Below are 72,089 nucleotides of genomic sequence, written 5' to 3'. Positions count from 1 at the left end.
TGTCTAAATTATCAAAGAGTGGTGTATGAGAGAACAAGGGATTCATCTTTTGTGTGGTGTATTGAGAAGAGATTGGTGTTGTAGAGCAGACATGTGTGCTTAAAGAGAACTGTCATCAAGCATTAGCAGATGTTATTATTGTAGTTCATTCCTTTCGAATTGAAGTCCAAATCTTGTTGTAAGTTAGTGAGACTTCCCTAAGGGTTGTAGCCTTCTGGGTTATTATATCTTGAGTTGTAAGCTCTAGGAAGTGTGATTGAATGTTAGTGCATTCCCCTTTGTAATTATTTTCACATACTACTACAGAGCATCATCTTATTGTGGGTAGGTTCCCACCATGGTTTTTCCCTTAACCGGGTTTTCCATGTCAAAATTTTGGTGTTGTGTGTTGTACTATCAATTTAATTATCTTTGGTGTTGCTGCAATTTATCAAAATTGTATTTGTGGTTGAGTTTGTAGATCCGGTAGAAAACTAATTCACACCCCCTCTCAGTTTTCCTTCATTGTTATTACAAACACATTATACTTCTAATGCTCATCTTAAATGTTATCATGATACTTCTAACCCTCATCTCAATACTTCTAATCATCATCTTAATATGCCATCATGATTCGCTCTCTTGCAGACAACAAATATACAAAATATCTAGTTGGTCTCAATCAAGGCATCATGAAATCAAGGCACTACATTCAACCAAGAACATTAGTATCATCACTATGCATCATCAACATGCAAATGCAAGCATCAAAGACACCACACCACACTGTGGGTTTTATTAATGCCAATACAGTATGTTGACACCATATATGCAACATTATCCCCCTTTGTCATTCATGGCAACACATTTACTCATATCCCCCTTTGACATCAAAGGAAAAGAGCACATGATCCTCTTTTGAAACTACATCATCACACATGCTTCTCCTATCAGCATACACTATTTACTAGCCTATCAAAACTACATCATCACACATGCTTCTCCTATCAGCATACACTATTTACTAGCCTATCAAATAGGATCATTTTTTGACAGTATTATAATGTTTAAATCCAATGATGGGAAATTATATCATTTCTAGGTTGGCCTATGATAAAAAAAAAAGTTAGGGTTTCATATAGGGTAAGTGCACAAAGATGGTGGTAAAAAAGGGGGGTATAAGTGGACACTTTTTTTTTCTGAAATCAGGTGAACCTGAACTTGGAGGCAAAATTTGAAAGTCATCCACTCAAGATATGAAGATAATCAAACACAAAATATTGTAGTACTTTGAATCTAGTTTCCAAACTACTAAACATTTTCAATATTGGACAAGATTAAGGGGGTCAAATCCTTCGCGCACGAAAAACAAACCCTGATTTTTTCAAAAAAACATAATAGTGTCTGACGTGCGCGTCAAAAAAGTCATAGTTAGATTTAGTATTTTGACAAATACTTTGGCAGAAAGATAGTTAAGAGTTAGCACTAGAAGAAGTGTATATTTTTGTAATTTTTTGTTGAGTTTTTTTTTTTTTTGATTTTTCTAATCGAGCACATCCTGAAAATTAGGTACCTGTTAGGGCGTGAAGCATAAGTTGCACTAAAAAAATTGAAAGTGCAATTTTTTTTTTTAAATTGTAAAGAATCAAGTTCACTATAATAATATATAAAGTTTTTTAAATTTGGATAATTATATCAAAATTTATTAAAAAAATGGTGCACGTATGTCTGTGAGAACTATGGAGACACTCGTAAAAGAAATTCAATAATAATATGTTATTGTTGTTCAAATTTTAAAAAAATTATATGGTTAGAAAGCTCAGAGGATGGGTGAGAATATGGTGGAAATTTTAGAAATACCCACTTGATGATGTGTAAACCTGATGATGACAAAGTTGAGAAACCAAGTTGATAAAATAAAACACACCAAAAAGGAGGGAAATGGAGGGAAATCAAACTTCCAAACCAAAGCTTTGTCATCCAGGCCTATTTCCAAGCCTAAACAGACAGAAGTGCGTACGGGGTACCTATGGTATAAAAAGAGCGTACGAGGTACTTATGGTGTAAGAAGCGCGTACGTTCTATCTTAACTATAAAAAGTACATACGTGCTATTTTTACTATAAAAAGAACATACGCGCTATTTTTACTATAAATAGTGCATACGCACTAAGTTTGTTTAAATTTTGGGAGTGTATAATATGATATTGTATATATATATATAATGTGTATATACATATAATATATAATTTATATATAATATATAATATATAATATTTATATATATATATATATGTATATAATAATATATAATATATTAAATATATATACACACACATATGTGTGTATGTATGTGTATTGTCTCCCTCTCTCCCCCTCTCAAGCGCGTACAAGGTGTCTCTCTCTCTCTCTCTCTCTCTCTCTCTCTCTCTCTCTCCATCATCTCTCTCTTCATCTCCCTCCAATATATCTTCTTTTTGTTTGCATATATATAAGGTGATAAGAAGATTGACAAGGTGGTCAATTTTCTTTTATTTTTAAAGAAGATAGGATATAACGTAGAACGTTTGAAGAAAATGAACATATTGGTTTCTTTGGATCGTGTGGATGTATTTGTTGGATAATATTTATGGGTCGTATGGTGTATTAAGGGGTCATATGGTGTATTATGACCCCTTAGGTGTCCTGATGGTTCATATGGTGTTCTATGATCCCTTAGGACACCATATGACCCCTTAGGACTCCATATGGTGTCATTATGGGTCATATGGTGTCCTAAAGGGTCATATGGTATTCTATGACCCCTTAGGATACCATATGATCCCTTACATGTCATTGGAGGTCATATTGTTTCCTAAGAGGTGATATGGTGTCCTATGACCCCTTAGGACACCATATGACCCCTTAAGACACCATACAACCCATAGCGACACCATATGGTGTCCTAAAGGGTCATAGGATGCCATATGACCCCTTAGGATACCATACAACCCATAACAACACCATATGGTGTCCTAAAGGGCCATTTGGTATTCTATGACCCCTCATGACACTATTTGGCATCATTATAGGTCCTATGGTGTGGTAAGGGATCATATAGTGTCCTATGACCCCTTAGGATACCATATGACCCCTTAGATGTTGTTAGGGTTCATATTGTGTTCTAAGGGTCATATGGTGTCCTATGACCCATTAGGACACCATATGGTATCATTATGTGTCTTATGTTATCGTATGACCCCTAGGACACCTTATGACCACTTAGGTCACCATATGGTGTCATTACGGGTCATATAGTGTGCTAAGGGTTCATATGGTCTCCTACGACTCCTTAGGATACTATTTGACCCCTTAGGACTCCATATGGTGTCATTATGGGTCGTATGGTGTCCAAAGAGGTCATATAGTGTTTTATGACCCCTTAGGACACCATTTGGTGTCATTATGGGTTGTATGGTGTGTTAAGGGGTCATATGGTGTCTTATGACCCCTTAGGACTCTATATGACCTCTTAAATGTCATTATGGGTCTTATGGTGTCCTAATGGGTCATATGGTGTCATTATGGGTCGTATGGTGTTCTAAAGGGTCATATGGTATTCTATGACCTCTTAGGACACCATATGATCCCTTAGGTGTCATTAGAGGTCATATTGTTTCCTAAGAGGTCATATGGTGTCCTATGACCCCTTAGGACACCATATGACTCCTTAAGACACCATACGACCCATAAGGACATCATATGGTGTTCTAAGGGGTCATAGGATGCCATATGACCCCTCAGGATACCATACAACCCATAACAACACCATATGGTGCCCTAAAGGGTCATATGGTGTTCTATGACCCCTTAGGACACTATTTGGTATCATTATAGGTCCTATGGTGTTCTAAGGGATCTCCTATGACCCCTTAGGATACCATATGACCCCTTAGATGTTTTTAGGGGTCGTATTGTGTTCTACGGGTCATATGGTGTCCTATGACCCATTGGACATTGTATGGTATCATTTTGTGCTTATGGTGTCGTATGACCCCTAGGACACTTTATGACCACTTAAGACACCATATGGTGTCATTAGGGGTCATATGGTGTCCTAAGGGGTCATATGGTCTCCTACAACCCCTTAGGACACTATTTGACCCCTTAGGACTCCATATGGTGTCGTTATCAGTCGTATGGTGTCCTAAGAGGTCATATAGTGTTTTATCACTCCTTAGGCCACCATTTGGTGTCATTATGGGTTGTATGGTGTGCTAAGGGGTCATATGATGTCTTATGACCCCTTGGGACTCCATATGACCTCTTATGTGTCGTTGTGGGTCATATGGTGTCCTATGACCCCTTAGGACACATGCATGGATCCCTAGGATACCATATGACCCTTGAGAATACCATTTGACCCTAGAGGGGGAGAGAGGGGGAGGAGATGGAGGGAATGGGAAAGAGATACACCTAAGAGAGGAGAAGAGTGAGATAGAGAGGTAGAGAGTGAGAGGGAGAGACAAGAGATAAATGTGTGTGTGTGTGTGTGAGAGAGAGAGAGAGAGAGAGAGAGAGAGAGAGAGAGAGAGAGAGAGAGAGAGAGAGAGAGAGGTGGATAGAGGGATTGGGAGAGAAAGAGAGACCTAAGAGGTGAAGGGAGGAAATATGAGAGAGAGAGAGAGAGAGAGAGAGAGAGAGAGAGAGAGAGAGAGAGAGAGAGAGAGAGAGAGAGAGAGAGAGAGAGAGAGAGAAGGGATGGGAGGATATTACAAGAGACTAGAGAGAGAGAGGTGCAAAGAGATGGAGAGAGGGAGAGAGTGAGAAAGAGAGGTAATGAGAAAGGGAGAGAGGGAGGGAGAAGGGAGAGGCAGAGAATGAGAGAGAGACACCTGAGAGGACAGAGTGAGATAGAGAGAATGAGGATGAGAGGGAGAGACTTTAGAGATAAAGAATGAGAGAGAGAGAGAGAGAGAGAGAGAGAGAGAGAGAGAGAGAGAGAGAGAGAGAGAGAGAGAGAGAGAGAGAGGAGAGAGAGATAGAGAGATAGAGGCAGATAGGGAGAGAAACTTAAGAGAGAAAGAATGGGAGAGAGAGAGAGAGAGATATAGATAAAGGTTGATAGCTAGAGATGTGATAGAGAGAAGGAGAAAGACTTGAGAGAAATGGAGCGAGAGGGGGAGAGAGAAAGAGAGTTAGAGGGAAAGAAATACTTGACAAAGGAAAAGAAAGGGAGGGGGATGGAGAGGGAGAGAATGAGAGAGAGAGACACTTAAGAGAGGGGGAGAGAGTGAGAGATAGAGATATTTGAGAGAGGGAGAGAAAGAGAGGGAAATATGAAAGAGAGAAAGAGGGTGAGGGAGATGAGAAAGAGACGGAGAGATACCCGAGAGAGGGAGATGCCTAAGAGACAAAAAGGTAGGGGTTAAGGAAGAGAGAGGGGGAATGTAGGAAAGAGATGAGAGAGATAATGTTTATATGAGCATGCTGATTGCTGAAATTTTACTGTCTGAAATTTATAAAAATACTCGAAAAACTAGAATCTGCATTATAACTCTTAGAGATCTGGAACCACTCTCAAACATCCTGACAATATATACTTAAATGTTCTATTTTATGTATATATCCTACTGAAAAACCTAATGGAATACTAAATGAATTGCATTTTATTGACAGACAGAACCGCGTCTGCAGTTTTAGTTTTTAAACCACGTACGCGGTTTAGCTTTGGTTAGGCTCGGCAAAACGAGCCTAAACATGTATGGGGTTCTTTAAATTTGAAATACCCCGTGCTTGTTTTGGTGTTTTTCATGTTGTTTTTTTGGCGTGTCCACTTTTCTGACCACCATCTTTGTGCACTTATCCTATATAAAACCTTTTATTTCCTCATTTGAAGGATCGACAAATTTAGCAATTGAACGAGCCTCTTATGAAATGAAAGTACGGGTTATGTGGAGTCTTCATTTAGCAAATCAAGCATCCATCAAGTCTTCATCAACCATTTTAATCATCAATTGAAGCTTTGAAGATATTTAAGAATAATAGGAGATCACCAACTGTTGATTGGCTTGTACCTCTCCCTTAGGGTTTGGTATGGTTTCATGTTATTTTCATATCTTTATATAGTTTCACAATGCTTGCTTTCATATTTACATGCATACTTTAGATCCATTATTGCATTTTTTATTTAAAGCATTTACATTCAATTTACATTCACTTAGGGTTTTATGCTCATAACGTAGGATGGAACTCTAACTCTTGCATTTTAGCTCATTTAGGATTTTGTAAGCACATAATATTATAGAACACACACATTTCACTACATTATTGGCTATTTGTTGAGGTGTAAATCTCCAAAACAAGGGGTTTGACTAAGGAAAAACCCTATGTAGCCACCCATACACAATTTCACAACTTGTAGGTACATTTACAAGATTTTAATGGAGCTGCGGACTTTCGAGAAGACAAAACTCACAGGCATAGTCTTAGATCCAAAAACAAGCTCCATATCACTATGACTAGGGCGCCCGATGCTCTGGTCCTTTGTATTTTTGTGCAACTTTTGGTAGTTTTGCAGATCAAGACTTGAATTTGCGAATTCCAAAGGTATAGGTCAGCTCTGCAATAGGGACCATGGCATATGGTCCAACTCAATCAGACTCAAATTGCAATGTCAAGTGCACATCCAAATTTCCTCTTCAGTTCTATACTTTGTGTCTCAATTTCAATTTTGTATTTCTCTATTATTGCAATTTACATAGTCATTTTCATTTATTTCACTAGCCTAGATTGTCATTACTTTGCATTTAGCCCATTTCCCTTTCATAGCAACAAAGGAATAGGAACCCTAAAAGTATTCCTTGACTCTCTTTTACAAGAAGTAGTCAAAGTGAATCACTTCCTTAGGTTCTTCCGTATTCCAATGTGTGGAGGATAGTGAGGTAAGGTCCTAAACTACTCAATCCCATTTTTCACCATCACAACTAAAAAAGAGAAAAACATATGAATATATTGAAACAATTTAATAAAATACAACATGGGATCATTTTAATTGCAAGAAATTCTTAAACTTTCTTAAGAGCACTATCAAACAAATGCGGAAAGGTCCCATACAACAAGTAGGTTAATTCTCCAAAACTTGGAGCTAGAGCTTATCCTTTTCTTGCATGCTTAATTTTTTCTTCATTTTAGAAAACCCCTTCCTATTTAGAGAGAATTTAACAATTAAACCATCTTCACACAATGTAAAAGAGAACAACAAAAAAAAAGAATTGGACTACCTTTGACAAAAAATCTTCTCACATAATGATGGGAACAAGCTCTTCATTTTCACTTTTTTGGAAGAGCTACTTGTCTTAAAGGTGGAACTTTATGAATTTGAATGCCATCTATTTTGGAAAATTCTCCTTTTTCCTGACTATCTTCATATCCCATGAGATTGTCCTACTATGAAAAATATGCATATATAAACATATTTATATTTATAAAAAAATTATGGAAAATGGAATATATATAGTTGCAAAACCATAAATGTGCATATATATTGTTTCAACTACTACAACTACTACCATAATAAATGCATACCACTTTCATTGTTAAAAAAAATCACATCAAATCCTTATATAAATTAAGATGTTTGCAGCTATTTGCAACTACAATTCTTTTAGTTTGATGTGCCCTTGTAATCTTCTTATTCCTCTTTTTCAATAAAAATGAAACTTTAAATAACATTATAAGTACATAAAATTGTCATTTTATTATATTTTGGAATGTTTGAGGTAAATGATGAGGTGAAATTTCTTTGATTTTACCCTACAGTAGGTATATAGATCTCAATGCAAGATGGGTGTCAAAATGAAGTGATGCTATTGCTAATGGATAACATCTCCCAAAATGTAGCATATGCACTATATAGATCTCAATGCAAGATGGGGGTCAAACTAAAGTGATGCTAATGGATAACATCTCCGAAAACAAGGATGAGAACTATGGTGAAGGGGAGGAAGGGGGTAATTCTGAGAACCCTCACTCTAACCCTAAGGGTTCGAAAAGCGAGAATGAGGCTCTAAATCCTAAGGAGTATGACAACCCTAACGCTGAGGAGACTGAACAGAGCAAGGACTCTGCGGACACCATCTTGGACACCGCCCGCAACTGCACTCTTGAATTCTTCAATTTCCAGAAATGGGTTGTTGAAAACATCACCAGTATGCAGGGTAAGCAAAGGGAGCTGGAAGATAAGATCAATAAGCTGATTAAGATTTCTGACTCTGGGAAACAGAATGAGGATACAGAAAATAGTGAAGCGGAGGAGGAAATGGAGATGGAGGACTGGCTGGAGAAAGATCTGATTAAAGGGGACCTGAAACATTTGGAGGATGTTATTAGAATTATGAAAGAGCAGGTGGAGGAGGACAAAGACAACGTCAACACCCGGATTGACCGTAATGAGAAGGCATTGAAAAGCCTTATGAACCACAGCCTCCAGGTCCTTAAAGTTTCTTCCCAGAATATGAATGCTCTGGTGGATTATTTGGAAAAGAAAAATCAAGATAAGAACCTGGTAATTATAGAAGATGCTCCAACTTCTAGCCCTACCCACCAGAACCCTAGGCATAGAACTAGGCAGACCACTATTGAGAAGGACACCAAAATGAAAGAGAGTCAGATTGGATAGGAAAACAACGACCTGAGGGAAGCGGCCAAGGCAATGATGCTCTTGGTACAGAATGCTGAGGAAACTATGAAGAGTTTTTAATTATCTTGTAATGTTGGGCTTGGGGTCAATTTCTTGCTGGCCTCTTGTTGTCCTTTTCTCTGCTGCTGGTTTTTTTGCTGGTCTTTTGCAGCTGTCTTGTTTTGTTTCCTTCTTGAATATCTTTTGAATGTAATTGGGTTTCGGGTCCCTTAAAACCTATTTTTACTTAATCAAAAACATCTCCCAAAATGTATCCTATGTACTACATACTATCATAGCAAGCCAAAATTGGAAACAATAATGGTACACACTCTGACATGCTTGATTACTCTACCCCTTCCTATCTAATTGACGTGAAAGGAGATAACATAAAATGTTAATGGTTGATCCCAAGGGAGTGTTGGAGAAGCATGACCAAGAGATACACTGGTCACCATCAATGCTATGGTAATAGTTGAGGCCATTCATTATTGTGCATTCACTTATCCTGAATTTTTCAAACACTACCATGATTTGGCTACAAGGGTCACAGGAGGAGGTCAATCCCACTCTAGATGCACCTATGAATAGGACAAGTGATAATTTTGTTCTATATGTATTTCATCTTGATAATAGAACATGTGGTATGATCCAATATGTTGATGAAAAAATCTAACAATTAAATCCAAAAAATTACTAATGATCTTCAAAACTATGGAAGCCACGTGAATTTAAAATAAAATAAATTAATGTGTGACACAATTGCCACATTCAATTTGAAAACAACCTCAACACTCAACTATACAATGTAATTCAATACTTAACATTATCAATGGGTTAATCCATTGACAACTTAGGGAGATTTTTTTTTTCACAAATTTCTTCTAGAACATGCATTTTGGGAGGCATCTGTTGGGGTACAAGGAGACTCGATGTGCAGGGATATGGATAAGACAATCATAGTGCAAGCATAAGAGGAGGTGGTACATTAACTGGGCACTGACTACCTAGGCGACAGATTGCCCCTACCATCCCTACCCTCTAAGATTGCACCCAACACGAAATGTACGCTTGTCATAATGTACGCTTGTCAATGTTTATTAGATCCCATGCATAGAGCCGCCCCCATTGCCGTAATTTTATTTATTTTTAAATTGACTTGTTGCCATTGCGGGGTGTGTTTAACCCTACACCCCTGCAGGGAATTTGGGGAGGAGCGCTCCCAAGCCCACGGGGGCATTCCCATTTTTTAATAATATAATATAATAATTAATTAAATTAAATAATATAATTAATTAAATTAAATAATATAATTAATTAAATTAAATAATATAATTAATTAAAATAGATGTGTTTAATTATTTTTTTAAATAAAAAACATATATTCTATTTTTTAAATATAACTTATAAATTAAAAATATATATTAAATCAATACAAATTATAAATGAAATACAATTAACGAGAACAACAAAAAGGCATAATTTAAATAGTAAAAACTTAAGCAATCTCAATGTAGTTGTAAAAAACATTCATCATGGAAAAACAAATTTATGGACATAAAGTTTTTCAACTAACTAGTGAAACAATTTTCGGATTTAATATTAGAAGTTATAAAAATGCAATTTAAAAAGCAACAAAAAAGTTTTACTACCAAAATATAAAAATTATAAATACAATAAATAAGAACAAGATAGAATAAAGAAAAAATTAGAAATGTAAAGGAAAAAAAATATTAATCACTACATAATCAAGCTAAAATATGGGTTGAAAATAAAATAAAATAATATTAATATATTTATAATTTATATAACACAAATAGGTTTTCGATGTAAAGGAAGATTTTATTGGATGATAAATCATACAAATAATGGTGATATTGTTTAATTCAATTATGCTATATTAACATGGATGATAATTCCATCGTCACCTGATTGTACTACAATGTACACATCAATTATAGGTTTCATCTCTAAAATAGAACAAAGAAAAGCTTATCAAAATTAAAGAAGAACAAAGAAAAGCTTATCAAAATTATTATGATGTTATGATACACTAGAAAAGTTTTACTACCTCCTGGGAAATAGATGGATGTGACAATTGTATAGTGTTAATTGACAAAGAATATCGTTAATTGACAAAGAATATCATCAAATGTGGAAGTTAGAAAAAGAAAATTACAGAGAAAATTTCAGTATACAATATAGAAGGAAAACTAATGCGAAACATTGAATTGTCAAACTTTGATCCACAACTTCTTATTGAAACCTAGAAGTATGGAAATTATATACCATTATTTACTTTCAATAAATCTTATATAGAAGAATGTATAGATGTATAGTGGCCAGACTAAGTTATTTTGAATGATTCTTATGTATAATTTTATAAAATTTATCTTTTCAAATAGTTTTACAATTGTATTGTAAATGAGCTTCTATAATTCCAAATGTAATTGGTGTTGTGTATTATTAAATGATAGTAAATTTTAATTGTATTAATTGTTTCCAAAATGACTTATTTACTCTATCATATGCACATTTCAAAATGTTCATAAATTAATTTAATTAAATAAATTATTGATTTAATATTACAAAACATTCAGATTAATTATCTATCTTCATCTATGTTTTGTAAAATATCCAAACTAAGTTAATATGAATAATTCTTATGTATAGTTTTATTAAATTTTATCTTTTCAAATAGCGTTACAATTATATTGTAGAGGACCTTCTATAATTTGAAAAGTAATTTTTGTTTTGTATTTTAAAATTATAGTAAACTTAAATTATATTAACTGTTTCTAGATTGACTTAATTTACTATATCATATACACATTTAAAAAAAAATCATAAATTTATGAAATTAAATAAATTGTTCATTAATATTACAAAACATTTACATTAATTATCTCTCTTCATCTCTGTTTTATAAAATATTTTAAAATGTTAAAATCATATTAATTAATACTTAATGCTTACAAAAATTAGAGATGGATTAAACTATATAGTTGATTAAATATTAAGAACGTGGAGTAAAAACTATATAGTGAAATTTATCACACCTCATTAATTACTATTTCAAATGATATAGATAAAGTTTATGTGGTTTAATATTCAATTACGTTTATGTTTAGGGTTTAAAATTGTTTAGTGTTAAGATTTGAATTGGTTATTATTTTAATCCCAAATTTTTTGTTTGTGTTGCATGCCAGGGGTTATAATTCAACAAAAGAAATATGTTAAGCCATAGGACCAACATAGTGATCTTTAAAGAATCCATAATGCAGAAAGAAATGCATATTTGTCTTCTAAAAGATTTCTACAAGAGGGAGGGTTAATCACTTATTGACCACCAACTCTTAGAAATTTTAATCAGTTCTACAAAGATCCCGAAGTTATAGAATTAATTAGTTATGAATATTGTGATCCAACAAATGTACAATTTGTTCCAAGAGAACTTTGGTTTTTGTCACCTCCAATGAGACCTGAAATTGATTATCAAACTATAATCCAACAAAATGGGTAGCTTTATTTAACAACAATGCTTAGAGGATCATAGATGAGTACTATTGGCCTATCAAGCCTCCACTACCATGGACAATTATTTCGTCTACAATTTGCATCTCAATCGAACATTACATGGAAATGACAAGTGATAGATAGATGGGGCCCACAAGTAGTTTTCCTAAATATACTAATTCTAAGATTGTTAGAGAACAAATTCTAACATGGACACAAAAAATCTAATAATTCTATCCAAAAAGAAATGAAGACACTGACACCTGGTATCTGCACCGACACACCTTTGAGCACCTATATTGGTTCGACATCATCAATCCTAGAACTGAAGATTTGAATTTGACAAATGTCATCTAGCCTAAAAATGACATCGACTTTTAGTAGAAGTACTGCAAGTAGAATTTAAGACCTCATTAGTTGTTAGTTTGATTTTAGAATATGTAATGATTTGTGTATAAAAAGAAAATATAAGACTTACTTATTTACTAGATAGATATTTTATTTAGCAATCATAATTACATTTACAAATATATTTTCAGATCTATTTTTGTTTATTTTGTGTAGATTATTATGATAGTTATAAGAATTGTCAAGTTAGATCCATGATTATTTTATTTTTTTAAATTGACTTTTCAATTTTGTTTTGTTCAATAGTTATCTCATCTTAAAATTAGAACACTAATTATTTAATTTATCTATTTGAGAGGTATTTTTTAAAAATTTCTATGGTACTCAAAACTTTAAGTTTAGACGTTACAATAAATTGGGATTTATTATCTGAGAAGAACATATATGTGTGGTTACTAAGAGGTTGTGGTTTATAAAGTACCTCATGAATATTTTCTTCCACTTTGTATGTTTGTTTGCTCAATACATAAATTCATATAAAGGGCATTACATAAATAATAATACTAATCTGTGTAAAACGAAAATTAAATTTATTAACTATTGAACTTATTTTCATATAGATTAATGTTTTTATTAAAATATTTTAAAGAGTTCAAATATAATTGGCAATATACATTTATGTGAATTAGATTCATGTCTATATTTTTCTGTTCGTTTTAATCATGACATTTTTAATATAGGTGGCATTTTATCCAAATGTAACTTCACAAGATCTATAAAAAAATTCACATTCTTATGTATTCATTGAGGTTTATTCTTGAAAATATGTATATATTTTGAATTTAATTCTTTAAAGTAAAAATTGTTGAAGCTTCATAAGTCAAATGTTGCATAAGTTAAACTATGCATTATACCAAACCAAATTGAAGCAAGTAACATTATACCAAATGGAACCCTAAGCTTATGCCAAATTTAACCTTAAACCAAATTCAAACTTAACCCAAATTCCAACCTAAGAAAAAATTAAACTTAACAATATATGAAATTGACCTTAAACCTTAAAGCAAAAGGAACCCTTTTCTAAATAAATTTCAACCTTACTATTCAACATTAAGTCAAACTAAACCTTAATATTAAGTTTGGATGCTGATGCTCAATCTTCTTTCCTTCATAATATTCCTTGTCTCATTGATGAACAGATGTATGTTTCCCTTTCTTCCATTCCTTCGATCTTGGAAATCAAAAATGTTGTTTTTTCCTGTGATGGTAACAAAGCTCCCGGTCCAGACGGTTTCCCCTTGTTCTTTTTCCAAGATTTCTGGGACATAGTCGAGAAAGATGTCTCCAATGGGGTCAAGGAATTTTTCGGGGATAGAAGACTTTTGAAAGAAATCAATGGTACTTTCATTGCTCTCATTCCCAAAATCCAAGGTGCAGACTCTATGGACAAGTTTAGACCAATCAGTTTATGCAACTCTTTTTATAAGATTATTTCCAAGGTTCTTACCACCAGAATTCTGGTTGTCCTTCCTTCTCTAATTAATCATCAGCAAAATGGCTTTGTCCCTGGTAGACAAATTCTCGACTCGATTATAACTATCCATGAGAATATTCATTCTCTTGTTAGGGCCAAGAAGCAGGGTCTCATCCTTAAGCTTGATCTCTCCAAGGCCTATGACCAGGTTGACTGGCCTTTTCTTGTGAAGGTTCTAAGGGCTTATGGTTTTTCCACAAAATATGTTGACCTTTTCAGCCTGCTTATTACTTTAGCCTCTTTTGATGTTTTTGCTAATGGTTCCCCTTCCCCCTTTTTCCAAGCTTCTAGAGGACTAAGGCAAGGGGATCCCATTTCCCCTATCATCTTCATCATTATGGCTGAATGTTTTGGAAGGTCCATGGAAAATATGGTTATGCAAGGATCTTTTAAGGGACTCCAACCTTCTTTTTGCTGACCTTATTTGCTCCCATCAATAGTTTGTGGACGATACTATTATTATGGGGGAATCAAGTATCTCCGAAGCTAGAACCCTGAAGAAAACTATTTGTAAGTTTGGCTTAGCTTCTAATCAACTCATTAATTGGGTCAAAAGTGAAGTTTTTTTCATTAATACTCCTGAGAGAAGACAACAAAGAATCAACAGAATCCTGGAATGTAGGATTGTTGATCTTCCTGTGACTTATCTTTGCCTCCCCATGAGCATTGCACCTCCTGATCCTTTTTGGAGCTCATTAGTGGATAAATTTCATAAAAAAATAGCTGGTTGGAAAGGAGCCCTTTTGAGTCAAGCTGGAAAGCTTCAACTTCTAAAAGCTTCTCTTCAAAGCATACCGATCTATGCCCTAAGCCTTTTCAGAATTCCAGTTAAGTATGCTGATGCAATTGAGAAAATTCAAAGAAAATTTCTATGGTTAGGGGTTGAGGACAAGAAAATAATGTCTCTTGTGTCTTGGGATCAGGTATGTAGACCGAAAAGTAAAGGAGGTTTGGGCCTGAGAAGAATCCAGACCTTAAATGAAGCTCTCTTGTCCAAGAAAGTCTGGAGAATGTTCCATTCAGATACTGAATGGTGTAAAATATGGCGAAGTAAGTACTCTCTTCTGTCCTCTTCTCTTTCTTGTTTTATCAATTCAGAAATCAGTATTAATGGGTCCCATATATGGAATCATGCCTCTAAGTGCAGAGAAAGAAGTGCTAAAGGAGTTATATGGAAAGTTGGAAATGGTAGGATAGTTAAATTTTGGGAAGACCCCTCGCTTTTTGATAAACCCTTGACTGATTTCCCTGAATGGGCACCTCATGCTCCATCCTGTATTAGAATTTTTGGCACCTTAGTTGAAGGGTATTGGTCTGGCAATAAATGGCAAAACATTGAAAGTATCCATCCAAGCCTCATAAAGCTCATAAAGCTCAAGATCCACTTGTCTTCGGTCTGGTTGAACAAAGAGGAACACTCCCTCATTTGGAAATATGAACCCAAAGGTATCATTACTGTTTCTTCAATGTATGGTGTTCTCTCCTCCACCCCTCCTGATAATCCTTTCTGGTCTAAAGCATGGATTAAGGGTCTGACCCCCAAAGTCAACTTTTTCTATTGGACTATTATTCAAAATAAAATCTTGACCCTAGATAACCTCAAGGGTAGAGGTTTTGTCTTTCCTAATAGATGTGCTCTGTGTCTTAAGGAGGAAGAGTCAGTGGACCACCTAGCTCTCCACTGTTCCTTTTCTGCCTCGATTTGGGAAAGACTTCTTAAAAGTTTTAGCATTGATTGGGTGTTTCCTAAAACTATTAGTGAGTTGTTCTACTCCTGGAATATTCATTGGTCTAACTCCTTTTTGAGATCTGTGTGGTAGCTATCACTTCCTCACATTCTGTGGGGATTATGGAAAGAAAGAAACAATCATATCTTCAGGGACACATCCCTCAATCAGGATATTGTGTTCCAAAAAATACAATGGCCAATTGTGGAGAATATTGGGATCATTGGGGGTCCCTATTTTTCAACCAACCCCTTGGAATCTAAAATTTTAAGTTCCTGGAATTTGAAGAGTGTTGGCAGCTCTGACCCCAAGCAAAACAAATGAGTTGAAGCAAGATGGTAAACTCCCCCTCATGGTTGGTTCAAAGTCAATTTTGATGGTGTTGCAAAAGTCAATTTGGGCCATGTGGGTTGTGGAGCTATTCGTAGAGATGACAAAGGTATATGCAAGGAAATGATTGTTGTCCCAATAGGGAGTCAAACAAACCACAAAGCAGAAGCAATGACAGCTCTACAAGGAATTCTCCTTGCTAAAAAATGGAATTGCCCCATCATATGGATTGAAGGGGTTTCAAACAACATCATTAAATGTCTCAAGGGGACCTCTAAGCCCTCATGATCTATCAATAATATTATAAAAGTCACTAGAGACCTTATCAACACTTTTGAAAAAAGTTACATATCTCATATCTATCGTGAAGCCAATGGGTCTGCTAATTGGGTAGCCAACGTGGTGGTCAATAAAGATGAAATGATTACATGGATGGGAGAACAAGGATTCCTTGAGGATATCAAACTAATCATATTTAATAATGAAACAGACTAAATGGAGTACTCTGAGTTATTATAATATTGTCAGCACCATTTATTATAATACTAATTCCATCAGTTCCCATGCTTTCTGGGTAAATTTGGTAGCTCCGAGAAAATTTTTGTCTAAAACTCTTTGCAAGTTTCATTTTTCTGCTCTGAACAGCGAAAACATGGGCAGAAATAGACATTGATACGAACCTAGAAGCTGCAAGGAATGGAAGCAGAAGGAGGAGGTCTGGAATATTTTGCAGATGGGTGGGTTTTCTTAATTTATGGAGAGACTCCATGGATGGGATGGCACAGTCACCAGTTTCTTCTGCAAAAACTGGAGAAAGGGCACTTTGAAAATGGGAGACCAGTTTGTTGTCATAGATGAAGATCTTATCGCACAAGCCACGGGACTCCGAAGGGAAGGAAGCAACTTCTATAGAGACAGAAAAGTGAGTAAGGAGGCCATTGACAGATATCCTAAATCTGACAAGGAGAAAAAATGACTGGTGAAGCTAAGTAAAACTTACTATCCCCCTAGGGCTTTTGTTAAACCTTGGAGGGAGGTCCTCTTTGTTATTATGCACTATATTACATTGGATGGTAGATTTACTAAGGTATACGGCTACCATTTTGTTTTGCTGAATCATTTTAGGCATGATGAGAAGGTTAACTTTCCTTATTTTTTGTTATGCTCTATGAATGCCACCATTAAGGCCTATAAAGAGAACCCTATGGGGGACACTTCCATGCATCAAGGCTTAATGGTTCTTATTTACAACCATCTCAAGGCTAACCAGATTGCCCGCCCGCAGCCCTCTATTGAGTTTGAGGAGGATGGGTCAGACTCTGTTTTTTCTATGGATGAGGGTTCCGATAGTGACCCAATGAGTGACTCTGAGGAGAGTTTGGATGACTCGGAATTTGAAATTGGTAAGTAGAGGAAATACATGAAAACCAAACCTTCTTCCTCAAAGGGCAAAAAACCTAACGGCAAAATCCTCCAGATTAGCTCCTCCTTGGAGGAGGAGGTCTCTGAAGACTCAGAGAGGGAGAAACCCCAGGGTTCTCTAAAAAAGAAAACTAAAGTACATACTCAGACTAGAAACAAGCATAACAGAAAGGTGGAGAATGTGAAGGAGCTGGAGGCTCATAAGCAAGAAAAGATCTCGAAAGTTGAATAGAACCTAGAGAAGGTGATCACTGGAGAGGTTCATAGGGTTGACGACACTGCTACTGTTGGTGACCCTCCAAAAAAGGAACAGGACAACTCTGGTAAAATTGATCTTCCCCCGAACCCTCCTCCTGAGGGTATGAAAGGTTTTATGGACACCATGGAGTGGTTAATAATTAGTTACAAGAAAGTTGTGGATGACAACAAAAAGCTCAGCCACAGAATTTAGATTCTAGAAACTATCAACGCTGGGGAAGGGAAGACTATGGCTAATTACATTGAGGATCTAAAAAATACTATTGCAAAAGCTGAAAATATAGGAGACTCCTTCAACCCCAGATTTGAGAAAATAGAGAAAGACCTGCTGGAGAGGAAAACTCTTGCTGATGCTATGGATCAAACTATATCAGGCATTGTCAGTAAAGTTAGCAAAATTGAGGATCGCCTAAAGAGTATTGCAGAGAAAAGCTTAGACATCCTGAAGGTTTCTGCTGGCAATACTAAAACTCTCATCAGCAAATTGGATGAGGAGAAGGATACCCAGGATATTGACCCTGACACAAAAGGCACAGGAGATTCTCAAGGACCCAAAACTAGAACCAAAGGTAAAAAGAAAGAAAAGAAGCCTAATAAGGACATGGATGATCTCAAAGCTATTGCGGCTACCTATGACCAGTTGGTGAAAAAGGAAGAGGACCGTCTAAAGACTATAATTGTGTAGTGCCTTCCTAGTTTCTTTGTTGTTTCTTTCCTTTGTTGTCCTTTTGGTATGCTGGCTTTTTTGCCAGTCATTTTGTAAGCAGTTGTTATGTTCTGGGCTCTTTGATGACTTATCTTAATTTCCTATGTTAAAGGTTTTGGGTCCTGAAAACCTATTTTTCTTAATTAATCAGAACATAAAACAAACTAAACAATAATTATAAGCCTAATTAAACCTAACCCTGAACCAAAACAAACCCTAATCATATTAACATTAAATCAAAGTCAACCCTAACCTTCAACCAAATTGAATCCAACTAATAAGTCAAATAAAACCTGAACCCTAACTATAAACCAAATTTAAGAACCCTATCCCTGAGTAAAATTCAACTCTTACACTACTTGTAAAACAAATTGTACCCTAGTAAATAAATTGTCTTTTGCAATATATACATTCCCTAAGGTATCACAATGTCACTAGTCGAGCATAATTCTATTACATCGCATATCCATCTAGAAAACCATATACTATCATCTAACTAATTATTCACTTCCCATACAACTATGATAAATCATCATCACACATACATAACTCTATCACATTTCATACTCTTTTAGGTTTATTTTAAAATTATCAACCAAATGTTCCTAATACCCATCTTTATTGATTAATCACTTAAACCCATCATGAATCTAAATACATTTTATCCTTCTCGTATATAGGGAACTATATTATTTACTTAAGCACAACCAATACACAACTCACCAAGATTACTATCCATATTCATATGCAAGATTATAATAGAAAGCACTTATCTACTTCCAAATAGGATTCCATGCTACTAAACAACTTCAAGAGTCATATGATACTACAAGAATATACATAATCTAATATTCCAATCACCTAATTCAACATAGAGTCTCATTCCAACATGACGAGCAACTCTACAATATAGATCTTATTACAAGGGCATAGTTCCACATCATCAAGCCTAAGTACATAAGTGCGCATGGAACTAGCATATAATCTCTTTTTCTACATCCCGATCTAATGATTAATAATACAATTTACATAAGCATATATTCATATCCCACATTACAAGTCATCATATATAGTAATATTTCTAGTACATAGAAATAAGCACCATAGGACATGCATATTGAAAATTCATATATTCCATATAAATCCACAACTACTCATTTGTTTCCATATCTTAAGATAACTAATATTGAAGATTAACATCTTATGAATCAAATCATACATGACTATTAATATATTCACTACCAACCACAAGATATACACAAGACATTACATTCATATCTCTCAATCATTTAATTCCAATCTAAACAAGAACTACATATACATTTGAATATCCATTTACAACAATCTTATATAATACATCTCATTATAAAATCAATTTGCTACAAGTCCTATTATACATGTTCTCAATATACCAAATACATAGTCTTCTCTACAATTGCATCCTTCATTTTGTATGATATCAATTCTAGTTACATAAAATATGCTCCAAATAATCCATTCATATGATGAGATGAAATAGATCCAAATCCACGCACGCTAACATCCAAGAAGAATAATATCTCAATGGTAGAAGACATCAAACCACTTGACCATGTGGAACCAAATAGGAACCACCCCCCATGCTAGGAGATGACATAGGGTACTAACTCACACTCATGACCTAAGATGACACCTAACAACCAAAGGAACAATATGACATCACAAAACTCCAACATAAATATACAACTTCCAACCACATCACAAGGCTGAATCAAATCAACCAAATCTCCAAAGGCATAATAAAAAAATAAACGCATATCGATAATGGAAATATGTGGGGTAGATTGTCATAACATGCTAACCTAATGTGGCATCTGTCTCCACCTTGGAGTCACACAAGGGAGATCAGGCTACCATTCCAACGGTCTTTCCAATCTAAGATCACAAAACCATCTCCCTAGGTCTGTCCAATTGGAGAATACAATAACATATTCTTTATCTTGGTTAGGAGAATTCCTAGTTACCCAAACCCACTAATCAATTATTATTGTTGTTATCACTTGAAATTACAACATAAACTCTTCATGTGGTTCCATAGGTCTAGACCCCCTTCCTAGAGAGCTAATGCTAATGACCTTGGTCCTACACATGCAAGAGCCCACTCTCTAAACCATGGAACATAACCATAGGATAGAACATAACAAGATACATCATAATAACAACATGAAGGTCAACATAAAAGATAACCATCATCCTTCCCCAAAGGATAAACATCAAGAAATCAAGCTATAAGCTCATAATGCCATAATGCAGCAATAAAAAGAGCCTCAAGAATGTAAAATACACATAATCAAGGAAAACACATGAATCCAATAACATAGAATACTCCTCTACAACAAGGCACATCATATCCTCGTGTTAGAGCTGCAAATAAACCTCCTCAACGACAATGACACACTCAACTTGCTGGAGCAAAATATCAATACCTCAATGGACAAGAGAAAAACCACTTGTTGAAGCCAAAATGGATTCATACATATCACAATTGAATAGAATAGTGCCCAAAAACCACCAAATATGGTAAATTAAGCCTCTGGAGTAAAAATCAAGCCAAGAAACACAACTGAGAACTTCAAAATTGACCCAAAAACTGTCTGATATTGTTTTGGCACTTTTTTTATTACTCTTGTGCTTTTGTTACCCATAGTGGCGTTATTGTAGTCTATTTTAGTGCTTTTGTACCTGGGTTGCAACATTTAGAAAATGGAAACAAGAAATAATCAAACATGCCTAGATTTGGGTAGGGACACAATCAGGGTCTTCAATTGACCTATAATACCTAAAAGACCATCACAAGGGAAGAATAGGGTTTACATGAGGTCAATAAAATCATATGACGAAGAATCTGACTTCAACCGACGAATACTTGCTCAAGTAAGTGTCACGGAGACAACCATATCAAACCAAAACTTAATAAGGAATCATCAAACATTAAGAGGACCTACAATAGGATTCATAAGGACAATACAATCCTCCACAACACAAAAACCACATAGAACAATCACAAGCATAACATAATCATAAAATCACATATCAAAACACTCATTTTCTATCACTGGATAAAATTAGAATTCCAGATTTGAATGCAATATTTCCTAATTTATTTTCTTCAATCAAAGAAATAATAAATAACTTAAATCACTCCTAAAAAATTTCCAAAACAATATTTTGGCAAACACTTGAAGACAATCTTTCCTAGAAATTAAAAACTGGGAATAAAACATTTAGATCGAACCTAGAAATGAAGCAAAGGCAATGAAAAGTTGATGAGGAAATCTCCCAAATCCAACAAGATTCAAGTGCAGTCAAAAACCAAAATAGAAATACAAATCCTTCAATCAATCCAAAAATTTCTCTCGAAAAGCAACCTCTCGTGAATGCACAGGAAACCATAAAAATACCAGAAATTAAACCTCAAAATTTTAATACCAATCAACCAATCAGAATATTTCTAAAAACCATATATTATACCAACCCTTGCAAAGTTTGAGGAAGAAAATAAAATAAATATATTATTGACCTACCTCCCACCATTCAACCAATTAGATAAAAGGGTAGGTAGATTAATATTATTTAAAATTAGCCAAAGAGGGGTAGAAAGATAATTAATTAAATAATTGTTTGCAACCCCAAGATAGGTCATTATTCATGAATAATAATATTTATTAATCCAATAAATAATAGCCCACAACATTAATTAAATAAATAACCATGGATAATAATATTTATCCATTAATAAAATATTAATGCCTTGCTAAAGAATGTTAATTAATTATATATCAAAAATTAAATAAATAGCCATAAATAAATAATCCAAAAAGGCATCATTAAAATAAATTAAATAAAATAAATATAAAACCCAATAATTGACAATCGATAAAATTCAATTAAATTATAAATAAATAAAAGTCATTTTACAATAAATAATAATTAAGCTCTAATTAAACAATAAATCAAATAAACATTAATCAAATCAAATCAAAATAAATATTGAATAATTAAACAATCACACATCTCCAAATAAATAATCATAGAGTCACATCACCCTACGCCAACAAAAGGGACAATCACAACTCAAGACTCTAACATCAACTTGCACCGTGGCGTAACTAGCAAGGTATGCAACTTAAACCTAGAATGTGAAGGAAACTATGTCATCTTTGACAACTTGCCATTGGTATAGAGACACACTCAGACCTGTGAAGCCAAGTGGAGTCGATGTCTAGTACCTACAAACTTGCATCCAACACTAAACACAACATATACAATACATATGCATCATAATAAAAAGACATGTGATAGAGAATTGTGACATCATATCCCGCTCGCTATGAGTGATATGACATCATCTCTACTCACGAAGACAGTCACACAATATAACATCAAATCATCGCATAAAACCATGATCATGAAATAGGGTTAGTACCATTATAACATCATGTCATATAATCCACATGAAAACCAGACACATATAAATCCATGAGTCATATCATTTAACATAGATCCACATAGAGTATCTAGCATCATCAATACCATCTAAGCATGAATCATATGTCTAAATAGGTCTATCAATGCATAAATTAAAATGCAAGTCTATGAGAGGCACTACATCCTCCCCCCCTTGGGCTCGACTTACTCCTGGAAGTTGCCAAGGGTTAAGTTGAAAACATACACACATAAACACAAAACTTCTTAATCTAAACATTTCCTAGCTCAAGTAAGATAATGACTACAACAATTCCCTTTCTATGCTTCGATTATCCAAGTAAATACGCTACATAAGAGATAAAACAAGTCATAAGTTCTTACTAGTTACAATAAGCATGATAAATCATTGAAATATCTTCAAGAGAACCTTATTTAACCATATTTTGAAAGACAAACTATAATTCATGTATCCGAGTTAGCATCTATAAGAAAGAATCACAACAACTCACATCATTCAAACATGACAACACTTCTTTAATCATCTAGTTGAGTGCAATTAAGAAAATAAATATACGTGTTGCACAATTTAATACACATAAACACATCTTAAATAAGCCATCTGCCGTAAAATTTTATGAGGAAATTTCGAATAAACTTCCTTCAAGAGCAAATAAAATCAAGAGAATCTCGCATTTACCAGAAATTTGTGTTCTATAGATCTCAAAGGAAAGCAAGATTGTAATATTCCACTTGTCAATCCCTACCACGCTTTTTCTATGCTACTCTGATGCGGGCACTTATGCATCTATCATCCAATCAATTATTCAAGGCATTCTAAATTATTCACTTTGCATGATATATATACATAAGCACTCAATGAAGATATGAAATTAACAGTTTCCTTTGCTTTTATCTACTTCATATATTACAAATTCCTCAATTTGAATACACTTCTATCTTTCAACTTTCATAAAATCTTACAAGTTACCAGTATATTTTATCCCATTAACATGTTTTCATTTACTCAACTGATATTAGCATTACCTAATTTGTTCTTTAAGCTAGTACACTTCTATGCGGTGTCCTCCCTTGCACACACTATCAAAGGTTCCAAGTGAACATGATAGAGACAACACTGACACAGAATGAGGGACCACTATGGACAATAAAGAGGAAGTCAAAAGGAAAGATCCTCAAATCCAATTATTAAATCATGAAAAGAAAAAAAATTTGTTAGCAAAATCAATCAAGCAATAAATTTTGACAAGTGCCACCACAAACACAAACAAACAAAAGAAGAAATTAGTGGCCAAACCAAACACAAGAGATCCAAAATCAAATTGACCCCAATGATAATTCACAAAATAAAAAAGTAACTCAAGACAAACTAACCAACTCATTCCAAATCTTCTTCACGAGGTGACCAATATTAGTCATACCAAAAGGGAGTAACCACTACACAACACACAAGGGTATAATGCCTTGATTGGGGCATACAACAACATATTATTTATCTTGATTAGGGTAATTCCTAGTTACCCAAACCCACTAATCAATTATTATTATTGTTATCACTTAAAATTACAAAATAAACTCTTCATGTGGCTCCATAGGTCTAGACCCCCTTTCTAGAGATCTAATGCTCATGACCTTGGTCCTCCACATGCAAGAGCCCACTCTCTTAGCCATGGACCATAACCATAGGGTAGAACATAACAAGATACATAATAATAACAACATGAAGCTCAACATAGAATACATAACAAGGATCATAAATCGAACATCACAAAAGATAACCATCATCTTTCCCCAAAGGCTAAGCATCAAGTAATCAAGCCATAAGATCATAATGCCATAATGAAGCAATAAAAAGAGCCTCTAGATTGTCAAACACACATAATAAAGGGAAACACATGAATCTAATAACGTACGATACTCCTCCACAACGAGGCACGTCATATCCTCTCATTGGAGCTACAAATAAACCTCCTCAACAACAAGGACACACTCAACTTGCTGGAGCAACATACCAATACCTCAATGGACAAGCACAAAACCACTTTCCAGAGCTAAAATGAATTCATGCATATCACAATTGAATAGAATAGTGCCCCAAAACCACCAAATATGGTAAATCAAGCCTCTTGAGGAAAAATCAAGCCAAGAAACCAAACTGAGAACTTCAAAATTGACCCAGAAACTATTTGATATTGTTTTGTTACTTTTGTTACTAATCTGGCACATTTGTCACCAAGAGTGGCACTATTGTATCCTATTTTAGCTCTTTTGTACCTGGGTTGCAACATTTAGAAAATGGAAACAAGAAATAATCAAACATGGCTAGATTTAGGTAGGGCCACAATCAGGGTCTGAAACTGACCCAGAATACCTAAAAGACCATCACAAGGGAAGAATAGGGTTTACATGAGGTCAATAGAATCATATGACCAGTAATTTAACTTCAACCGGCGAATACTTGCTCAAGAAAGTGTCACGGAGACAATCATATCAAACAAAAACTTAATAAGGAATCATCGGACATTAACATGACCTGCAAAAGGATTCACAAAGACAATGCAAGCCTCCACAATACAAAAATCACTACATAGAAAAATCACAAGGAGACATAACCATAAAATAACATATCAAAATACATTTCCCATCACTGCATAAAATGAGATTTCCAAATTTGAATGCAAGCTTTCCTAATTTATTTCCTTCAATCAAATGAATAGTAAATAGCTAAAATCACTCACAAAAATTTCCCAAAACAATCTTTTGGCAAATACTTGCAGATAATCCTTCTTGAAAATAAAAAACCAAGAATAAAGCATTCAGATCCAACCTTGAAACGAAGCAAAGGCAATGAAAAGTTGATGAGGAAATCTCCCAAATCCAACAAGCTTCAAGTGCAATCCAAAACCAAATCAGAAATCCAAATCCTTCAATCAATCTAAAAATTTCTCCCCAAAAGCAACCTCCCATGAATGCATAGGAAACCATAAAAATACTAAAAATTAAACCTCAAAACTTTAATACCAATCGACCATTCAGAATATTTCCAAAAACCATTATTATACCAACCCTTGCAAAGTTCGAGGGAGAAAATAAATAAATATATTATTTACCTACCTCCCCCCATTCGATCAATTAGATAAAAGGGTAGGTAAATTAATATTATTTTAAATTAACCTAAGAGGGGTAGAAAGATAATTAATTAAATGATACTTTGCAACTTCAAGATAGGTTATTATTCATGAATAATAATATTTATTCATCCAATAAATAATAGCCCGCAACATAAATTAAATAAATAACCATGGATAATAAAATTTATCCATGAATAAAATATTAATGCCTATCTAAATAATGTTAATTAATTAAATATCAACAATTAAATAAATAGCCATAAATAAATAATCCAAAAAGGCATCATTGAAACAAATTAAATTAAATAAATATTAAACCCAATAAGTGACAATCAATGAAATTCAATTAAATTATAAATAAATAAAATCCATTTTACAATAAATAATAAGTAATCTCTAATTAATTGTGAGATAAAGTAATAATGCAAAAATGTGAATCACGAAGTTTCATGCGAACAAAGTCGCTCCTACGCAGAGTGATGAGGAAGGAAAGTGGTGGGTGGTTTTGGGAAAGAAAGCCAAGAGGCGTTGGAATTCTCAGATGCTTTCTTTAGGTGCTAATACTATACCTTTAGGAAATAATGGTGGACCTATGTTGAGCGACACCAAATATGCGTGTTTCCAGCCATCTCTCCCCAACTCATCTAACATTGTCGATTGCTCTGTGAGAAAATTCCATGATTACAGAAAGATTTTAAATAGTAGATGGTTAAATTCAAGTCATTATGATTGTTCCCAATCATGCTTTGATACATATTTGCAGCCGCAAAGGCTACCACAGGATACTCATTGTAGCCTTAGGGCTTTTCCTAACCCTCTCATGAATTTTCACCATAATCAACCAAATAAGGAATCCAAGATAGCTTCGCCTCTTGAGTTAGCTAATTCTAAACAAGTTGTAAAGCCTGAGCAACACCAGGATAGGAAGGTCATTAGTTTGAATTTGAATCTTATGCAAGATTATTGGAATTTCTATAACAATAAGGATATTATTGCCTATTGGAATGGGCAACACCAAAACTTTGAAGAAATGAAGGAATGGTGGAAGGAGGAATTCTCTAATCAAGTAAGTATTTTTGACCTAGGTTATAACTTCTTTCTCATTACCTATGCTAATTTGAATATCAAAAAGTAAATTTTGGTGATTGGAGTAAAATTGATTGAAGGATATATTTTTCAATGTTTTGATTGGATGCCGAATTTCAATCCTAAAACCTTGAAACCTAAGAAATCTATGAAGTGGGTAAATATAGGCCCTACTTCACTCAACACACTGTCGGACTAATCGGTAAGAACATATCAACCGGGTCAATACAAAAATTGATAACTCATCGAGATCAAATCCAAATGCCATGAAACTAGAACACAAAAAGGATCACGTACACAAGGGAATAAACCTAAAACCACCACACTAAAGATGGAAGATGAGTTGGCAAAGAAAAGATGAAGTGGAGATGGAAGATGAGTTGGAAATGAATTAAATAATTTAAGAAATCATTTAATATTTGAGACTATAGGATAGAAGAATAACCATTAAATATTAGATATTTAATTGATTGATTAGAAGAAAAGGATAAATGAATTAATTAATTAAATATTTCAATTAAATTAATTAATAGAAAGACAAGAAATCAATTAAATAAATTAATCTTTTCAAATTAACTATTTAATAGAAGAATAATTATTAAATAAATACAAAATATTTATTTAATCGCTCATAGCCATTTTTATGTGTATACATTTTGCCCCTCTTTGAAATGATGTCGAGACAACATTGTTTCAAATATTAAATCAAGTCTTGATAGTGCGCCTGATGGAGATAAAAATCCTGATTGTGTGCCCCCTTGGGAGATTGATCGTGAAATTGTTGAAAATTTTGGATAAGTGGTTGATCTCATGATAATTGAAAAGGTCCGTCAATTAAATTTATTTGTGAAAAACAAATAAAATTGCCCTACTCAAAAGCATTTATTGCCCCATTCAAAATGGTAATTATAAAATTAACCTAGGTTAATTTTATTCTCATTTGCATCCTTGTCAGCTTGTGGAGTGAAAAGAATTGTCTTGGTTTTGGTGGCAAAATGGTGATTTCATTCGAGAACCATCGATTTGAGCGCGTTCAATGATATCAGTGACCTCTTGACTATGGTTATCCAGTATGTACCTTATCCCATGTTTGTTTTCAACTTGTCATACCAATTTCCTTTCCTTTTGGCACGTTTTATGTTTTGTTTTGAATTTTTTGATTTTCGATTTTGCGTCTTAGTGCTTTTGCTTTCTTGGTTTGCGCTTTTTCTTTGTATATTTCCGCTTTTGTTAAGTTAGCGCAATTGTTTGTTTGGTTATCGCTTTTGCTTGGGATGTTAGTGCTTTCATATAATTCACGATTTTGTTTTATGTGTTCACGTATATGTGAAAACATTTTGTGCTTTTGATTGATTTAACGCTTTTGACGTGTCAATTAGCGCATTTGTTGAAAAGATTAGCGCTTTTGAATGATTTAGTATTTGTGTTTAATAGAATAGCGCTTTTATTGAAAAGGTTAGTGCTTTTGCTTTAGATGAATTTGTTTGATTTTGTTCATGTTAAAATTCTTTGAGATGATTCGATTTAGGCATTTTCATGCACAAATGTGATTGATAGGTATTCAATTGATGTCTTGATTGATATAAATTTTGATAATGTTGATTGATAGGATAAACGATTGATTGATTTGATTGGTAGATTGATAGATTAGCTCTAAGAGACCGATTTAGTTTCTGATAAAGAGCATAGCAGAGTTTGATTGAACTCATTGATTGATAGTTTTAGGTTGATTTCATAGCCTGATTTGCTTCATTGAAAAGATTTATCAATTGTTGATGTGATAGATTAGCGATCACTTTGATTTGATAGATTGATGATTGATAGAGATCAAATTCTCTTGTTAAACAGGAGAAACATGATGTTCTCCAGTGTCAAGAGAAATTCCCAGCCATGCACCATTTAGTGCCAGAGCTTACCTAGGCTAAGATTAGACATATAGATGCCTGTTGATTATGCCATTTATTATTAATGCCTGAAATTACCCATAATAGGGGATTGTTGATTGCTTTAGCAAAGAGATGGCATAGAAAGCATAACACTTTCCACCTGCCCACTCGTGAGATTAGTGTGACACTTGAGGATGTCTACAGGATTCTCCACATCCCCGTGACTGGTGAGTTAGTCTAGTATGATTTTCAAGATTGCAGAGGGACATAGGCTTGCAGAGCCATATTTGGTGATGAGAGCGTTTCTAGAGGAGAGATCCGATGGGAGGATATGATCATGTACTACGAGACTCTCCTAGTGATTCTTGCAGGTTTGATTGGCGGATTCATCTATCCGGATAGGAGATCTCAAGGTTTTGTTGTTGGTTGGGGTGAGATTTTTCAGAGCATGATGCAACATTAGACTCAATATGTATGGGGTGTTTGCATGCTTTCTCATTTGTATCATGATCTTCATCAGGTTGTTTTCAATGATAGTGATAGTTTGTTTACAGGATGCACACTTTTACAGATCTGGTGCTGGGAGCACATTGTCATTACTTGACCTATCCATCATAGAGTTCATGGTGAGAGGTATCCATATGTCTATTTAAATGTAGGTATCCTCACTCAGCATAAGCTGGGTAAGATGGAGTATTGGTGTTGGGTTCTAGATTCACTAGATAGCATCATTTGGAGACCTTATATTGATTGTGAGCCATGGATGGATGATGCACATACATTACCATATATTCTACAAAGTAGATATCTCATTTGTAGTACTCCATATTTTATTGAGCGGCATTTGATGAGTCTCATTTTGAGACAGTTTGGTATCATGCAGCACATGCCTACTCGTGTCACTACATATGCACGATGGTACAAGGATAAGCGAGATTGGGGACCTTCTTTGTCTTTTGAGATAGCACACACAATTTTTTTGGTTACTCCTAGGGTGGCTTATGATTTGAGATTACACATTCTAGATCTTAGGGTGACTGTGGATTATGCTCAGTACATGCTTGCACACCCTTTTCCTTGGAATATTGATCTAGCAGACCCTCCTCCCAGCTCAGGAGATGAGGAGGATGATTTAGATAATCTTATCATTAGGAGGCAAAGATGGAGGTGAGAGCTTAGAGCTTCTTTAGAGGTCGACGATGAGGGAGATGAGGGAGGAGATGGAGACGGAGGCAGTAGGAGACCCAGACGGAGAGGAGGTCGATTGAGAGTCTGTGGAGGACCTTTTAGACCAGTTGGCAAGGTTGGGAGACCATTTACCATGGGTGGGAGAGATGCAATATGGATTAGAAGGGATACAAGCAGGGTAGGTATGAGATCAGTGAGAGGATTACCCTCTACAGGAGGAGGCAGGAGCATTGGACTGGATGGGGGTTGCATGAGAGGCATTGATTTTGGTCATATTCAGCCAGACCCTAGGGTTATTGCAGCTCATGGTGGAGAGGAGGAGGATTTAGAGAATCATGTTCCTCTCATTAGATGACGGGTTCTAAGAGCTACTTGGGCTGAGATTCCAATGGGTGGAGATGAGGGGATTTAGGATCATGTTCCTCAGTAGGATTTTCCAGACTAGGATACTTTGGATAGTATCAAAGCACAAATATATCAGCTTAGAGCATAGGTGCAGACACTCATGACAGAGAGAGACATGGCTGCTAGGAGACAGTAGGATACTCAGGGTATTTATTATCACATTCAACAGGTTAAATCTGGCACTCTCTTAACTGATATCGTCATAGTAGTATTTCTGGTCGGGAAGGAGACATCACATTGGCGATGATTATATGAGGAATTAGTCACAAAGAGTCAGAGAGCAGGTAGTTATCATACTACTATGAGGATGGATAATAGCAGTGGTGGAGTCATGGGACATCCTTAGAGGAGTGGTGATCATGGGGGACAACCATCTGGAGGATCTTCTTGCCCACAACCACAAAGACTGATAGAGGCAGGTGGTAGTGGCACAGGACAACCTTGACTTGATTTATATTGATGAGGCACTTGTATTATTGATCTGATATCATTGTGTACTTGGACTTTTTATTGTTTTATGATGATCTATATTTAGACATGGACTCTATATGATTCTCTTTGGTTTATTATGCATGTTACTCTATATGATGATGATATATATGCATTGATTACATGGATGATGTTATCATGATCTTTCTTTACTTTATTTTCATGAATACGATGCTCTATATGATAATGCAATGATGATATTTATCTATATGATGTGATGATTATGAAATGAAAATGCATTTGATTTTTGATTTTGATGATCATGGGTTCAAATGAAAATGATTACTAACTTAAATGATGCAAATGCAATGATCTATATGGGAATGCTTATGAATGTTGATTTTTGTATATTTTTTATGTGTATGCATATAATGATTTGAAATGCAACTAAATGAAATGAATCATGATAATTTAAATGATTCTAAAGATGAATGCACCTACAATGATCAAATGCAAAAAATAAATTGTTTGTCCAAGTATACTCAATTTTTATTAATGATCGTTGATCTCTAAATGGAATGAAATTCTTATAATGTAACTGACAATGAATTCTTATAATACAGATGAATAATGAGCTAATCTTAAAATGATCTAACTAAAATGATACTTCCATTCTTCATATGTTGTCTTGTAATAGTGCTTGATTTCATCATTGAGCTTTAAAATGTTGTAAGAAAATACAAGCAACTTGACATAATGATTCAAGCTGAACTGAGTATTTCTTAAATGGATTTTGATATAGCAAGTTTATACAAGCAACTTGATATAATGAATCAAGCTGACCTGGGTATTTCTTACATAACATACAAGGATTATCTCCTTTCATGCATGACTTGGAACGTCCTCCTTGATCTTTCACTGATATTATCCTTAGACAAGTACATGCCTTAATAAGATATAAACCATAGACAGAAAACAAAGAAAATAATCATGCCCCATCATAGCTTCTCTAGTCATGGATATCATTGAGTCGCATAGAGTACATGATTAGAAATAAAATCAAGATATAAACACTGAATCTTGTATGTCATTCACATGTTCTCATGGTCATTAACTGATATAATCATCTTGAATGATGATTGATAATATTGTATTACTTGCTGATTGATTGTTTATTTTCTGAGTTGCACGATTCAGTTGTTAGAAAATGCCTTGATCTTCGTTGCTATGTTGCTCATTATCTATTTCAAAACCCTGGGTGTTTTTGGTTTTTCTAAATTCTTTGAATGTTTTGGATTTTCAAAGATTCAAAAGATCACCTTAGCAAAAGGATTTAGGATTTTTTCCCTAGTGAAAACAAAACTTTATTATGGATGTATGAATTGATCAAGATCCAAACCATGGCAGGATATAATAGCAGATTGATTGATTCTGATAAAATCTAAGACACTGACTACGACAAGTATGTCAAAGATTGATAACTATTGGTAAGCTATATATTTTCTACTAAATGGTTTAGAGCAATGAATTTGAAAGATGAAATGGATGAGCTAGGATAGATGGAAGGGATAGATTCGATTAGGATGGAGTGGATAGGTTCACAAAGTGATATCATAGATAGAAGGACTCACTTTTAGTTAGTGCCTATTTACCAAGTTTTCACCATCTAAGTTTATTGCATTTTTTTCCATATTTTGATTTTTTTGTCTTCTTTTGTTTTCACTGTTTTATGCTTTTTAGGGATTTTTTGCTTTTCTGATTTTTACTAATTTCTTCAAAACTTTATATGCTTTTTATTGGTTTTTTCCAAGACTTTATATCTCAAGCATAGAATTTCTTAAGATGGATAGAATTGATAGGTTCATCAAACCAATCACCTTCAAGGGTAGATAACTTGTATGCTCCTGAGCCATATGTTGCTACTATGACAAAAGGACCTAACCAATTTGGTTCAAATTTACCCTTCTTTTCTTGGTCTTGATGATTTATCAGATTCTCCCTTAGAACTATCTCTCCAATCTGAAAAATGTGTGGCTTGACTCTGTCATTATAACTCCTTTCCATTCTCAGTTGATATGTCTTCAAATGATTTGTTGCACTTTGGCGACAATCTTGAATCAACTCGAGTTCTTGAATTCTAGAAACTCATTCTTCTTCTTCTAGTATAAGACCTTTCAAGGAAACTCATAGAGAGGGTATCTCTACCTCTACTGATAATATGGCTTCTGATCCATAGACTAAGCAATATGGAGTTGCCCCTGTTGGTGTGCGGATGTTGTTTTGGTATGCCCAAAGAGAAGGATTTAACTGAATGTACCAATCTTTTCTAGCTTCATTGATTGTTTTCTTCAATATTTTCAAGACAGTCTTGTTTGATGCCTCAGCTTGACCATTTCTCTATGGATAACATGGTATAGAAAACCTATGTTGGATATCGAATTGCTCACATAGTTCCTTTACATCTTGATTCTTAAATGGTTGTCCATTATTAGTGATAATAGTCATAGGGACTCCATAGCGACAAATTATATAATTCAAGATGAATGTTGATATTTGTTTTCCTGTCACTTTCGTCTATGGCATTGCTTCAATCCATTTAGTGAAATATTCAGTAGCAGTCAAAATGAACTTATGTCCATTAGAGGATGAAGGATTTATCTTACCTACCAAATTAAGGCCCCATTGAGAAAATGACCATGATCCTGCCATAGGATGCAATTCTTGTGCCGGTGCATAGATGAGATTCCCATGGATCTAGTATTGTTTTCATTTCTTGGCATATGTGAATGAATCTCTCTCCATAGTAGGCCAATAGTAACCTATACAAAGAATTTTCTTAGCCATTGTTAATCCACTTGAGTGTGTGCCACAAATACCTACATGAACTTCATTAAGAACTTTCTCAGATTATTATTGTTAAAGACATCTCAATAAAGTGCTATCTAGACCTCGCCTATATAAGGTATCAACAATAATAGTAGAGCGGGATGATTGAAGGATAAAATTTCTTCTTTGATTGTGGGATAAGTCAGGAGGAAGGATATTCTCTTTTAAGTATTGATAAGTCTCATCGTATAAGGATTGATCGGTTCCAGGTATATGGCAAATCATGTGGGTATGTTGGGATTTAATGGTAGGTTATAAGATATCTTCCACCATGAATTCATAATGTTGTTTAATTTGGCAATTCTGCAAGAGAGATGCTATTGTAGCCATTGCATCTGCTACTTTATTCGCATTTCTTGGGATCTGAGTGAATGATACTTCTTCAAAGTGTTCTTTAAAATCTTCTACCAACTATTTGTAGGGCATGAGATTGTCATCCTTACTTTGATAATATTATTTATTTGGTTGATGATAAGCTATGAATCACCATAGACATGTAATTCCTTTATATTCCATTCAATAGCCATTTTGAGCCCAATATTCAATGATTCATATTTTGGAGTATTGTTTGTGCATGGAAACCCTAGTCTATATGATTTTGGAATTGTGTGTCCCTAAGGTGTGATGAAAAAAATTCTTGCGCTTGACCCATATTGTGTATAGGAACCGTCAAAGTACAACTCCCAAAAATTTGTACTTATATTCAGAATGTCTACATCAAGAAATTCAGTGTGCAATGGTATGTCATCTTGTAAGGGTGCTTCAGCTAATTGATCATCAATGACCTATCCTTTGATAGCTTTTCGATAAACATATTCTATATCTAACTCACTTAGTACCATGACCCATTTTTCTAGTCTTCCTATCAAAGTTTAGTTGTTCAACAAATACTTTAGTGGATTTATTTTTGCTATCAATTTCACATAATGAGTCAGCATATAAGGTCACAGTTTCTGAGTTGCAAATACAACTGTTAGGCATGTCTTCTCTACTGATGTATAGTTCAATTCATAGCCGTCAAGTATTCTACTGATGTAATAGACTGCTCTTTATTTACCTTCTTCATCACGTTGTGCTCAAAGAGCTCCTAATGATACATGTGTCACTAAGATATAAAGAAACAATGGTTTCCCTTTGATTGGTGATACAAGCATTGGAGGATTCATGAGATATTGTTTGATTTGCATAAAAGCCTCTTCACACTTTTGATCCCATTTGAATGGAACATTCTTATGTAAAAGATGAGTGAATGAATGACATCTATATGCTAATTGAGAGACGAATATTTTGATGATCCAAATAACGAGGATATAAACAAAGAAATCCATGAAGAAACAAGGGGAGATAAAACAAGAAAAGAACATGATGACACAAAAAGAGAGCGTAGTGATAGAAGAACTTATGAAGAGACAAGGAGAAACCGTATGGATAATCCTTTGTTAAATATCACTCAACAAATTCAAACTCTACAACAATAAATACAAGATATTCAAAATGGAACGAGTTCCAATAAGTATTCACTGGAAGATATCTACCTGTATCCTTTTGACAAAAGTTTAAATATGATACCATTTACACAGGATTGCGAAATCCCTAAATATGATAAATACGATGGGAAATCTGATCCTCAAGATCACATTAGGGAATTTTGTACTATGAGTATGGAATTTGCAAATGATTAAACTTACCTGATGCATCTATTCCCTAGGAGTTTAAATGGACAATCAATGGAATGGTTATCAAGACTACCATCTGGAATCAAATCTTTTGAAGAACTTGTGAATAGATTTATTTTACAATACTCCTACAATGTAAGAAATGAGATAACAATGTTGGATTTATGCAATGTTAAGCAAAATAATGGTGAATCTTTCATAATCTTCTTACACTGATGGAAATGAATGTTTAATAGGTATCGAAAAGATGTACCTAATCAAGAAAAAATAGACATATTCATTGATAATATTATCAGTGAATTGAGTTACTGTCTAAAAATGCAATGTCCTCCTTTTACCAAGATGATTGAAAAAGGTCTAAAAATAGAAGACGCAATGGTAAAGAAAGGAGAGCTAAAGCCTACAATAATTCCTACAACAACAACAACAATAACAATGACAAACCCAAATTCTGGTCAAAGAATAGGAATGCCATCAATGGAGGAAATGACAACAATAATGCTACAAAATAGCAACCAATATTTAATCTATCAAGTCAAATACCAAGCAATAACAATCAAGAAAATAATAAATCTAGGTCTTTCTTCTCCAATCCTTGGAGGAAATTCACAAACATTGGAGAACCCTTGGAATCAACCTAGAAAACTCTTCTTGCGAATAAACTAATTATTTTACTAGAAGCAAGAAGTTATGAACCACAAGTTAAACCTAATTGGTGGAACGACAATCATTTTTGCAATTACCATCGAAATAAAGGGCACCAAACTAATGACTGTCAAAGATTGAAGCACCTTATGCAAGATTTAATCGATAATGGAACTATCATAGTGGATAGTCATAAGACAAACAAATCACATCTAGCCTTAAAAACTCTGCTTCCAAATTATGAAAAAGGTGAACAATCTAAATCAAAAGATGAAAAAGGCAAAGGCAGAGCGAACTACACTTATACGTATGATGATTTGGTAAATGTCATCATCGTTAAAGATAACACACCTTCAAAACCAATCAACTTCATTACAAGAAGCAAAGCGAAGGTTACATTTCTGGGTATAATAAATGAATCAAAATCCACTTCACGATTATATAACTTAGTGGAACAATTGCAAAGAATACCCACTCAAATATCAATTTTACAGCTTCTCAAAGTTTCACCTATGCATAAGAAAATTTTGGAAAAAGCTCCAACGGAAACAACAATTTGAAAAGACTAGATGTAGATTAGTTCCAAAACATGGTGGGACATCTTATAGCCCCTCATTGCTTATCATTCTTTGAAAATGATGATGCATCCTTGCAACATCCTCACAATGCTCCCTTACATGTTGAAGTCACCATTCACAAAACTCGTGTCAAACGCGTACTCATAGATGATGGAGCTGGCTTAAATATTTATGCATTAAGTTTAATAAAGGCTTTGAGATATTCAGAAAATGTAGTAGATCCAAATAAGAAAATAACCATTAAGGCTTATGATGAAGAAGAGAGTTCTTCTAAAGGAATTGTGGTGTTACCAATCAAAATAGGACCTGTGTAATGGAATACATTATGTTAGGTTTTAGATTTGAATCTATCCTATAACATTCTTCTGGGAAGACCATGGATTCACAACATGCAAGAAGTTCCTTCTACATATCACCAATGTGTAAAGTTTCCTCATGAGGGACAAGAAGTCACTATAACTACAGACTCCAGCTAATATTGCAATAATATGAAGCCAACACAAGATACAAGAGTTCCACATACCAAAGAATTAGTCTATCCTACCAAAGAAATTGAAGAAAAGCTATGGGAAACCTTTGAGAAAAAGCTCAAATTAAATGATGAAGATATGGGAAAATATTCCTTACATAGCTTGCCACTTTCACCTAAATCATATGGAAATCCTACAAATGTTCAATCATGGATCTCAGAAAAATAAGTAGAAATGTTTAATGGAGCATTTGTTAGAGCTGGAACACTTGCAGAAGAAACTGAAGACAAGGATATTCTTGATTGGTTTTACAAAGATGAAAATGAAACTATAGAAACAACTGCAGAAGTCAATATTCCCATAGAGAAATGTGGAAATAGTTATAAGATCATTCTAAAAATGAGATATGAAGGAAAATGACCAATTGGTAAATGACAATAAGGTATTTCAGAACCTATTTGTCCTCACTCGAAATCTAAAGAAGATAAATTAGGACTTGGATATCCAAATTCAAATCAAAAGCAATACAATTATCAACCGCAAAAGTGGAAAAAGAAAGCAGTCCCTAAAGAAGAATCATGGCAAGAAAAGCTACACCAAGCAGCAGAAATAGTAGCCAATAAGCAAAAATAAGAAGAATATGATAAACAACATAAATAACTTGCAATCAAAAGAGAAGAAGAATCTTGTAAACAAGTTCAAAGAATATGAGCAAGTGCTGAATCTGAGCAAGATATTTCAAAAGCAGTGAAAGAAGAGATGGCCGATATCAGAGAACTATTTTCACCATACAATATTCCTGTATGGTATAGTGGTGTAATCCTAGACAACGGTTTAGAGACAGATTCAAATGACTATGAATGGGGTACAGATCTATCATCTAGTGTATCAAGTGAAGAAAATAATGAAGAGCAAGCAGCTATCACAAATTATGACTTGTCTTTTGCAAACCAAAGGATAGAGTTAGAAAGAAGACAAGAAGAACTCAGAATTTAGAGAAAAGAGGCATATACAAGACAACGAAAGAAAGAGGATGAAAAAGAAAAAGAAGTGACACCACAAGAAACACAAACAATTATAGATCAATTATCAAGAAATATCAGATTTCTACCAAATGATGAGCAAGACGTACCAAGGTATGGAAGAACCATAGAATAACTAATAGATAGTCAAGCAGGATTGACTATTAGTCCAAAAGAAGCTGAGTTTGAGAGAAGACAAAAGATAGGAAAAGAATCCTCTATGTCATGTACACAAGTATGTCAACTTCAAAATACAAACGAATCTATTGAAATTAATCAAGAAGAAACTCGCAGTATTAAAGATGTATGTGTTGATATAATTCATTCATTTGAGGGACAAACATCAGATGAAGAGTCACTTGATTGTGAACCACAAAATACCAATACAGATTTCGTTAGAACTAATTGGAGAAAACTTGGGAGAGACTATCCTCGAGAGCATTCTATCTATGACATTACCTACTCTATACCAAATTATGAATATTATGTCATGAACCTTGAAGCACCTAACAATGACGATTACTATGACTTACCCCTTCTTCATCCAGAACTAATTGATTGGGATAACCTAGAAAACCCTGAATTGGATGTCTTTCCCAATGACCATGACTTAGTTGTGTATCTTAATGTTGTCGAACCCATAACACCTAAGATATCTTCCATCATGAAATCAAGTAACATTTCTTGTAGTCAGGAGAATGCCTAACTTTCCAGTCGCAAAATTGAAATAAAACAAGGAAAAAGACCTAGTGCTGAAAACCATTTCATGGAAACAATAGATCAATAAAGAGGAAAAATAAAGGATATATCTGACGGTGAAAAAATCTTTGAGGTTCCAGAAGATGGAAATTTTGACATCCTCCCTGCATATTTTCAAGAGAGATCTGCTATTCTAATAGAGCCAACAAAAACAATAAACATTGGCACACCAAAAGATCCTAAGATACTTCATCCTGTTGCATCATTATCAGATGAAGAGAAGAAAGAATACATAGAATTCTTCAGACAAAGACAAATAAATTTTGCTTGGTCCTATGCAGACATGCCAGGACTTGATCCCGATCTTATCATGCATCATCTCAATGTGGATCTAAAAGAAAAACAGTTAAACAAAAGCTAAGGAAGATGCATCCACACATCGCTCTCCTTATAAAAGTTGAGTTAAATAAACTATTGGATGTGGGTTTCATAAGACCTATTGCCTATCTAGAATGGGTTTCAAGCATTGTGCTAGTGCCAAAGCTAGATAAAATCATAAGTCTGCACTAATTTGAGAGATTTGAACAAGGCATGTCCCAAAGATGATTTCCCACTACCCAATATTGATATAATCGTGGACTTATTAGCAGGACATGAGATATTTTCATTAATGGATGGATTCTTAGGATACAATCAAATAAGAATTGCCCCTGAAGATCAAGAAAAGACAACATTCACTTGTGCATGGGGTACTTACCATTGGAAAATTATGCCATTTGGGCTTAAGAATGTAGGAGCAACTTATCAAAGAGCCATGACAACTTTTTTTAATGATATGATACATACATTTATGGAAGATTATGTAGATGATATACTTGCAAAATCTCATACAAGGAAATAACATTTGAACATCTTGGGAAAGATATTTGATAGGCTCGAACAATATCAATTAAGATTAAATCCAAAGAAATGTGCATTTGGAGTAACCTATGGAAAAATTCTTGGGTACATTATATCAGCTCGTGGAATTAAAGTATATCCAAAAAAGATCAAAGCTATCATGGAAATTGAGTTACCTAGGTACATAAGTCAATTGCGTTCTCTACAAGGGAGATTGCAATCAATCAAAAGATTCATCTCTCAATTAGCATATAGATGTCATTCATTCACTCATCTTTTACATAAGAATGTTCCATTCAAATGGGATCAAAAGTGTGAAGAGGCTTTTATGCAAATCAAACAATATCTCATGAATCCTCCAGTGCTTGTATCACCAATCAAAGGGAAACCATTGTTTCTTTATATCTTAGTGACACATGTATCATTAGGAGCTCTTTTAGCACAACGTGATGAAGAAGGTAAATAAAGAGCAGTCTATTACATCAGTAGAATACTTGACAGCTATGAATTTAACTATACATCAGTAGAGAAGACATGCCTAGCAGTTGTATTTGCAACTCAAAAACTGCGACCTTATATGTTGACTCATTCTGTGAAATTGATAGCAAAAATAGATCCAATAAAGTATTTGTTGAACAACTAAACTTTGATAGGAAGACTAGAAAAATGGGTCATGATACTAAGTGAGTTTGATATAGAATATGTTTATCGAAAAGCTATCAAAGGATAGGTCATTGATGATCAATTAGCTGAAGCACCCTTACAAGATGACATACCATTGCACACAGCTAAATTTTGTAGAGCTGGCAAGCCTTACGGTGGCAGAAGGTCACACGAGTGAATGGGTGGTGATTGTTTTCTCAGCTGATATATTGATGGATGAGATGCATAGACTACTCTAGTAGCTTGAGAGAGATCTATTTGGGCTTGTTCAAGTCTTTCTAGAGCATTTAAATTTGTGATATAATAGTATGGATACTCCATTAAGGTTGCGAGGTTTAAAAAGGCAAATGGCTTTTTCAAGCGAAAATAAGGATGATAGGTTGAAAGGCATTCTTGTCTTCCCTCATGATCTGGTTATAAGGGTTGTTTGGTGTATCTTGGGGGGGGAATATACTAGTAATGAAGATAGAACTAGGGTTAATTCAGAATTAGCAGCTATGTTTTTCGTTGTGGCTCTCCATTTTGAGTCTGACAAAGAAATGGTTAAAAAATTGTGTCTAAGTGTGTTTAAAAAGAATCTCTTGGGAGAATTGCATAAGTTTGTAATCAATGTGGCAAAAGACCTGACTGTTATGAAGATGAGACACTATGATCATTTCATGTGGAAAAACAAACTAGTGCCATGGTTCACTATTTTAGAACTTGAGGACGAGAACAAATTTGAGGAAAGAAAAATGTAGCACAATCTCAATTTATTGATGTGGATTTTGTTGGCAATTGGCACTCATTTGATTGGTTTCAATATGTTGTCATTGATGGCAACATGTTCTAGCTTTCATTCCTTGGTTTGGTTGTTTATCAGAAGACATTTCACCACCACTGGCACTGGCACCGAAAGGTATCTTCACCTGCAGGAAGGATTCTTTGGGTACCGGCGTTGGAGGCCGACATGACTTCATTAGGTTACCGGTATTGGAGGCTGATATCATTTGGGAGATCCATCAATCGGCAATTTATTTTAATATTCATGTAAATATGTAATGAGCTGACATGTATATTTATTTTGTAATTATCTATGTATGTCGACATGAGGCATGAAGGATTGTAAGGGTATATAGGTCAGTTGATTAGATCATTTTGTGATATGTATGAAATGTGTTGAGGGATATGAGAGTGATATTTTGTAATGAGATGAATATTTTAATGCAAATATTATGTAAGAGGTTATTCTGGTAAGGGTTTAGGGTTTCAAAACTAGAACAGTTAGAGCTTGAATCAAAACTCTATCAGGCATAATAGATGCATTATATGATTTCAGTTTTATGATTTCTTATTCAAAGTGACTGTAGTCAGTGAGACTCCTTTGTGATGAGCGGTGTGCTCTAGGTTGTAAGCCTTCCTGCAAGTGCATGCCCCCATATTTTGTAATATCTTTTCATATGGCCAATGGATTGATATTGTGGGTCACAAATCCCACTGTGGTTTTTCCTCTTTGAGGTTTTCCACATATAATTCTTCGTGTTATGGTATTAATTTGTGTGGTTGGCTTATTGATTGCTTTAATTCTTACAATCATGTCTATGTGACTACAACTTGTTTCGGTACCTTGTCGAGCTATAGGCCTCAATCATTTTTGCATGACTTCAAGGGATAATTTCAAATGGATTTCCTAACTAAGAACTATAAGATAGAGGCTACTTGATTCACCTCCAAAAAGGGGACAATCTTTGTGCAAGAGAGATAGTAACTGATGCAGAGTGTCTTGGAGCCTTGTTTGTTTCACCTTCCTGGGTGAATTGTCCTACTCATCCCTACAACTACTCAATTCCTTCATATGGTACTTGGTAAGGGTTATGACAATGAGACCTCCAAGGTCTGAACCTTCTTGAATTTCCTCCTAGGTGTAGCCAATGTTTTTTGGACAATCAACTCCTCCACTTGAGGTTTTCACCTTAGCTACTCACACTCACCTCTCCTGGGCTCCAACCACTCCTGCTAGGATCTTAACACACCAACTCTCCTTATGGTTTCCCAATGCATTAATAAGGTGTCTTCATTTTTTTTTTAAGTTTAAGACTCACCAATTCCATCACCATGGTTTCTCAAGCCTTCTAGGTCTCTACCGACACCTAAATAGGCCTAATTGCATTAGCCCTCCTTAAGCGGTTTTGGGGGTTTAATTTGCAAAAGTCCCAAACATGCCTAGTAATAAATCATATTTGGATACCCTTTTAAAAGTTGTAGAAAATACTAGAAAAGTGCATCTGGTTTATCCGTACAGGTGTGGTTTCCAATGCTACACTATTTTGTGGGGTTTTAGGCTTAATCGGTGGATTAACAAACTTGGTCTAGAACCTTTCACCAGTCAAAACTCCCACCCTAAAAACCTTGGGAACCTTCAAGGAAACTCTGAGGGCTTTCCATAAATATTCTACTTGGGCCAGCATCAATTACCAAGTGCTCACAAATCGCATTTTGCTTACTGTCTTAACTCACCTACTCTTAGCGGTGAGCCTAGGTCTTCATTGTTTCTCCTCCTCCTGGACCTGAAACATCACACACCCTATTCCAAAACTATATAAAGACCCTAACCTAAAATTCTTAATGATTACAACATGTTCCATCAAAGAATGCCTAGGCTAGAGCCATTTCTTGCTCTTAAACCCTAGTTGCAAGAGTTTTGCTCCTAGTTGCAAAGAATGACAAAAATCTTCACAACCTGGAACAATCAAACCTGAAAATCAACCTTATTGAAAGAAAATACAATGAACATACAAATATGGCAATGATTTTACACCGTCCAGTCCGTACTGGACCGTACAAGCAATGAAAAACAAGAGAAAACTATCAAAAACCCAGTGGAAACAAGATTGTTTCACAAACCAGAAACTTGCTCTTGCATTTCCAATCCTCCAACCAATAAAATGAAGTGAAATTTGGATTATATCAACTATTTTATTCAGTTAAACCAACTACCTAACGCCCATATCCAAAAAAAATGCAACTTTTGCAAGAAATTACAAAATGTTGCTCAACAACTTTTGACAACTTTTGCTCTAGGATGCAATTTTGGATTCTATTGCATTCTAAGACTCTTGAAGGTCCTGAAACACCTTAAAGGACCTAAACACAACTCAATTGAATCCTAATCCATGAATATATTCATCTAGAGTATTCTCCTGTGACCTACCTAAGCAACTCACTTCTCAAGCTAGCAGCATCCTGAGCACAATTGACTCAAACCAAAATTTGGACAACTCAACCATAGCTCTATTAAGTCCTCAATGGTTGGTCCATTATTACATCACACATTAACACACAAACTAACATAAAATAAAATCTTATATTCTCGGAGTGCTAGGTGCCCTACACCATACTCCCATGGGTCAAAGAACTCAAGTCCCTTGAGTTATAAGGTCTGAAATCTCCCCTCCATGATGAAGTATATTTGCCTTTGACATCCACATGGCATCTGAATCTGGTAATCCTTTCCACTTAACAAGATAGTTCTTGTAAACTCCCTTCCTTGTCTTTTTTACTATCCTGGTATCCAAGATACTCTCTAACTCAACTGGTTGTCTAGGTGGCAAATCCATTACCCAATCTTCATGAATCGATGATGTCATGTCTTTCTAATTAATTGGTGACTCTCCTTTGTATGGATAGAGATCACATACATTAAAGATAGGAGATATTCCCAAGGTAGGTGGAAATTCAACCTCATAGGCATTCTGCCCATACTTGTGCACCACCTTGAGAGGTCCAATTTTCTTCATCATGACCTTGATAGGCTGCCCTTTTGGAAGTCTCTCCGTCCTGAGGTATGCCAATAATAAGTCTCCTACCTAAAATGGTAGCTTCCTCGTTTTATCAACTTGAACCTTCTACTACTTGGATTTTTGTTGTAAGGACTGCCTTACCTTATCATGCACCTCTTTTTAATGCCTTCTACAAAGTTCTCCTCTTGTGCACTCTTGGGTGCCATTGAACTGAGATCTCTGAGCTCTAATATTCCCTAGGATGGAATCCATACACTATCTCAAAAGGACTTTTATCGGTGCTATGGTTCACTGAATCATTATATGCATATTCTGTCCGTCCAAGTACTAGATCCCAAGTCTGCCCATGTTGTTTGGTAAGACATCTTACAAAATTACCCAATGACCAGTTAACTACCTCTGTCTAACCATCTAATTGATGATGATAGGCAGATGTAAAAGATAATTTGGTGCCCAACTTCCTCCATAGTGTCCTCCAAAAGTGACTCAAAAACTTTACATCTCTATCACTCACAATGCTAATTGGAAGACCATGAATTTTGACTATCTCCTTGAAGAAGAGGCATGCAATATAAGTGGAATCATTGGTGTTCTTGCAAGGTATGAAATGTGCCATTTTTTTGAACCTATCTACTACCACATACACACTATCAAATCCTCTAGGTGTCCTAGGCAAGCCTAACACAAAATCCATGCTCAAACATTCCCAAGGCCTCTGAGGTATGACCAAGGGCTGATATAGACCTGCATTGCTTGAGGTTATTTTTTCTCTTTGGAAGATGGTACATTGCTCTACAAACCTTCTCACTTCTAATTACAACTTGGGCCAATAATAAAACCTACCAACCTGCTCCAAAGTCCTATCAATGCCAAAATGACCTCCTAGACCTCCTTGATGCTTCTCTTGAATAATATTTTGTATCATAGAACATTGAGGTATGCAAAGAAGATGACCTTTGAATATAAAACCCTCTTGTACCATGTATTCTGAATAAGAGACATATGAGGTATTAGAAAAATCAATACAAACATTATATATCTCTACAAAATACTTATCATCCTAGTAGAGTTCTTTTAACTCACTCAAACCCACACTTTGCAATTGAATCTCATGCATGGTCATGATTCTCCTACTTAGTGCATCAGAAACTTTGTTGGTTTTCCCTTTCTTGTTTTTAATGGTGAATGTATAAGATTATAGTTACTCAACCCACTTTAGGTGTCTTTGGTTCAACTTCTCTTGCCCATTGAGAAAACTAAGAGCATGGTTGTCAGTGAAGACTACAAATTCTTTGGGCAGCAAGTAGTGACACCATTTTTTCAATGCTTGGACCATTGCATACAACTCCAAGTCATATGTGGAGTACCTTTTCTTAGCTTCATTTAAATTTTCTGAGAAGAAAGCTATAGGATGTCCCTCTTGGCTTAAAACTGCCCCTATTTCCCTTTGGCTTGCATCACATTCTATTGTAAACAACTGATTGAAATCAGGAAATATAATGGTTGGTAGCTCTGCTATCTTGGTTTTGAACATCTCAAACCCCTTATTGGCTTCCTCTATCCACTTAAAGTGACATTTAATCCCTCCTTTAATAGTATTGAGAATAGGAGCACAAACATGGCTAAAGTTTCTCACAAACTTCCTATAAAAAGATGCCATTCCATGACAGCTTATAACTTCAATTATGCCCCTAGGGATAGGCCAATTAAGTATTGCTTCTACCTTACTTGGATCCGGTTTTAAACATCCATGAGAAATAACAAAACCAAGGCATACCAGCTCTGTTTTAAAAAACTCACATTTTTCAAGGTTAATCTTGAGTTGAGCCTCCTTCAACTTCTTCAAAACCATCTCCAAATACTTGAGGTGTTCCTCCTTGAACTTGTTGTAGATCAGAATTTCATCAAGGTATACAATTACAAATATACCAATAAACTCAACTAAGACTTCATTCATGAGCCTTTGGAAGGTACTAGGTGTATTGTTGAGGCCAAATGGCATTACCAACCACTCATATAAGCCTGCATTGGTTCTAAAGGTTGTCTTCCATGCATCTCCAGGTCTGATTCTGATCTGATGGTAACCAGACTTTAATTCCACCTTGGTGAAGTAGCTTGCACCTCCTAGATTGTCTAATAGGTCCTCAATCCTTGGCATATGAAACCAATACCTTATGGTAATCTTGTTGATTTCTCTGGAGTTTGTGCACATTCTCCATTTGCCTCCCTTCTTAGGCACTAACACAGTAGGAACAACACATGGACTCAAACTTTTCTTGAAAAACCCTTTGTCTAAGAGTTCTTGCACTTGTTTACTAATCTCTTCATTTTGACTAGGTGTGATTTTGTAGGCAACTTTGTTCAGTAGATTGGCCCCTGGTATTAAGTCTATTTGATGATTTAGATCTCTCATTGGAGGAAAGGAATCAGGTAAGTCATCCCCTATCACTTCTGCATAATGTTTGAGTAGTTTTTGCACCTCTTGAGGCACTTCACTCATTAGATCTGCCTTACCTTCTTCATTAACTTTCAACACTATAGCGTGGCCTTGATGTCCTTCTTGTTTCAACACTTTGAGAAAATATTTTCCACTCATCAACATCACACTTGAGCCTATTTGTTTTTCTTCCATTGGTTCAGGTAGTGGATCCGTTTGATACTTTTTCCCATTCTTGGTGATAAGATAGTTGTTCTTCTCCCCATCATGGGTAGATTTCACATCATACTGCCATGGATGGCCCAACATCAAATGACAAGCATCCATAGGAAATATGTCACATAATGATATATCCTTGTACTCACCAATTTCAAAATCCACCCATGCTTGTTCATCAACCAATACATGTTGACCCCGGTTGAGCCATGACACCTTGTAGGGTGTGAGGTGAGGTAATCTTTTTAGTTTGAGTTTGTCTACTATTTCAATAGAGACAATATTCTCAATGGAACCTAAATCTACAATCACTTTACAAATCTTTCCATGTGACCTACAAGTGGTCCTAAACAAGCTTTTCCTTTGTGGTGGCTCTTGAGCTTAGGGTATCTTGAGCACTATTCTCCTCATCATCAAATTTTCTCTCTCTGTAACTAGGCCTGCTTTGTTGATTGAAGAAGTTACACTCTGAGTGTCCTCTTCTTGCAACAATTGAGTTCTTCTTTCCCCCATGTATGAACTTGTGGAGCTTGAGGATTTTCCCGGGCACTTACTTATGGTATGCCCAACTTGATTGCAATGATAACACCTACTGGTGAAAACTGTATTTCCTCTACCTGAGTTTCCAAACCTGCCCCTAAAATTGCTCCTTCCTCTATAGGATCCTCTAAATTTTGATCTTTGAGAGTCTCCACTACCTTCTTGGCCTTGCTTCTCTTCACTTCTTGATGATTGCTGCCATCTACCAAGGTTCCCTCTACCTCTGAAATTATTTCCTCCCCTATGTTTCTGATTTTTCTCACTCCTCCTTTTGATCTTCTCTTCTGCCCTTAGGGCCAACTGAAAACACTTATGGATGGTGTCTGGTGTGAGGATACTTATTTCATCTTGTAAATTTTTTCTAAGGCCATTCATATACCTGGACAACTTCTCCACCTCATTCTCATGCTTCCTAGCCCTCAAACTGAGCTTATGGAACTCTTTTGTGTATGCATTGACATCTAACCCCCTTTGTTTCAGATTTTGTAGTCTCTTATGAATTTGAACTTCATAATATCCTTGATGTAATTGTGCCTTAAGTCTGATCTTCATATGCTCCCATGAAGTTATCTTCTTTTTGTCATCTTGTATCCTTTCTTCTTGCATTATATTCCACCAAACCAATGCTGATCCTCTCATTCTTGATTTGGCCACATTAACTCTTTTCTCTTCTGCTACATCTTTGTAATCAAAATGATTATTGAGAGCTTCTATCCAATCTAGCAACTCTTCTCCATTGAGGTTTCCTCCATATGTGGGTAATCCATCCAAATTTTCCTTAGAAATGGATTTTACTACATCTAGGAATAACTTTTGGTCTTGAGGCATAGCTACTGCTACTGGTTCCTCTCCATCTTCCACTTCTTCATCAATTTCATCACCCCATTCTGTCTTAACCTTTCCCTTCTCCTTCTTTACCTCTCTGGTTCCTCTGCTTCCTTCTGCATCCTTCAATCCTTCTATCATCTCTGCCAGCATCTGCCTGATGGCTTCTGGAGTCATTTCCTTTGGAGGCATTGAACTTGCTTATGATTCTTCACAATCTAACATACACCAAATATTTCAAAGAATGGATCTGATACCACTCTAATGCAGAGAGTCTTGGAGCCTTGTTTGTTTCACCTTCTTGAGTGACTTGTCTTACTCAACCCTACAACTACTCAAGTCCTTCCAATGGCACTTGGTAAGGGTTATGACAATGAGACCTCCAAGGTCTGAACCTTCCTCACTTTCCTCCTAGGTATAGCCAATGGTTTCTGGAAAATCAACTCCTCCACTTGAGGTTGTCACCTCAGCTACTCACACTCACCTCTCTTGGGCTCCAACCACTCCTACTAGGATCTTAACAGACCAACTCTCCTTATGGTTTCCCAATTCATTAATAAGGTGTCTTCATTGTTTTTTTAATTTTAATACTCACCAATTCCATCGCCCTGGTTTCTCAAGCCTTCTAGGTCTTTACCGACACCTAAATAGACCTAATTTCATTAGCCCCCCTAGAGCGATTTTTGGGGTTTAATTTGCAAAAGTCCCAAAAAATCCTAGGAATAAATCATAGATTCGGACACCCTTTTGGAAGTTGTAGACAATAGTAGAAACATGCATCTGGTTTATCTGTACAGGTGTGGTTTCCAATGCTGCATTATTTTGTGGGGTTTTAGGCTTAACAAGTGGATTGACAAACTTGTTCTAGAACCTTTCACTAGTCAAAACTCCTACTTTAAACACCTTGGGAACCTTCAAGGAAACTCTGAGGGCTTTCCATACATATTCCACTTAGACCTGCATCAATCTCCAAGTGCTCACTAAGATATTCCACTTAGACCTTGGGAATCTTCAAGGAAACTCTGAGGGCCTAGGTCTTCATTGTTTCTCCTCCTCCTGGACCTGCAACATCACACACCCTATTCCAAAACTATATAAAAACTCTAACCTATCATTCTTAATGATTATAAAAAGTGCCATCAAAGAATGCCTAGGCTAGAGCCATTTCTTGCTCTTAAACCCTACATGCAAGGGTTTTGCTCCTAGTTGCAAAGAATGACAAAAATCTTCACAACCTGGAACAATCAAACCTGCAAATCAACCTTATTGAAAAAAAATACAATGAACCTACAAATATTGCAATGAGTTTACACCATCTAGTCCGTACTGGACCGCACAAGCAATGAAAAACAAGACAAAACTATCAAATACCTAGTGGAAACAAGATTGTTTCACAAACCAAAAACTTGCTCTTGCATTTCCAATCCTCCAACCCATATAATGAAGCAAAATTTGGCTTATATCCACTATTTTAGTTGTTTCAACCAACTACCTAACACCCATAACCAAAAAAAATGCAACTTTTTCAAGAAATTGCAAAATGTTGCTCAACAACTTTTGACAACTTTTGCTCGAGGATGCAATTTTGCAGTCTATTGCATTTTAAGACTCTTGAAGGTCCTCAAACACCTTACAAGACCTAAACATAACTCAATTTAATCCTAATCCATGAATACATTCATCTAGAGTGTTTTCCTGTGACCTACCTAAGCAACTCACTTCTCAGGCTAGCAGCATCCTCAGCACAATTGACTCAAACCAAAATTTGGACAACTCAACCATGGCTCTACCGAGTCCTTAATGGTTGGTCCATTATTACATCACACATTAACACACAAACTAAAAGAAAATAAAGTCTTACATTCTTGGAGTTCTAGGTGCTCTGCACTAGCAACTCTCCCAAGATACTTTCCATTTCGTGCCCCCATTAGCATTTGGAGTTGGCTAATATGGCATTGAGAATCCATTGTGTGAGAATCAATGGTCATATTTTGATTAGCTATTGGGTGTGTACCTGAGTCTGCAAGCAAATGTTTTCTTCTCTAAGCCAACTTTTGTAGGGTTAGTGGATTGTGCTTGAAGTCATTATACATCTTGTGTGTTTACTGTGTTTTCATCCTTGAAACTGAAACTGAAATACTGAAATTGGAGAAAACAATCAACAACGTCAAAAACTCAGTGATCAAAACTTTGTCCTTGTCAAAATGTGGTCTCTATCAGTGATCAAAACTGTCCTAGTCAAAATATCATCTTAGTTAGTGATCAAAACTCTAATTGTGTCAGAAACTCATCTCTATCTAGTCCTCTGTCATACGAGTCTGATGAATTATCGTCTAGCTATATACCTGTTGTTGTATGAGTCTTAATTGGTCTTGTCAGAATTGTCGTCCTGTTCTTCAGAATTGACGTTGTGGTCCTACAGAATTGTCGTCTGACCTTAAGTATACTATCATATGAATAATCATTATCCTCATCATATTTTTGTCTAGAGGACACTAAACTGTCATGCGAGTATAGGCAGCAACTAGTACGAGAAACTATTTGTGTCGTCTGGGAGCTGCTAAATTGTCGTCTGGGTCTTAATACTCTATCATACGAATTTATGATTTTGTCAGTCTAGAAACTAGTCTATTTACACACTTTTCTAGAATTGTCATACTTGCCTAATAATTCTACAATGAGCGTAAATCTGGTCATCATAATTCTGAGCATAAACAATCTTGATAGTGTACCCCTGTCGTTGTGTTGCACGATTTTGTCGATCATCTTTCAGCTAGTTCAATCAAACTTGTCAAACTAAGTTAATTAGATCACATCTTATACAAGATAGATCGTTCCTAAAACCAGACTGAGTCTTAGTCACTTCTCTCAAATCACTACGTTAAACGAACAACTAGCTTCAATTTGATATTGAGATCTGCATCACTCCTAGCTCTCGGTCACATCGGTTATAAATTCCCGTTCAAACCAGAAGTTCTCGTAAGAAAGATGCCAAAGGTAAAGGACAGTCCTTTTCATTACAGAAGACCTCATTTATAACAAACCTTCATCATCAAATATACCAATTTTTTATCAATCCTTATCTCCCACCATGTCTGGAGAAAGGCAAGAAAGAGAAGCTCCTAAACACGATACTTATGACAAAATCAGCACCCATGCTAATGATAGTGATTCCTCATCTAGTGAGTCTAAAGCCTCTGAACCTACAAAAGTTGTTATAAATAACTGTCAAAAGGATAAAGATTTCCAAAAAATGATGAAGATTATCATGGCTAGAGAAAAAGAAGATTATTTTCTAGAGCTAGCAAAACAAGGTGCTAAACTTCCCACTGATTATATCATTGAAACCCTTATCACTAAAGAGGAAGAGACACTCTTAGTGCTGATAAACAAACAATTACAAGTGCTATAGACTGAAATCAAATAAATGAAAAACAAGGATAAATAATCTACACAATATTCTTTAGACATGATCTACCCGTTCCCTTTTGACAAAAATCTTCATATGCCTCCATTTCCTTCAAGAGTTGAGATTCCTAAGTTTGACAAATATGACGGTAATCTAGATACTCAAGACCATGTCAGAGAATTTTGTGCTTTATGTATGGAGTTCATGTACGAATAGATGTATCTCATGCGCCTTTTCCCAAGGAGTTTAAGAGGACAAGCTATGGAATAGTTTTCAAGCCTACCTATAGGAATTAAATATTTCAAGGAATTAGTTGAATTGTTTCTCCAACTAGTCACTATGATCGAGCTTTGCAATACCAAACAGAAAATAGGAGAACCTTTTCTCACTTTTCTTCAACATTGGAGAAAGATGTTCTCTAGATATTCACGGCCTATTCTAGATTCTGAGAAGATGGACATTTTTGTCAATAACCTAATCCCTTAATTGAAATACAATATCCAAATTCAAGTGTACCCTTCATTCAACAAAATGGTAGAGGAGGTTAAAAATGATAATGGGTAGGGTAAGGAGGGGGATGATATCCCGGTTGTGGGCAGTAATGAGGATTTGAATACTCAAGGTCTGTGGAAAGAGGATCAAGAGGACAAAAGGGGAAAATCCAATGATTATGTTGGAGAAAATGAGAGTATTAAGGGTTTTTGTGATATCGTCAGCATAATGGTGAAAGACATAGGCAGCCTCAAGAAGGATATGAATGTTGTCAAAAGAGCCATGATAGGCGACAAACCTCTGTCTGAAAATTTCAAAGAATTGGCGGTGGCTATTAATAATGTTGAAGCCATTGAAAACATGGTGAGTAAAATTATTGAAACTAAAAAAAAGGTTAAGGAGATGGAAGGAAATAAAGAGGTGAAAGCGATGGAAATTGCTATGAACAATCTAGGTAGCAGTGTTGATAGGATGGAACTCATAGTAAAGAAGATAGATGAACAAAACTTCCAGATTCTCAAAGCCTCAGTGGACAACATGAACATTTTGATTAACAGATTTGATAACATCAAAGATAAAGAGGGTGACAAGGATCAGCTAGATAAAAAAGGTCACGAGAAGAGGACTAGAGCCAACACCAAGAATAAGGGCGACATCAACGGTAGAGAGTTGGATGAGTTAAAGACCTCTGCGAACAACATGAAGCAGATGGTGGTCCATGCTGAAGATATCATGAAAAATATCTAGTTGTCTCGGTCTCGGTCTTTGTCTTAGTCTTTGTGTTGTTTTTTTTCTTTCCTTTTACTGTCTTTTTGTGGTTCTTAATGTTAAGTATGTTGATATCCCTTTTTGTTTGGGTGGGATCAGTTTTTGTTGTTGGAGTGATCAGGCACGGTTCTTTCAAGTTCTATTGCTCTCCTGATTTGTAAAAGGTTCAGGTTCCTTTCAAAAACCTGTTTTTACTTAATCAAAAAAAATTGGTAGATAGTGCCCTCGTAATGGAAGATGTTCTTATAAAGAAAGGGGATATATCACTTTGGAAAGAAATGCAACAAGGTTCTAGTTCCAAAGAAAAGAATAAATATTGGAAATACGATAAAGATAACAACAAAAATGTTGTTAATGATGGAGTGGTGGACATTATTAAACCAAAATCAAAACCCACAATATTTAATCTGGTTAGCGGCACACAAGCCCTCAAAGTAGCTGAAACTGCGGTGAAAAACCTTTTCAAGAAATCAAAAGAGTGGTTTAAAGAGAAACCTTGGCTTTCAAATCCTAAACACGATTTCACTCCTTTGGAGGAATCATATGAATCAACTCTTAAAATTTTATTGGCAAATGATCTGATAACATTTCCTACCAACTCTAGACCATATGATCAAGATGTTAAACCCAAATGGTGGAGGGAAAATGAGTACTGTGAATATCATCGAAACAAGGGTCATACAACAAACAACTGCATGAAACTCAAACACGAGATTCAAGACCTCATTGATGCTAGCAAAATTGTTGTTGGAAATGACACGACTAATGTTGATCATAAAGCCTTCAAAGATCCTTTACTTTCTTATGAACAAGGTGATTCCTCAAAATTTAAGGGAGGTGCCAAATTCAATCACACCTATGCCAATAATGACAATGTGATCAACATGATTGAATCTTCCCAATTTGAGTATTGCGACATGATCATAGTCAAAGAAGGTTACTCTCAAAGGAACTAGTTCCTCAACTCCTGATCAAACAACATCAAACCTACATACTTCTTCAAACAGACAACCAAATATGATCATGACTAAATATAAGTAGTTGGCTTCATCATCCTCTCCTGGTTACAACATTGTCAAACAATTAAAGCGAACCACCACTCAAATCTCCATTTTTGAATTGCTTAAGATCTCTTCTGCTCATAGAGAGATCTTGGACAAAGCTTTGCTCACTACTAACATCCCTACAGATTTAGATGTAGATCGGTTTCAATATATGGTGGGTCACTTGACTTCGCCTCATTATCTCACCTTCTCTGAAGAAGATGAAAATTCACTAAATGACCCACATAACCAGCCATTACACATCAAAGCTATGACCCATAAACACCGAGTCAAACGTGTTTTGATAGATGGAGGTGCTGGGTTGAATATTTATACCTACAGTTTACTGACACAGTTGGGATTTTTTGAACATGTCATTGATCCAACAAAGAAAATAACAATCAAAGCTTATGATGATGAAGAGAGAACCTCTAAAGGTTTGGTACTATTACCAATCAGGGGAGGACCTATGGAGAGATATGTTATTTTTCAGGTGCTTGACCTTCCTCTTTCCTACAACATCTTACTATGCAGGCCATGGATTCAGGAAATGCATGCAGTACCATCTACCTATCATCAGTGTTTGAAATTTCCTTATAACAGAGTTGAAGTCAGTATTCTTGTTGATAGAAGTTACATCTATAGTGCATTACAACAATGTACTGATACCTTTGTTCCTCATAATAGAGCAGCCTCTGTAGCTGAAAGTTCAGAAACTTTGATGAAAGGCTTAGAAAAGAAATTGAAACTAACATGTATTGGCATGGATGGATACAAGATAGAACCTGTAATTTCACTAATGTCTCATCCTCCATCGCCAAGACAACTTTGAAAACCATCTGAGACTATGAAGCCACAAAATTCAACTCCAAATGTCATTTATGGTGGTATTTTTGTACAGTCCTCTACTTCCCTTGCAGATGAAATAGAAGAGGAGGTTGTTCTCAAATGGATTTTCAAAGAAGATAGTGAAAACAAAGAAGTGCAACATTGTGAGATTTCCCCTGAACAATATGGTCCAGGCTCTAAGATGATTCAATGCATGGGATATCCAGGTACCGGTCCTCTAGGCAAGTGTCAAGAAGGTATTGTTGAACCTATTCAGCTACAAACTAAGTCTGCAAATGATAAAGTTGGACTTGGATACCATTTAGAGGAGTCATCATATCATAAACATACTTCTCATCATCAATTTAAGTGGAGGAAAAGGATACTACCTTCAACATCACAGGAAGTAAATACTCAGCAAACTCAGGAAGAGTATGAAAAAGAACAAGAATAATTGGCAATAAAGAGAGAAGAAGAAGCTTGTAATCAAGTTCCAACTGTATCAATAGTGATATTACAAGGAGTAGAAATCCCATAAGATATGAGAGAAGAAATGGAAGGAATTAAAGGGTTGTTTGCACCACTGAACATTTTGGTCACATACATAAGTAGAATGCAAGTAGATGATTCAGAAACAGACTCAAATGAGTATGAATGGGGTCCAAAGCCTTTGTCAAATGCATCTACTAGAGAAACTCCTAAAAAACCTAGTGATACCATAGATGAAGCACAAGAGATAGTGCGCTTAAAACTACAAAAGGAAATAGAGGAAATCAAACTAAAAAGACAAGAAGACTATGAACAAAAACTGAAAGAAGAAAGAACACAAGAAAACTCTTCACCTACTATATCTCCCTTTAATGAGATAGATAAAATTAGGTATGGGACTACAAATGAAGAATTGGAGGCTACAGAAGCAGGATCGGTCATTAGTCTAGAGGAAGCTGAATGGAAAAGACGACAGAGACTAACAAAGTCAACAACGTTATGTCAACAATTATGTCAACTACAAGTGATCATTGAACCAAATCATGAAGGAACTTGTAGCATCAAAGATGTAGATATTGGTACTATACATACTTTCACTAAGCCACTTGAAGATGAGTCAGAGGATTCATCTTCTGACTCTGATCACTCTGAAATAAGACCTATTTATGACATTAGCTATTTGACACCAAACTATGACTACTTCGTCATGAATGTTTAAACTTTGTTTGCTGAATCTGTTACTGTTGAACCACGATATGTAGTCTAGTCCAAAGTAGAGGACAGTGCTAGTGGTAGCTCTATTGGATTATGTCCCCTAAATAGCAACGCAAACTTTGATAATCATGTTATAACTCTTCCTGGTCTCGAGATGCTTATGCAAGGTAGTCTTCTGGGACTCAACTTGTCAGTCTGAGGTTGTGATGATAATACCATGAATTCCCTTGAATCTGTTAAATCTTTATCCCCAATACATCCTAAGCTTATTGACTGTACTCTCCAAGATCAACCTTTGAATATTCCTACCTTTGAAAATGACTATACATTAGCCAATTATTTTAATGCAGTTGAACAAATGGACTCTTCCACCAGTGAAAAAAGTGAGATCATAACAGCAGCAAATGTCAAGTATCTTAGTCACAAAAAGAAAAAGAAAAAGAATAGTTATGATGGCGAAAACCACATTATGGCGGTGTCAGAATCAAAAATAATAAAAATAAAGGACGAACCTAATGGTGAAAACCTCTCTGAGGTGCCTGAAGGTGAGATACTTGACATTTTGCCTGATCACTTTCAAGAGCAATGATCAGTGCTAATTGAACCTACACAACTAGTAAACATTGGTACAGAAGAAGCTCAACACACCATACAAGTAGCTCAATCCTTGTATGCCGAAGAACTGGAAGAATTTGTTGATTTCTACATGAAAAAGAAGATCAATTTTGCATGGACATATGTTGATATGCTGGGTTTGGATCCTGACCTCATAATACATCATCTCTCTATCACTCCCAGAGTTAAACCTATTAAGCAAAAACTCCGAAAAATGCATCCTCATGGTGCATTACTTGTTAAAGATGAGATAGAAAAATTATTAAAATTTGGATTCATCAGAGTAATTGATTATTCCAAATCGATATCTAATATTGTACCTATTTCTAAACCTGAGAAATCAATAGGTGTTTGCACAGATTTTAGAGATTTAAATAAAGCTTGTCCAAAAGATGATTTTCCACTACCCAACATAAATATGATCGTGGAAATGACTGTTGGATATGAAATGTACTCTTTAATGGATGGTTTTTTCTGGAAACAATCAGATCAAAATTGCACTTGAGGATCAAGAGAAAACAACATTCAACTGTGCATGGGGAACCTTCTACTGGAATGTAATGCCCTTCAGCTTAAAGAATGGAGGTGCTACTTATAAAAGAGCTGTAACAACAATATTTCATGACATGATGCACAAAAACATGGAGGATTATGTTGATGATACTCTAGTTAAATTTATGAAAACGTCAACAAACCTATCAGAACTAGGTCCAATATTAGACAGGATGGAAAAATTCAAACTCAGATTAAATCCTAAGAAATGTGCATTTGGGGTTACATTTGGTAAGCTCCTAGGATATATTGTTTCAATGAAAGGAATTCAAGTGGATCCAGAAAAAGTTAAAGCTATCATGGAAATGCCACCTCCAAAGAATGTCAGTCAAATGAGAAGTTTACAAGGGTGAATCCAATCACTAAGACACTTGATTTCTCATCTAGCAGATAAGGCTCAACTATTCACAAAAGTATTATGGAAAGGAGTTATATACAACTGGGATAAAGATTGTGTATAGCATCTAAATAAAATCAAGGAATATATTTATAATCCACCTATATTGATACTGCCAATTCAAGGAAAGCTCTTGATTCTATACATATCAACTACTGATACATCACTGGGGGCACTTTTGGCACAATAGGATGAGAATAAAAAGGAAAGAGATATATATTATATCAGCAAGACCTTGGTGTCCTATGAGATGAATTATACTATCATAGAAAAATCTTGTTTGGCATTGGTATTTGCATCATATAAATTAAGACACTACATGCTAGCACATTCTATCAAACTAGTGGCTAAGATTGATCCACTCAAATATCTTCTTAGCAAAGCAGCACTTACAGGGAGATTGGCTAAATGGGTCATGATTTTTATAGAATTTGACATTGAATATATAGATTGTAAAGATATCAAAGGATAGGTCATTACAGATCAACTTGTTGATGCTCCGCTTGAAGACAATCAACCTTTGCACATAGAATTTATGGATGAATCCATCGTGCACCTTACTCAATAATCATGGAAAATGTTATTTGATGGGTCTTTCACTCAACAAGGTTCTGGTTCCAAAATACTTTTTATCACTCCTCATAGATATTCAATCCCAAAGGCTTACAAGATTATCTTTCCTTGCACAAACAATATTGCTGAATATAAAGCTTTGGTAAATGGAATCAAGCTAGCTATTGAATGGAAGTTTGTTGAGTTACACATCTATGGAGACTCTCAGCTAATTATCAATCAGATCAATGATATATATCAGACTCGGGATGAGAAGTTGATGCCCTATAAAAGAATGGTTGATGACCTCAAAAAATAATTTACCTTTGTATCATTTCAATAGATTGCTAAATCAACAAACAGTGCAGTAGATGCTATGTATACCTTGGCATCTATACCACAACTACAAGAATCTGAGTTCTGCTATGAATTCCTAGTGGAAGAGTTATATTATCCTACTTATGATTCTCCTATGTCCCAGATGGTATGTTCTGTTATTGGACATGATTCATCTCGCTATAGCCATATTTACTCTTACTTGCATGACCAAATTATCCCTGCTAATCTGACCCATAATGAGAAAAGAAACCTAATATGAAATGCTTCATGGTATGTCATCATCGCTAATGATCTATTTAGGTGAGGTTTGGATAGTACTTTTCTGAGGTTTCTAGAAGCTAAAGAGTCAAAACGCATGTTATCTGAAGTCCATGAAGGTATTTGTGGATCTCATTCAAATGGTCTTACTCTAGCTTGAAAATTGCTAAGGGTTGGCTACTACTAGCCAGATATGGAGAAAGATGCTATAAAATTTGCTAAAACTTGTGAGAAGTGTCTGATACATGGGAACCTCATACATTCTCTAGCAAGGGATTTAATACCTTTCATCACACATTGGCCTTTTCAACAATGGGCATTTGACCTCATTGGCCAAATCTATCCTGCATCATCTAATGGACACAAGTTTATCATATCTGCCACTGAGTACTTCACTAAGTGGCTTGAAGCAGTTCCGCTAATCAAAGCAACCAATAAACAAATAGCTTTTTTCATCCTTAACTATATCATCTGCAAGTATGGGATACCTTCTTCAATTGTGACTGACAATGGGGGGCAATTCAAAAACAAAGATCTAGATGAGCTCTATAAAAAGTTAAAAATAAAACAACAATGGTCATCCATATACTACCCTCAAGGTAATGGACAAGTTGAAGCATCTAACAATTTTTTTTTGACTATCTTGCACAGAATGGTAAACAAATCTACAAAGGATTGACATCTGCAGCTCAATCCTGCACTATGGGCTTATAGAACAAGTAGCAGAACACCTACTGGGGCTACACCTTTTTCTTTGGTGTATGGATATGAAGTCATCTTGCCTATTGAGGTGGAAATACCTTCCTTGGGAGTTTCTATGCAAGGTCTTATTACTGATAAAGACTATAGAATATCTAGATTGCAAGAACTCAAGTTATTGGATGAACGTCAGCAAGTGGCATTTGATAATCTGAGAGACTACCAAAAGAGAATATCTAGAGGTCATAACAAGAAAGTTTGACAAAGATAATTTCAAGTTGGTGACCTTGTTTTGAGAGAAAATCCTAAAAAATCAACAATTTCGAGACAACAAAGGGAAGTTTGAACCCAACTGGCTAGGTCCCTAAATCGTTACTGCAGTCTTTGGCTCTAGTGCCTATCAACTCTCAACATTGGAAGGAGTATAGCTCCGTGAACCGATCAACACCATCCACTTGAAGAAATTCTTCACTTAGTATTCTCTACTCCAGCAACCTGTATAGCTAAAAAGTCCTTTTAAAAAAAAAAAAAATCAAGAAAAGTACTCAAAAAAAAAGAAAAAAAGAAGAAAGAAAGGATCTTTTCCAAGCAGGTGAAATCCTGGTAAATAGGCGACTCTTGTACTCAAGCGCTCCATCTATCAACACAAATCTGGCATTTCCTATTTTCCTTTCCGCTTTCCTGCATCTTTGCTTTAGTGTGTAAATATCTTTTAGTCACTTTTGTGACATCCTGGTTCTCTTGGAACCCTCATGGCTTGAAATTGATCAATGTCATACTCTTAGGGTAATCGAATGGTCAATTTACATGTCCTAAGAAGTTTAACCAAGTCATCTTTCTGTTGGTAGTACCACGTCATTCACTCTGAGTCGGTCACATGTATCCAAACTACTGAAGAGTTTTATCACTGAGTAAACAAGAAAAACAAGACTACTGAAAACAATCATCAAACTATTTGAGATATTATTGAAATTTTATTTGTGTTTTGTCTTTTACATTGGTATTTTATTAATATTCCCTCTGAGTAACTCGAGGAAGTCTATCTTGACTAAGAGGAGCAAGGATTGGGGGCATAATACTTTTCTTTGTTTTCTGCTTGTAGGATTGATTATGATGATTTGGAAACATCTAACCAGCTGGGTGTCTGATAAGTACCTTCACATCAAGGTGAAATTGTCACACATACCTCAACTCTGCTTATTTATATGCTACAGGGAGGTTGGAGTCATTTCTTTATCTATTTTGAGGTAATTTTTTTAATGTGCAATTCGGATGCATGCGTAATTTGTCCAAGGATATGAATGATAAAAGGGTCATTGCGGACAAGATAATTGATATTGCATATGAAAAGGAAGGAACTCTATTTTGCCTATTTTGTTTGTAAAATGCTCAGTGATGAAAATTAAGCATACCAAATCCAGTGACTAAGTTTAAGTTGCATTCATTCTAAATTTTATGCATTTCAAGTGATTTCGGCATGATAACAATGATCTCTTTATCTTTTGAATGAGAGTTTGAAGAAATCGTCATTTCTCAGCTAAGTGGTCTCTTTTTCATCATCGTTTCTCCGATCGAGTACTTGTGTATTGAGATGTTAGTTGCATACATGAGCATCTTATATATATCCATAAATTTTATTATATATTTAATTGCATTCATATTATTGTGTGAAAAATAAACATTTGCATTACTAGTTACTCATTTTCATCATTTATTTTCATATGAAAAAGAAAAAAAAAAGGAAAAAAACATCCATACTAAAAAGATATGCATACATATAGAATAAAGCATATAGAAATGCATCTCATAATCAATCAACACAAGTACGATGAAATCAAATCAAGAGTTCATATATCTTATCATAATCTCAGTGTCTAAGAGTACAAATGATATCAACTATCAAATACAATGTCTCATCGGACCAACAATCGTATAAGCTACAAAAATGGGGTATATAACAAAATCTAGGAGATATAACAAATCTAGCTCTCTACCTCTCCCTCATCACTGGGTGGAGGAGGTGGTGCCTACTGACTAACGTCCTGTCTAGGTGCCCTACCTCCCTCATATTGGGCCATATAGTGAGAATACGAAACAACCTATTGTGCTACTGAGACCACTACACTATAAGCTGCAGCGTAATAAGTTGCACGACTCGTTTGATTCAAAAACCTCTCACTGAAGAGAATCTCACTCTGCTCTCACATCTGCAAGTTATCGATCTTGCTCTACTCTCACCTCTTCAAGTTGTCAATCTCACTCAGCTTTGATCTCAATGATTTGTCGATCTCCAGTTGTGTCTATGCCACTATCAACTATGACTGCAAACCTATCATCCTCATCCTCAAAGATCGTACTACGTCTGGTACTGCCTGCTCTCTCCCAACATCCCCCTCTTTGTCTCCCTTATCCTCTCTTTGCTACCTATCTTGCCTAGGAGTCACTCTCTCCTCCTCACCTCCAATCTTTGCTACCCTATAACTGCCAACCTCAACCCCAACAACTCCTAAGGATCCACCCTCCCCTCTTTGTCGCTGTCGACCTCCCGCTGCTACCCTATTGCTACTAGCACCAAGATCACCTCTTGTCCATCTAGGTACAACTGCTCTTTTTCCCTATACCTTCCCTCGTCCTTGTACTTGACCTGGTACCTATTCTTGTGTTGGTGCATCCTCCTATATCTCCTCTATAAGAGGTGCATGCTCTCTCAGATCTGTAAATCGAGGAAAAGGGTGTCTCTAAAACCAATCTCTATACTGGGGTAATACCCTCGTGTCTGCCACATCCTCTAGGTAATCCCATCTTTGCGTCTATAAACCTGCTAACTCCTGCATACTCAATGCATATGATAGTCTCAGTGGCCATCCTCGTCTCTCCTCCTCCCCATATATAGCATATGTTATGAACTCCTGGGATATACTCTACGGTCTCCCATATTGTCTCATTACCCTAGATACTACAAATCGCTCAATAATAGACACCAATCCGCCAATGAGAGGTCGAGTCATAAACATATCCTTCCTCTATGCTCTCTAATCATCCCATAGCTCTAGACCCCTATACGGTCTCCATATTACATCAATCAAATTATCCAACTGTCTCCTCCAATAATTAGTCTTGCCTAGGTGGGTCTATGTAACATTACCTGAATAACAACATACAATAGGCTGGTGCGCCTCCTGCAAATCACCTACAATAGGTCTACATACTGGGATATGCTCCCATGCTCATATTTGTAAAACTAACACACCTGTTGTCATGCTATTCCCCTCCCGATACACAATCTCATGCATCTCATGATACATGTGAGCAAGTAAATATCATCCCCACCCTAATCTAATTGGATGAGTCAATAACCTCTCAAGAATCCTACCCCAACCACATATAAATCCAAGTTGTCCTCTATCAGGCATCACAATACAACCAATCAGACCAGCCAAAATGCAAGCCAGAGGGTACTGTGCACCATATCTACTCATAAAATTGTCCCAAGTGATAGCGCGATCAAGGATAGTCTCATCATGGAATATCCGTCTCAAAGCCAAAATACCCAGTCATGGAGTAGAATCATAATCCACCTTATCTCCAACAAATAGAATCCTCAATATTCTGTATATATCCTCTGGCATGATGGTCCTCTCTCCAATTGACAATTGAAAGGTGTTATGCTTAGAATGAAAATGTTCAACTAAAGAGGTCAACATACCGTGATTCACACAAATATCAAGCATCTGTAACAAGTATCTGAATCCACACAAACCAATATGACCTCTCTCTGCATCTGATAAATTGTACACTAGCCTCATTATCAATGGAAATGTACACTGAAAATCAATATCTGGAAACTGAATTTGCAAAATTGAACATACAAATCGTCAGTACGTGATCAAATTTTTGCTAAGAATGTGATAAACATGATAAAGAATCCAAATATACCACATTCAAAATCAAAAATTTATCTTTGAACCTTAAAAACTACTTTTTTTTATACGAGTTTCCATAGACAAGCAGCAACTCGTACGAGAAAACAATACGACCCGCACGAATAAACATACCAATATGACAATTTACTTAAGGTCACATGACTAAATGGTTTCATAAGGACACTTTCATACGATACCACGGTGACTACCAAACGATAAACCCTACAATCCCATACGATGAAACACCAAGCGACATAAACTCGTATGAGAAATGGCAACGACCCACATGATAAAATGAATCACCGCGACTTTAAACGAAATTCAAAATGCAAAATTCACAAAAAAATTCAAAATTTGAGAAATACAAAGGCTAAAGATCGATCACTTATTGTCGGGGCATAGTTCTGCGGTCGATTATGACGTCTCTGGTGCTCGATACGATGCTCTTGAATCAGAATTGGCATTTTTCTTCGCATGAGGTTTTCCAAATTTTTAAACTTTGCGAGGTAAAAATGAATTGACAATGACACATTGAACCCCTTATATAGCCCAAACCCTAATTTATGAACTTGCTCCGATGGACATAAAACTCGTACCCTAAGCTAAATCGACTGTCCCGATTCCATTTTCGGGATTGAAATCAAAATCTAACATCAATTATCTAGTAATAATTTCAAAATGTTGAACACTTAGCACTTTCATCCTCAAGTCACTTTTTGAATCATTTTGTGCTCAATTCAACTCTGATCTCAAATTAATTCTTACATCAATCTTCGTGCTCAAATAATTATCATCACTATATCTATTTTATCTTTTCAAAATTGCCTCAAATTGTTGTGCCCTTGCTATCTTTAGATTTCTCTCCCGAGGGGCCATACTCATAACATCTTTTCAGTGATTATCATCATCAAAAGTTGAGAAATTTTTCAAATCCTCATCTAACGTTGAGAAAAAATCTTTTCAAACAAAGAAAAACAACTAAACCTTGTTACTAGGGGCATCTTAACTAAATCACGTTATATCAAGTTGAAATTATTCGATGTCAAATAAAGCAATCTCTAGGGGCATATCACTTTTTGTCCTTATCTGAATCGATTTTCAAATCGGTGTTCGGTTTCATCACATCAAATCAAGCTAGGCATTCTCTCTTGCTAATCATTTTTTGTTCAATCAAGTTTGTAATCGGTTATTTCGATTTGCTCGGTCGATTCTTGTTCAATCAAGTTTGGAATCAATTTTATCTCTTGCTTAGTTGATTCTTGTTCAATCAAGTTCGAAATCGGTTTTATCGCTTTTCTCAATCGATTCTTGTTCAATCAAGTTTGGAATCGGTTTTGTTTCTTCGCTCAATCTAGTTCTATCAAGTTCTAGATCGATGCTCATTACTTGATCCATCAAATTCAAGAACAGTATCTCACTCTGCATCGGTCCTAGTTCAATCAAGTTCAGGATCGGTATCGCTTTAATCAAATCTATTCAGTTTCATCGCTTCAAATCAAGCTAAATATCTCACTCTTCATCAGTTTGTGATCCATCAAGTTCAGAACTGATTTCTATTTGATATCAACTATTCTTTGAACCAACGCGTTAGTCACACATTAATTCAAAGAGGGGCAAATGTAATACCCTAAAAATGGTCACCTAAACCATGGGCCCCTAATCTCGACAACATCAAGGTCCTAACCAAAGTGCAATTAAATCAACCCTGAGCACCTAATTAATTAATTCTTCAATCATTAATGTTACATGGCAATAAATCACTTTATACTAACTAAATATTTAATTAATTAATCATTCCAAGTAAATCATTTTGATCAATTAAACCTATTTATTTAATTAAATATCCTAGCATATTTAATTAATTAATAAATTTGCCATTTAATAAAAAAAGGGAATTAATTTACAAAAAGAGATTAATCATAAAAAAAAGGAATTAAATTACAAAAAGAGATTAATCACAAAAAGAGGAATTAATCTGCAAAAGAAAGAGTTAAATTGAAAACAAAAGAAAATAATTAAATTGAGAGAAGAAATCAAACTTAAGATATTTCTTTTTCTAAAATTGAGATAACTTGAGAAATAAGAAAGAGGAATTAAATTGAATTAATTAGTTTCTCTAAAATTAAAACTCAAATCTTTTATTGAGGAAAGAGGTTCAGTTGCATTGAAATAGGTTTTTTTCTAAATAAAAATCTTGAGCTAATTTTATCTCATGTGCATGGACTAACCTATTTTTATCTCAAGTGCATGGAATCAACTAAATTTTATCTCCAATGCAGACTTAGACTTATCATCTGAATGCATTCAATCAAACTAAAATTGGAATCTATCTCAAGATTAACTTAATTTGATCTCTCAATTATTTCAATTGACCTAAATTGTGCTATTTCTTGGGGAATCTCAACTGCTCATTGTTAATTGATCTTGACCGTTGGTCTCTCTTTTGAGTCTCTATAAATTCATCCTCTATCTCTCATTCAAAACACCATGGAGATTTATTGTTACTGTGCAGTTTTTACTTTAGAGTCATTGAAGATATTGTGCTTTGAGATTATTGCATCTTAGTTTAGCTTTTTTCATATTTAGTTCAATCATGATTGCTTGAATTCATCTATCTTTGCGAGATTTTTCCAAGATCAAGAGCTCAATGAAAAGTACAAAATAGAGAGACAAAATATAGGACAAGAATAAACTGTATTCTCATCAAGAGATAAATGATCAATATATCAATAGTTGTTCTTATAATGAATATGAGTCTGCATATATAGGCAAGGCTATATGGATATGTGAGCACACAAACATGACATGTGGCTCAATAAGAAATAAGGGTAGGTAGGAGAAATAATATAATATTCCACATGAGGTGGATCAACCACCGAAGGTGGAATTATCACTCCACAATAAGTGGATATGATAGAGTAATAACAAGATCACACCATAAAAGGTGGAAATCTCCTACAACACACTATCCCAATGTGGCACAAACACCCAAGTGTCTCATAACCAAACTACTATGAAATGCATTATCCTAAGTAAACTTAAGTAAGGTGTAATAATATCCAAGATGAATAAATAATTACACCAATACCCCCGCTTAAGTGAAACTTAGGGGAATGCACTTAAGTTTGCAATGCAACTAAGCAATGCAAGATGGGTCCCGACTATATGGCCATGTTAGGTACCCATGTACAAATTCAAATGCAAACCAATGCAATGAAATCTATCATAAAGCGGGGAAAGAGAGAAAAACCCAATGGGAATAAACACTCCCCCAAAGGAGAGATGAAAACTATACAAGAGAACTTTCATAGAAGTATGTGAGGAACAAAACCCCATGTGAGGAAAAATTCCCCCCCATATGAGAGAAGAAGAGAAGCCAAGTAGCCCCCCCTCAATGTAGAATCGGCACCAATGGTAGAAGCTCGAGAATGAATGAAGAAATTTCTCCTTGAATGTCGAACAACATTCCTCCCCTTGGGAATAAACAAAACCAAAGGTGTATCCATGAAGTCTCTCCAATCATGAAGGGAAGATGTATGAAAAAAACTCATGATGAATGAAGTCTCTGAAAAGTGCTCAAGTGTCCCCATGTCGATGTTGAAAGATACCCCCTCTAAAGGTGGTGAACTGATCCACACTACTGAAAAAGGAACTCCAAGATCTAGTGGTGATGAATGTAGAACAAGTCCCAAAGACTCACATGTCTCCTCAAAGGATAAAGAGACCTCCTCCAACTGATGTACATAAGAATCCACAATCATGTCAACCTCGAAAGAATGATCCTGTAGAGAATTAACAAGAGGGTCATAGTGTGCCCTTGTAACAATAGAAAAAGGATCATCTTCATCAAAGAGAAGATGAATATCATCAATGATGTCTCCCAAATTTGCAATGTAGGACTCCATAAACAAACCTGCAATGTCTGTCAAGTGATCATCCCATGAAACTAAAGCAGGAAGACAAGATATATCCTACTGCACTGAATCACAAGAAGGCAAAATTGTCGCACTATATGCATCATCAGGTGCAATAGATGATGCGATATCAATAGGAGGAAATGAAACACAAGGCTCAAAAACGGGGTCACATGTGAGAATCCCCAAGTTCAAGTACCCAAAGTTCTCAAAATATGAATCATCACAAGAAGTGTGATCATAATGTGTAGGATCATCATATGTGAAATCATCCTCATCAACAAAATCTTGAAAGGAGTATAACCTAGATGCATGATCAACCACCCCAGTCGCAATGATAGCTCTAGTCTCCAAGACTCTAATGAAAATTGATTCAGGTGTGAACTCCACAATTCTCTTAGTGAACACATCATTGAAGGAGTTATCCTCAATGGAAATAGTTCCTTTCCCAATCACATCCATGTATGTATGATTTCCCATCAAAATATGTAGCATGGTGAAAGGCTCAAATGAAGAGAACATAGACTGCAAAGATTTCATATTATGAGAAGCCCCTGAATGTAGAAGCCATCTCCCCGAATCATGACTTGTACTAGCACAAATAGATTTTCCTTTTCTTGTCCCAAAAGAATTAGTCTTCCCACTTGTAGAAGCCATGAATGCTTTCCCTTTCCCTTTTGAATGTGTGGAAGTGGAAGTTTATGAATCCTCCTTCTTGTAGGCATTAGGGAAATCAATGTTGTGCTTTTTGAGGATGTGTGTGAGCTCATCGATCTTCTTAGAATGGCAATGATGCTCCTCATGACCAAACTTTTTACAATAGGCACAAGTAGGTATCTCCCTCTTTGGTGAATTGTCCCTCTTGGAAGAGGATGAATCTCCTTGTTGTGGAGAAGGTGGTGCTTTGTCCTTAGGCTTTGATTGCCATTTCTTCTTGTTTGAGTTGTCCTTTCCTTGATTTTCTTTGTTCCCTTGATTTGCCACTAATGCTTGAGACTTAGAAGTCTTAATAATGCCCATGCTTATCAACTTAGTTTGTTCCATCATCAACATTTCAATGAAAGCATCAAATTTAGGCATTGTGTAGCTTGAACCCATTGTCATCCTATGGGTTTGAAAACTAGAAACAAATGTTGCATATTCTTGTGGAAGCTTTCCCATCAAATTGAAGATCAATTGAGTATCCTTCTTATCAATACCACAATCCATGAGTTATGCCGTCAACTATTTTGCCTTAGTGACATAATCTTGTATAGTACCAAAGTTCTTGGGATCTAACATGGCAAGATCACTATCAATTTTATATCCTCTAATCTCATCAACTTGACCATACAAGTCTTGAAACTTTTGCCAAGCATTCTTGATTAAGGTACATTTCTCAATATGAAAAATGAGATACTTTGATACATACTTTCTTAAGGTACCAATTGCCATGATATTTTTAGTGAGCCAATCCAAGTAAGCAACAAGATCCACCTGAGGATCAGTGAGAGCAACAATAGTTCCATCAATGTAATGAGTTAGTCCTTTTTCCATAAGTTTACTCCATGCATCAATTTTCCAAGTAGCATAATTATGAGGAGTTAAGAGAGGAAACTTAGGAGAGCCCATAGAAGAAAAAAGGAAAGAACACAAGAGAACAAAAGCACAAGAAACACCCCCCAAATTCACTCAATCAAAGTACCCCTCCCCAAAATGATGATTTTGGTACTTTATGTGTAGTGAGTGTATAATAGGCCACATGCAAACAATGGTAAGGTGGACTTCAGATTTTGTTTTACAACTACCCAAATAGGCTAAGAACTACAATGCAAAAGACCAGCAAGATAGATCTATGCAGCACAAGTGTCAAATTGGCCAAAAAAGACCATATTTTGAAAGTAAAATTTCTACCCAAAATCACTACAATTGTTAGGTCCCAGAGACAACTGAGAGGGGGGGGGGGGCTGAATCAGTTGTCAAATAAATTCAAACCAAAAACAACTTAACCAACTTAATGCTTAATACCGGTAAACCAGTTAAGTATGCTGGTAGATAGTGTTAACAGTTAATTGCTATAATGGTAAAGATTAATGCATGAAACTTAAAGACAAAGTCATCCACAACACATAACACCAAGATTTGTACGTGGAAACCCTGTAAGGGGAAAAACCATAGTGGGAAACCTTACCCACAATCAGATGATACTACTGCAGATAGTAAGTGTACATAAATGGGGTCTGCACATGCAGAAAGGCCAATAGCCTAGAGCTCACTGCTCAATCATAGAATAGGAGTCACGCTGACTATAGTTGGATGGTTAAATCCAATAAGAATGTACTGCACAAAATAGCATCTTCATATGTTAGATTCAGTACGGGTGTAATGCTGATATGCTTTCACAAAAGCCTAGCTTCACCTTCAAATGATGTCTTCGTGTATAGCTCTGCTTAATCTCGCATATACCTTCTCACAATTCTTTTTTGCATTCTACATTCGATCTTACAAATAAGATCTTACATTTATACCATAACCTAAGACCAATTTTAGTAGGTCAGCTCTACAAGATATTACAATAAAAACATTTTAGAAACAATATAATGTCTGATTCAATAACCGATTAAACATGCCAGCTTAAAGCATTTACAACAATAATTAATCATCTCCATAGCGTGCCATGCTGATCTGGAAAAGATAAACCTGCCGATGTAACCCTAGGTAACCCTGGACCTATTTGCTGGTAAAAGCAAATATGCAAATATGAATATACCAATGATTAATTCTTCCAAACAAAGTGTCCACATGATGTCTTCGACATTACCAGGTGTCTTCCATATCATTCCAAGTGCCAGCGATCATTATATCCTATCGGTGAACCATATACCAGTAACTGTGCAATAGTTACTTGCTTGTCGGTGAGTGCTGCTGGATCTCCAAAGTGCTAGTGTTTTAGTAGGTGTTGACATCAATGACAAAACCATACAAAAATACCAACAAAATGATATCATATTATGAAAGTAGAGGAAAAATTATGCACTTTAAAAAAATATGGAACCTAAAAAGGAGTTCATATGAGCCCAAATGGAGTCCCAGAAGTTGCAGAAACGAGGATTGGACAGGTACAGTCACCAAAAACTGAGATTTCTAAAAAATATGTCCATCAAAATCAGAAAATAATGCCACCACAAGAAAGTACACAAAAAATTAGCCCATTTAAAAAAACATAGCACCAAAAAAGGAGCAAAAATGAGCAAGATATGACCTTCCAAAGTTAAATTGCAAAATCGAAAAGCTCAACGAGAGGGGCTGATAAATTTTCAAAAAAATGATGACATCAACAAAAATGAGTTTAAATTTGACGGTCGTATGACCATCACTAGAACTTCACCTCCTTGCCTGTGTGGTGTTCGTACTGTACGGACTTGACACGTGTCACAACCCGATTGGTTGAAAAAGATGACGTGTCTGCTGAAGGTGCAAAATTTGTACATCGTGTGTCTGCTGACTGGACTTCTGTACAATGACCTGGCGTGATGATGTGGCTCGTACAATCGATTATGTGGGCTGCTGACTGTACACTCCATACAGGTAACTCGACAGTCCATGTCGCAGATGAGTTGTCGGTACTGTCAAACTGGACGGGCCACGTGGGAGGGTGGCGCTCCGGACAGGACAGTATGGTACAGTGATGTGGCCGAAAAGAAGGGTGTCGTCGACAACGCAGCTATCAGTCAGTGGGAAGTAGTAACAGACAGGAGGAAATAGGCGTTGGTGGTCGACGACAAGAAATCGGTCTGGTAGACAGCGGGAGATTGGTCTGATGAAGCAGCACGTGAGTCCGGTGGAGCAGCGTGCGAGAAACTCGTCGGCGGCAGTGAGAACATGGTAGTGCCGGGCGACGGGATGTCGAAGGTACAAGGGTCGCCCGAAGAGGACTCCGACAGGATGACTTCGGCGATCAGTGGTAATGAACACCGTTCGGAGGTGCAAGCGGTCGGTAGGTGCAGCAGAGTCCAAAATACTACGTAGGCTGCAAAATCTACATGGTTGTACGGTACAGGGGTCGGGGTAATATTCCCCCCCCCAAAAAAACAATAATTTATTAAGTTTTTTATTTTTTCTTTGATTTTTTTATTTTCAATAAACTTATACAATAAAAAATTTCTGCGGAATGATTTCTTTTATTTTTTTCACAAAAAATAGAATTTTTTTTTTTTTTTTTTTAAATTTCTAAAATCCATACTGTACCCACCCAAATTGGGCAAAAATTCTCCTTAAAGCCTGAAATTTCACTTTCACCAAATATAGGAGACTTTATAGTCAAAATTCATGGAAACGACCATCCAGACGTGATGGTGAGGTCAGATCTGGTCTAGGACGCCTCCAAAAGATACTGCTCCTCAGATCTGCCTCTTGACGTCGCAATAATGTCTCTCAAATATGAATCAATGATGCTCTAATGGCTCTAATACCATGTGAGATTTTTACAAGTTCAAGAGCTCAATGAAAAGTACAAAATAGAGAGACAAAATATAGGACAAGAATAAACTGTATTCTCATCAATAGATAAATGATCAATAGTTGTTCATACAATGAATATTTGCCTGCATATATAGGCAAGGCTATATGGATATGTGAGCACACAAACATGACATGTGGCTCAATAAGAAACAAGGGTAGGTAGGAGAAACAAT

This window comes from Cryptomeria japonica, unplaced genomic scaffold, assembly GCF_030272615.1.
Source record: "Cryptomeria japonica unplaced genomic scaffold, Sugi_1.0 HiC_scaffold_13, whole genome shotgun sequence".
NCBI lineage: Eukaryota > Viridiplantae > Streptophyta > Pinopsida > Cupressales > Cupressaceae > Cryptomeria > Cryptomeria japonica.
Note: the sequence above shows the minus strand (reverse complement) of the source record.